Raw genomic sequence first — 72,089 nt, forward strand, 5'->3', positions numbered from 1 at the left:
AAGTGGACATGGAGGAGCCCTAATGGCGAAAATAAGAACAAATTAGACTTTATAATGAGTGCACACCCAGGCATCGTGCAGGAAGTGGAAGTCGTTGGCAAGGAACGATCTATGGATCATAGAATGGTACGGTCTCGAATTCGCCTAGACTTGAAGAAGGAACGACAGAAACTGATACACAAGAAGCCAATCGATGATCTAGCACTGAGAGGGAAAGTAGAGGAATTCAGAGTCTCGCTTCAGAACAGGTACTCGGCTCTTAGTGATGAAACCAACCTTAGCGTAGATACAATAAGTGATAATCAGACGAGCATCAATACGGAGTGGGCAGTGGAAGTTGGAGGCAGGATATTAAGACAGGACACTGGCAAGCATTCCCAGGAAACAAAGAATCTCATTAAGAAGCGTCAAATCATGAAATTCTCAAGTACAACCGACAAAATAAAACTGCCAGAGCTTTCAAAGTTGATTAATAAGCGTAAGGCATGCGATGTAAGAAAGTATAACATGGAGAGAATTGAACACGTTCTGAAAAACGGAGGAAGTGTCAAAGCAGTGAAGAGAAAACTTGGGATAGGCAAAAATCGTATGCATGCACTAAGGGACAAAGAAGGCAAAATACCTAGCAATATGTATAGGATAGTTAAAATAGCGGAGGAGTTTAACAAAGATCTGTACAGTAGCCGGGACAACCATGACTTTAATACTATGAGAACTAGCAGTAACCCAGATGACACCCCACCAGTAATGATAGAAGAAGTCAGAAAAGCTTTAAAGAGCATGCAAAGAGGCAAAGCTGCTGGTGAGAATCAGGTAACGTCATATCTGCTGAAAGATGGAGGGCAGATTGTGTTAGAAAAACTAGCCACCCTGTTTACGAGGTGTCTCCTGACGGGAAGAGTATTAGAGTCTTGGAACAACGCTAACATCATCATAATACATCAGCAAGGAGATGACGACTTGAAAAATTACAGGCCGATCAGCTTGCTTTGCGTAGTACACAAGTTATTTAAAAAGACAAGCTAACAGAGTTAAGGAAACATTAGAATTAAATCAAGCAAATGAACAAGCAGGATGTCGAACAGGTTACCAAACAATCGATCACATTCATACCATCAATCAGGTAAGAGAGAAGTGCTCAGAAGACAGCCAATCACTATACGTAGCCTTCAGATGGGTGAGTCCTAAAATAAATCTGCAGAAAACTAAGGTAATGTACAACAATCTTGAAAGTGAGCAGTGCTTCAAGATAGGCAATAGTGCACTTCAAGTTGGAAAAGACTATGTCTACTTAGGACAGCTAATCACCGCGGAGCCGAACCACGGGATTGATGTTACTAGACAAATAAGCATGGAGTAGAGCACATTTGGCAAGCACTGTCAAAATATGACAGGTAGATTTTCACTATCCCTCAAGAGGAAGGTATACAACAGCTGTATCTTGCTGGTACTTAGCTACAGAGCAGAAACCTGGAGACTTACAAAGAGGGTTCAGCTTAATTTTATGACGACGCCGCACGCAATGGAAAGAAAAATAGTAGGTGTAACCTTAAGAGACAAGAAGAGGGCAGAGTAGATTAGGGAACAAACGCGGGTTAAGGATATCAGAGTTGAAATCAAGAAGAGGAAATTGGCATGGGCCGGGCATGTAGCGCGTAGACAGGATAACCGCTCGTCATTAAGGGTAACTAACTGGATTCCCAGAGAAGGCAAGTGGGTTAGGGGGAGACAGAAGGTTAGGTGAGCAGATGAGATCAAGAAGTTTTTGCGGGTGTAAATTGGCAGCAGCAAGCACAGTACCGAGTTAACTGACGCAACATGGGAGAGGCCTTTGTCCTGGAGTGTACGTAGTCAGGCTGATAATGATGATGATGATGGTGCTGATGTTAATTAGGATGATGATGATGATGATGATGATGATAATAATGAAGTCCATGCAGTGGCTTACGATAATGAGGAATTATGCCTGAAGCGGGTATGCACCAAACATAATAGGGAAATAAGAACAAGCTTTTGTAATTGGTTGGAGCATTGGATGGCCTACTTGTTACGCTATTTGCACTGTGCAACGACTGGTTGTTTTTACGCTGTTGTAAAACACATTATAGGTCTTATTAACGCGATTGCTTTCCCGACATCAAGGCTGCCTAAGGCAAGTTTGACATGAAGTCCCAAGCACCGGAGTAGCTCAGTGGTAAAATGCTGGACCGGCACCCTGGGGACACGGGCTCGAGCTCCACTGTGCCATTTGTGCTAGTTCATGCCTGCCTAAGGCAAGTTTGACAACAAGTTACAAGCACCGGCGTAACTCAGTGGTAGAATAATGGGCTGGCACCCAGAAGATGCGGGTTCTAGCCCCACTGTGTCATTGGTGCAAGGTTTTTTTTCTAACATCTCGCGATGTGATTAAGGACACCAGCGGTGGCAGCGGACAACATGCAACTGCGTGTGACTCGAGTTGTGATCTCGTAATCGCTTTCAATGGAAAAGGGTCTGAATTATGATCAAGCCTTTCTTTCCTACCACCACATAGTTTCACTCAACCTTGATGGCCATTCACCCCGCGTATGTAACCGCATAGATAGAGAACCCAGGCTTTCGTTGCGCGAGAGAAACGCCGACACTAGCGTCTGTGAGAACCACGCTTAGAGCAGTAGGGACTTGGCGGCGCAAGGTGGCGCAATATAGGTGGTCATGTCAAGAGCCGGCAAAAAGTGGGGAGTGCTTGATCACACCCGGCTAGAATGACACGACATCGATGGCGGTTCCTTAACGATAGGTTAAGGGCACACTTACACAAGTGAATTTACGCACATAGTGACCACAATGGTAGCATAGTTCAATGATGTTCTATAGCTAGCCCCAGTTGTTGGTTCAGGGAAGCCTGTGACAGCGCGTAGCCTAGATGAGTTGGAACACACACCACCGTTATACACGACGCGCGTTAGAATTGAGTGCTTTAAGAAAGCGAGGCCGCCTTGCATGAGATTCATTTGAAGGTGACCGTTCTTCAGAAATGTTAGGACTTGTTTGAGGCATGCCAAAATTTGTTGCGATATCTCGTGAAATCCCCGCCGCGGTGGTCCAGTGGCTAAGGTACTCGACTACTTACTCGCAGGTCGCGGGATTGAATCCCGGCTGCGGCGGCTGCATTTTTGATGGAGGCAGAAATGCTGTAGGCCTGTGTGCTCAAATTTCGCCGCACGTTTAAGAACCCCAGGTGGTCGAAATTTCCGGAGTTGTCCACTACGGCGTCTCTCATAATCATATGGTAGTTTTCGGACGTTAAACCGCACATATAAATCAAATCATATTTCTTTAACTACAAAACAATAATAGAGTCAAGGCAGCGGATACCTACTTTCTGGTTCACACACCGCAGAACCAAACAAATCATGCGCTCAGAAGTGACGGGTGCTCTGCAGAGACTGAAAGGCATTACACTGAATTCATTCACAATGAAGTGTTGCCCCACCGCGGTGGTCTAGTGGCTAAGGTACTCGGCTGCTGACCCGCAGGTTGCGGGATCAAATCCCGGCTGCGGCGGCTGCTTTTCCGATGGAGGCGGAAACGTTGTAGGCCCGTGTGCTCAGATTTGGGCGCACGTTAAAGAACCCCAGGTGGTCGAAATTTCCGAAGCCCTCCACTACGGCGTATCTCATAATCATATGGTGGTTTTGGGACGTTAAACCCCACATATCAATCAATCAATTCCAATGAAGTGTTACGAGGCTGTCGTTTGACGTCCGTCATTTGTTCTGGTACTTGTCAGTACTCCGAATGCAAATCTAACACTGAAAAAATCTCGACATCTTTAAACGTTCAAGGGCATCCGAATTCCTGAAAAAATGTCGAGCTTACATGAGCGCTGGTAATACATCCAGAACACTCTCACTAACATTTTTTTAACAGGAACCGAACGCGATGCTCAAACACTTTGTGAAAGTCGATTAACGCCATTTTGTGTATATTGAACTGCATTGTAATAACCTTAGGTTGCACTGTGAAAACGTGATATGACCGTTATCAAACTGGTGAATTGGCGCCGTCGTCTACAGCTTCAGGACCGTCGCATGGTTTGATTGTCACGTGTGGTGCATGCCCTAAATCAAGACACATGATATGCGCGTACACACTACGGGTGATCAACGTCTGATAACCGATTCTGGAGAGAGAAAGTGCCTATTAAGAAGGAGGAGGAGGAAAGTTTCAGCGGAAGGACAGGGAGATTAGCCAGTTCTTAGACCAGCTGGCTACCCTGTGCTGTGGAAAAGGGTGAGGAGGATAAAAGTTGATAGTAAATAGGTTAGAGAGAAGGATAGAGAGAAAATACAAAAAATAGCGAAAGAGAAAAGCTAAAATGAAAAAGAATTATACTCTAAAGTCCGCCTCTAACGCTGCCAATTGAGAACATCATAAGCCACTTTGCAGCAGATTCAACGTGACAAAGTGTACGGTTCCGTAGTATTCATTTTTTAATGTAGCAGAAAATTCCAACTTATGCCATTCTGTTGCTCTACAGTTGGTACTCCAAAGTTGCTTTTCCACAAAGGACGCAGGAACACGCCAATATATTCTGCTTAAAATTAGTTTTCATAAAAAAAGCCTGTGGCACATAGGTGCACGTGGTACGTAGGACAGCACCTGTGGAGCTAGTGTTCCTCGTTCAAGACAATTGCGCAAATACTAAATAGTTGCAGATGCATCTCGTAATGCCAAACATTGTGACATAAATATTCGCTGACGAATTATATATATATAAATAAATATATGTATATATATATACATATATCCTGACGTAGGTCGTGCCATGGCTGAAACGAAGAGTAAAAAGTATCCAATTTCCGTAACTATGCTCCTTTATTTCTTGACAATATATATATATATATATAAATATATATATATATATATATATATATATATATATATATATATATATATATATATATATATATATATATATATATATATATATATATATATATTGGCCATTCGTTATGCGCGTCTTCTCATATATTCATTATAGATAAATATATAGGCCATTCGTTATGCGCTTCTTCTCATATATTCATTATAGTAATCATCCTCATCTTTATTAGGTGTCGCCACAATCAACATCGTGTGTGTGCGCGCTCTGTCCCAGACTGCCCGTTCGCTGCTGAGCCCAGGGGCTGAATACACGCTGTCTCAACCCAGACGTCATACATTGTGGAGGTGCTGGGTATCGATTCCAGTACCACCTCGCTCAGTACCACCTCAGTACCACCTGCCACCTCGCTCGACTCACTGGAGCTTCTTTCGGGCGGCCGCTTTCCCCTACTGTCTGGCAGTATCCCACAAGACAATTTGCCAGCGCTGCTGCCATCTCTCCCCCGCCGTCTTCAGCAGCGACTCCTGTTTACGTACACAGCCACCAGCGTGATCCCCCTCTCTTCGCCGGTTTTCGCGGGGACTGGATCAATGAGTACAGCCACGTGAGTGCTGCTAATCAATGGGACGATAGCACCAAGCTCTGTTACGTTTCTTTCTACTTGACCGGTGTGGTGAATACCTAGTATTTCAGACACGTCATTGTCTTACCCGACTGGGTGACTTTCCGGCATGAGCTGCGACATGTTTTTGGAACACCAGCCATTCGTTGCACCGTCGTGAAAAGAACCCTTGATACTCGCCGACGGCATCCTGGCGATTCTTACACTTCATACCTTGAGGATGTCCTTTCATTGTTCTGGCATGTCAATTCATCTACGCCGGAATCGGACAAAGTGCGCCACATATAAAAGGTATTGGACCTGTTGCTTTTAATGCCCTCGCTGCGCAAAATTCAGCTACCATTGCTGACGTCGTCGCGACATGCCAGCGCCTTGATTCGCTAGACTCCATTCGTCTCCAACCGGACATTGGCAACCACCACTCCACGTCTCACGGCCATCTGTGTGACCTCATCCGGGACATTATATACAAAGAATTGCGCTTTATGGTCTTCACATCTCCTTCACCGCGTTCCTTTGCTAACTTCATTAGGAATGAACTTACATCCCTGACCGGCCCTGGTCTTACAGCCACCTCTTTCTAGCCCTAAGTCAACCTACGCTCAAGTCGCTGCCGTGCCTCCGAGCAACGTACACGTGAAATCGCCGTAACCATCCCATGTGTCGGTTGCTGCCGCTCCCCCAGTCTACTACTGTTCAATGTCACCTGACCGCACTTTCTCCAGGAGCCCCTAACGCCGTCTACTCCTCACCCTGGCGCTTCTCCCACCCTGTCTGCTATTACAGTGGCTATCGCGGCCACATATCTCGTTTCTGCCAAAAGCACTAGCAAGATGAGCGCAGGGGTTAAGACATGCGGGAACGGGATTTGTCCACCGGGACCTCTTATTAGCGTCAGCGTTATTCGTCTCCATGGCACGAGTCTCCCTCTCCACCGGCATCGAATGCTCCGCGGAACAGCCGAAACACTAGACGCCGCTCGCCTTCGCCCTTCCGCCATTTCTCTTCTCCACTTCGGCCCGCCTCACTCTTCTCTAATTGTCATTCGGAAAACTAAATGATGCAGTTTGTGGAGGAGAAACTGCATTCTAAGTTGAAACTGAAATTCTACCATCAGGCCCGTGTACCATGGTTTCTGTTGAAATGAAAAGGGGTGCGTGTCGATGCTCCGGTAGACACGGGTGCAGCATTTTCCGCTATGCGCGTTGATTTTGGCCAACGTCTGAAAAAAGTGATGACCCTTTACAATGGGCCCACGATGGTTGCGGCACAGGGGTATACTATTTGCTCTTCCGCTTTCTGTACAGCCCATGTTTTTATTGATTGTATCCGCTATCACATTCATTTCGCCGTGATGACTGACTACTCGCATCAATTAATTTTGGGATGGGATTTCTTTCATCTGCCCCTGCGGCTATTTGCTGTGGCCAACACGTCATTCACCTCACTGACATGGCCTGCACGCTCAACGACGACAGCCGGAGACCACTTCGTTTGACAGCTGTGCAGGATACCGAATTACCCCCAGGTCGAGAGCTAATTGTAACTATTATCTTCAAAGCCATCTACCATGGCGAAGTCTTGGCCTCACCATCAGTTAGTTGCGCCGGTAAAGGCATCGTTTTCGCTTAAGGTGTAGTTCGTTTTCTCGACGGTTCCGCACTTGTCTCCGCCGTGAATACAACATCTGAAAGTATTCTACTTCCTAGAACATCGCGGTAACCTTCGTGACTGATCCTAAGCCGGTGCGTGTCGTTCCACTTGGCGCCGTCTCCTCCAACGACCACCCTAGTGGTGAGTCTGTATCTTCTTCCGCCTTTGCTGCAGCCACTAGTGACGACTTGACACCTTCACAAACGCAACAGCCGCTTGCTTTGTTAAAGAAACACGCAAGTTCTATGTTTACTCCTCGACGTTGGGCCGCACTATTATTACAACGCATTGAATCCACACAGTCATAACATCTGTTATACGCCACCGGCCCTATCGTGTGTCTCTTAGTGAGAGAAAAATTATCGGAGAAAACGTAGCTGACATGTTTATACGAGAGGCAGTTCACACCTGATTTAGCCCTTGGTTGTTGCCTGTGGTTCAGGTTCACAAGAAGGATGGCTCCGTGTGCTTTTCCGGCGATTATAGGACGCTCAACAAGGTCACTCGCAAGAATCTGTACCCAGTGCCACGCATTGACGACGCCCTTAATTCTCTACAAGGAGCGAAATACTTTTGCAGCCTCGACCTGCGTTCCGGACACTGTCAAGTTTTTATTCACGAAGAGGGTAAAGAGAAGATGGCGTTTGCGACCCCGACAGCCTATGCGAATTCCACGTTACGCCTCTTTCGGGCTCTGCCACGCGCCCGCTAGTTTTGAGCGCATAATTATTACCGTGCTGCACGGCCTCAAATTGCAGACCTTGCTCTGCTACTTGGACGACGTTGTTATTTTTTCGACGTTTTTTCAGCACGTGCAACGTTCGGATGATGTTCTGACAGGCCTTTTCGCTGCTGGTCTCCAACTTAACACCAAAAACGCCGTTTTGCCACAAAAGCTATCAAAGTTTAAGTTTTGGGCCACGTCGTGAGCAAAGACGAAATTTGCCCGGAGTCGGAAAAAGTTTCTGCGGTGCTTCGCTTTCCGCGGCCCGAAAGGCCGAAGGAGTTGCGGAGTTTTCTTGATCTCGCCTGCTATATTTGCCGTTTTATACGAAACTTCGCATCAATAGCGGCTCCACTGCACCAGCTTCTTGCTTCCAACGTGCCCTTTCTGTGGTTGGAAGAATGTTAAACGGCATTCGACTTGTTAAAATGTGCTCTCACGACCGAACCTGTACTCCGCCACTTTGATGAGGCCGCACCGACCATTCTACATGCGGACGCTAGTGACCGTGGTATAGGTACTGTTCTGCTCCAACGCGACACCTCTTCACAAGAGAGACTAGTTGCATATGTCAATAGAGCACTAACCACGACCGAGAAAAACTATACCACAACTGAGCAGGAGCGCTTGGCAGTGGTCTGGTCAGTGCAAAAGTCACGTCCCTATATCCATGGCCATTATGTCACGATCGTTACGGACCACCACGCCTTATGCTGGCTTTACACACTGAATATCTTCTCTGGACGCTTGAGTCGGTAGATTCAACATTTACAAAAGTATGACTTGGATATCATTTACAATTCTGGTAGAAAAAACCAAGACGCCGACGCCTTTTCGCGCTGCCCGCTACCACATACTTAGCTCAGCATTGGTCAAAATTCAGCTGTCAATTCAACCGCAGCACCCGCACTCGCCTCAATAGACCATCTATTCTCGGACGACAAGTGCACACTTGACTCCTGCCAGTTGTCTGATCCGTACTGTAGGCGTATTATGGACCAGCTCTCAGGAGCTTCCCATTCACCTAACGCGCGAGACTGTCGCCAACTGTTGCCATTTAAGCTGGAAAATGCAGTTCTTTACCGTCACAACCACCACCCTGGTGGTCAATGCTGGTATCCCGTACTGCCACACTTTCTGCGACTTGACGTGTTTAAAGCCTTCCACGACGACTCGATTGCTGGCCATCTTGGGTTTTGAAAAACTCATGATCACATCCGAACTCGCTTCTACTGACCTGGTATTTCTGCTAGCATCGCGCCCCAGATTGGTCTTCGTGTCTCATGCAGGCGTCGTAAAATGCAGACATCTGCTCCGGCCGGCCCTCTGCAGCCAATTCTGTCGCCCACAACGCTATTTGAGGTTGTAGGTATCAACCCTCTTCCTGTCTCATCTACTGGTGGCAAACGATGAATAGTGACCACCGTAGACCACCTGACACGCTACTCAGAGACAACATCTATGTCAAATGCCTTTGCTTCGGAAGTTGCCCACTTATTTTCGTTCTGCACGCCATCATTCTGCGCCGCGGCGCCCCTCGTATATTGCTGATTGACCATGGAAGGGCGTTCCTGTCAGAAGTGCTAAATGAAGTATTGCGTGCTTCTGGAAAAACGCAGAAAACAGCCTCAAGCTACCGCCCTCAGACTAACGCTCTCACCGAGAGATTTCGCCGTACTCTTGCTGATATGACAGCCATCTACATCAGTCAAGACCACAAAAATTGGGATACCCTTTTCCCTTTCCTCACCTTTGCCTACAACACGGCTGTTCAGCACACCACCGGATATTCACCGTTCTACCTCATTTAAGGACGTTTTTTTTTACTTTCTTTCTCAACCTTTTTCTATTTCAACACCGACGTCAACTCGTCTCTGTCTTCTAGCGAGGAATACGTTTCAAGACTAGCCCGGTGTCGCAATTATGCTCGCATCAACATGGAAGTGCAACAGCTAGATCGAAAAGTCCTTTATAACGCATCAAAGCACCTTCTATTTTTTCAACCTGGTAACGAGGTGCTCCTGTTCACACCTCTTTGTACACCTGGTCTGTGTGACAAGTTTCAGCCACGATGCGTTAGGCCCTACATAGCTATCGAGCAGACCTCGCCGGTTGATTATCGTGTGGCTCCACTTGTCCCAACAGACCACCGTCACCGCAATACAGAGATCGTGCACGCAACTCGCATGAGGCCTTTCAGGCGACGTTATCTGTCACACTGAGTTGCTACGGCCAGGTTGGCCACTTCAATGACGGGGCACCACAGTGGTGGTCTAGCGGCTAAAGTACCCGACTGCTGACCCGCAGGTCGCGGTATCGAATCCCGGCTGCGGCGGCTGCGTTTCTGATGGAGGCGGAAATGCTGTAGGCCCGTGTGCTCAGATTTGGGCGCACGTTAAAGAACCTCACGTGGTCGAAATTTCCAGAGCCCTCTACTATGGCGTCTCTCATAAACATATGGTGGTTTTCGGACGTTAAACCACACATATCCATCAATCACTTTCATGTGGGGGGAATCAGTGTGGGCATTCGTTGTGCGCTTCTTTTCATATATGCTTTATCATAATCATCACCATCCGTCTGGGTCTCTATCCTCCTCTTCATTGGGTGTCACCACTATCACCACTGCGTGTATGCGTGCTCTGTTATATATATATATATATATATATATATATATATATATATATATATATATATATAAATATGAAAGTAGATGCGCTTTCACATAACAACTGTTTGTTATGTGAAAAAAACAGTTGTTATGTGAAAGCGCATCTACTTTCATATTTATAACCTTGCGGCAACCGAAGTTATATATATATATATATATATATATATATATATATATATATATATATATATATATATATATATATATATATATATATATATATATATATATATATATATATCCGTCTGGGTCTCTATCCTCCTCTTCATTGGGTGTCACCACTATCACCACTGTGTGTATGCGTGCTCTGTTATATATATATATATATATATATATATATATATATAAATATGAAAGTAGATGCGCTTTCACATAACAACTGTTTGTTATGTGAAAAAAACAGTTGTTATGTGAAAGCGCATCTACTTTCATATTTATAACCTTGCGGCAACCGAAGTTATATATATATATATATATATATATATATATATATATATATATATATATATATATATATATATATATATATATATATATATATATATATATATATTGTTGGACCTCCGAGTCTTTCTGCTGCGCCGCGGCTCACATCAAGCAAAAAGAATATCTTACCAGATGAAAGGCTTTAATGGAACTAAAGAAGAAAGAAAAAGCCAAGGGTGAGCCGGCGCTGCCACGAGGCCATGCGTCAGCTCGTGAGGAGGCTCAATAATGATAATGACTGCTATTCTGCTGCGAGAGATGAATAAAGGAGTCACAATAGTCTCCCGCGCCGACAGATGACGCTAGTAGACTTCCATTGGGTACAGTAGCTGCACAGGAAGCTTCACAACAATGCCGTCAGGCAAGCGTAAAAAGCAAGTCTTCACGATGCCGTCACGTCCACCAATCAGTTTTTTTATGCGAACCAAGGTCCACAGTTGCCAGTGACAATGTTTTTCTCTGAGTACAACTACATTGCCTTCCTTCAATATGTGATTTCTTTTTTGCTTGGTTGAATGTGTAATTCTCGAGTTCATAGAGGTACTCATTTAACCAACGAGACAAAAAAGTTTGCAGATCCTCTTCCGAAAGTTTCTTCAGTTGGTTGTTGGTCGACTCGGTTTGGATTTTGAGGGTGTAAGGTGGTAGCGTTGTCAGTCTTCTTTCAACGAGAAAATCCGCTGAAGATAGGGGGCAGGGCTCATCCACGTCATTGTACACATATGTTAAAGGCCGAGAATTTATTACTGCTTCCACTTCCGTTAGTAAAGTGACCAACTCTGTCTGATTTACCAAATATCGACCAAGCATCTTCTTCAAGCAGGTGTTCACAGAATGTACGAGTCTCTCGTAAAATCCGATCCACCAAGGAGCACTCGGGCAAATGAATTTCCACTGAATCTTCGAGGAAAAGAAATGTGCAAGTACGTCGGGATGCCGAATGGTTCGCCAGAGCTTCTGTAGATATTTGAACGTTTTGACGAAGGTTCGGGCATTGTCGCTGTACATTGTATGACAGAGGCCTCGACGTGATACGAATCACCGAAGTGCACAAAAGGAAAGCCACTGTTGTCAAATCTTCAACAAGTTTCAAGTGAACAGCTCTTGTTACAGCACAAGTAAAAAGAGCGATGCAAGAGCGCTGGTGAAGATGCCCTTCGATGTAAAATGGACCCTCAAAATCTACTTCCTTTACAGGAAACGGAGGGGTTTGATTACCACTATCCTGGGACATACAATGTGAAACTTGTTCATCTGGTTTAGACTGTAGGCGTTGGCAGATGACACACTGTCGTATTATTTTTTTCACCAGCGGTCGTGATTGTGGAATTCAGTATTGTTCCATTATTTGAGTCAGTGTGTCTCGTACTCTTCCGTGGAAGACTTTTTCGTCAGCATGATTGATGATTAAAGTAGCGAGGTGACAGTCTTTCGGTAGGAGGATTCGATGGCGAGAACCATACGAGTCGTCCGTAATCTGAACTTTTCCTTGTATCCGAAGCAGCCCATTGTTGTCAAGGAACAATCTTAATTGTCCAATTGGATGCAGTTGCCTTCGTTACCAAAGTGAGCTATCTGTTCTACGCGAATTAAGTAGCACTCCGCCTGTTGAATTTCTTCAGAAGACAGCTTTTTGAACCTATCGCTTTCCTTCTTCAACTTTTTAACATAACGGAAAACCCATGCCATTACTCTTACAAGTTTTGTGAGGCTGCTAAATCGTTCGTTATCAATCAGCAATGGCATCGATGTTCTCGTGTTAACAGAGTGGATATTGACTTCTGGCCCTGTCTTAGCTGTTTGTAGTTTTCCGTTGTGGAGGTTTCCCCTGAATTCAGGTCAGAATGGATGAGACATGGCAAGCCATCCAGGTCCATACAACCAGAACTGTGATTTACTCAGTTTGTGTACAGTCAAGCCTCGTGTGAGAATATCTGCAGGATTTTCTTTTCCGGGAAAAAATCACCGTCGAGAATATTCTGTCAAATTTTTGATCTCCTTCGTCCTGTTCCATACAATTTCCTTCCAAGAAATGGGGTCCTTGTAAATTCAGCAAAGGGTAATCTGGGAATCTGACCAAAATGTTACTTCACCAATGCTCAGGTCACAGTTCTTGATGATGTATGCATATAAGCAGGGTGCAAGCAAAGCTGACATCAATTGCAGCCTCGCCAAGGTTACCGTCTTTAACGGCGCATATCTTGTCTTTGCAATTATTAGTATAGTGTGCACGGTACCCCTTGAGTCGACGGTACGAAGGTAGGCTACAGCATCGTATGCTGACTCACTAGCGTCGGAAAAGATGTGCAGTTCGGCCTTTTGATAAGCGCCTTTGCTGCCCACTGCGAGGAACCTGGGAATATTGATCTTATGTAGCATGGTTACCTTCTTGCTTCATTTTTTCCAGAGAGCTGACAGTTTCGTTGGCATGATGTCATCTCAGCCGAGGTTTCCCCTCCACAGATCTTCTAGGAAGATAATCGCCCTTACTGTAAAGGGTGACAGAAACCCCAAAGGATCGTAGATCCTTGCAACAGCTTGGAGCAAAAAGCGTTTGGTAATTCGATGCTCCTCCATAAACTGTAGAATATCCTGGGGCCTAAACGAAAAGGTATCCGTCTGTTTGTACCAATAAATTTTCAAGGCTCTCAGAGGTCCAGAAGGTGAGCAAAGTGATTTTTCGGAAGAAGTGATTTCTTGTACGATGACGGCAGATACAACTGGGTCCTTGCTGGCTCATTTACGAATGTTCATTGAAGCATCTTTGAAGATTTCAATTACCTCTTTATGCATTTGAATAGCTTGTTCAATGGTGTCAGCACCAATAAGAAGATCATCCATATATACGGAGTCTTGCAATAGCCGGGCTGTTGAAGGAAAGCGATTTTCTTCGGACCTGAAGTGGTGCTTTAAGGTAGCAGTCAATAGGAAAGAACTTGAAGTAGCTCCAGGGGGCACTCTCGTCATTTTCCAAACTTCTGTTTCCGCAGTGGACTGTCCACTTCAGGTGAAGTCTTGAACCACAAGAAGTGAAGCGCATCTCTGTCATGTTCTTGCAGACCAATTTGAAGGAACGCCTTTCAAACATCAGAATTCATTGCTATCTTGTAGCGTCGGAAACGAAGCAGTAGCGTTACTACGTCAGAATTCAGATTTGGGCCGGCTTCTAGATTGTCGTTTAAGGACTTCATCCCGGATTCGTGATACGAAGCGTCCAACACAATGCGTACCTTCGTACTAGATCGGTCCTCACGTATGACGGCTCGGTGTGGCATATAATACTGGGGTCCTATTGGTATAATACTGGGGTCCTATCCTTCTTTTGAAGGTACTTTTTCAGCATATCCCTCTTCGAGGTACATTCGAATGCTTGCTTCGTATTATTTTAAGAGCTCATTGTCTTTGTTAAGCTTCTTCGTTAAACTGTGCAGATGTTTGAGTGCAACTGCGTATTTTTCACCCAGAGCAACCCTTTCCTTCCATGGTAGTGCCACTTCATATCGATTGTTTTTTTTATTGATGTTGTTCTCAAATTTTGGCAGCACTGGTTCAGCGACTGTCGTTTCTTCATTTTTGGCCTCGATACCGGTGCTTTCTATATCACAGAAACAAGTCAAAAGTTTCGAGATAATTTGCTCGGTCACTGTGGATCGTAGGACTGCAATACTGGCACACTGTGTAACATCGGCTGCAGTAGACAATGTTCCTTGCATAGTTCATCTCAGCTTCGTCTTGACAGATTTTAACTTTTAGAACACAGGCTTCACGGTACCACGTTACTATATCCCAATAATAGTCTGCTCCATTCTGCAATCTTTTGTCATGTGATCCTGCTTTAGGCAACGAAAGCATCGTTCAGCTTTGATGAGCATCTCCCTTTTGTTTAAGAAGTCCATAACCTTCGTATAACAGACTTCAGCAGAATGCTTTTCAGACTGGCGGAACAGGCATTGTTGTGCAATTTTAGTTGAGCTCTGTAGAACAGGTGTCAGCTACTGTCGTTTCTTCATTTTTGGCCTCGATACCGCTGCTTTCTATATAACAGAAACGAGTCAAAAGTTTCGAGACAATTTGCTCGGTCACTGTGGATCGTAGGACTGCAATACTGGCACATTGTGTAACATCGGCTGCAGTAGACAATGTTCCTTGCATAGTCCATCTCAGCTTTGTCTTGACAGCTTTAGCTTTTCAAACACAGGCTTCACGGTACCACGTTACTATATCCCAATAATAGTCTGCTCAATTAAGGACCGCCATCTGTTTGTTTTCTACTCTTTGTAAAGAGAGAGCTCGCGTATCCAAGTGCATCTTGTTCATTTAACTTATAACGCTTTCTTCTGGTATCGGAATGCATTCAGTGCATATCGTGTCCACCACCAGCGCCTCTATTGAAATCGGAAGCTTCTGGTTCACAGGGAGAATCAATACACGTACCTTCTTTATGGTTTTTTGTATGTTATGCACCTCGAACACACCCATGGCTAACGTTTCCTCTTCTATTAGTTCGCATTCGAGTCTTGAATAGGTTTTGGTTGTAATGAAGCTTTGCTGACTTCCGCCATTAAAAAGGACTCGGTAGCGACCGGATGATTTGGTGCCCAATACGGTGGCTGTCAGGCGCTGCAGCATTACGACTGACCCTGCCTGCTTGGACACCAGATTTACCGATGCAGATATCATCTTTTTGTCCTTTTTGATGTCGTCGGATGCGCTAACAGATGTGGCGTGCCTTCTTGCGCACTAGCCGCATTTTAACCAGCTTCTGCAATCTTTTGTCATGTGATCCTGCTTTAGGCAACGAAAGCATCGTCCAGCTTTGATGAGCATCTCCCTTTTGTTTAAGAAGTCCATATCTTTCGTATAACAGACTTCAGCAGAATCCTTTTCAGACTGGCGGAACAGGCCCCGCCGCAGTAGTCTAGTGGCTAAGGTACTCGGCTGCTGACCCGCAGGTTGCAGGTTCGAATCCCGGCTGCGGCGGCTGCGTTTCCGATGGAGGCGGAAATGTTGTAGGCCCGTGTGCTCAGATTTGGGTGCACGTTAAAGAACCCCAGGTGGTCGAAATTTCCGGAGCCCTCCACTACGGCGTCTCTCATAATCATAAGGTGGTTTCGGGACGTTAAACCCCACATATCAATCAATCAAGACTGGCGGAACAGGCATTGTTGTGCAATTTTTGTTGAGCTTCGTAGAACAGTTGTCGTGGAAACGTCACGTGGATGACTGTGTTTTAGTCATTTCTTATCTGGGGCTCAACGAGTTTCTGTTACGTCTTGTTCAGCAACGGCTTCCCGACAAGTGAGTTGAAGCTCGAAGAACTCCAGAAGCATTCTAAGATCGTTATCTTCAGGAACCGTTACACGGTTTGAAATGCCTTGCGTATTCGAAGAGGATGCAGCCGACGAGGATGCCTCGTGCATCTCGTGAAAACGCCGCACCATGCCTGTCAGTAGAACTCTTAGCATGATTTCCCGAAGCATGGAGCAATAGGTTGTCGAGTTTGTGCCAAGTGCCTTGAGGCTTCGAATATGGACCTGTACCTTGTAGTGAAGTTGACAGAGCTTACGAACGTCTGCTGACAACGACACCGGCTTTAGATCCAGCAAACTTTGCAAATGGTCGTGCACTATGATCTGTTCATCTCCGAAACGCTTCTTTAAAATTTCAATAGCGTCCTTATAGCACTCTTCTGTAGCTTGTAATCCCGATATGGCTGATGCGGCCGCTCTGGTAACCAAACTGTTCAAGTAGTTGAACTTGTCTGCTGTGCTTAACTCGCTGTTGTTGTGGACTGCTGATATAAACTGCGTCCGAAATCTTGGCCATAGTCTGCGGTTACCATCAAATTTTACGAGTTTTAGTTAGGCAAGCTTGCTTTTGCTAGATGATAACGAGTGAACGTTTCTAAAAAGTGGGGCTGGAGAAGCCAAACTTTCATTCAGCTTGACTCGTAGATTCGCTGTGAGAGTAACAACCTTGTCGAGGTATTCTCCAGCATCTAACGTCTCGCTGTTCAAGAGGTCGTCTGGCATCTTCTCAGTAATTTCCTCATCCAGTTTCTTTATCTGACCATAAAATAAGCTTATTCGGTCGAGGAATACACTTACTGCTGCTGTCATGCGGCTTGATTTCCTCGCAAGTGGTCTTCCGCCTCGGACAACAGGACATCCAGTTGGGACCGCAGGCTGTGGCGTCGTCTGAGATATCGTTTCATTCTGCCGCCCGCAGTCGATCTATCTCGCCAAGATCGCAGGCGCCGTCTTCGGAGGTGTTGCGGCTCCTAATGTCGATGATGTTGGCGTCGTCGAAAGTACCGGGTTTTCGGCACAATATGATGGACTTCTCAGCGTTTCTGCTGCGGCGCGACTCACATCAAGCAAAAACATGCCTTGCCAGATAAAAGGCTCTAATGGAACTAAAGAAGAAAGAAAAAGCCAAGGGTGAGCCGGCGCTGCCACGAGGCCAAGCGTCAGCTCGTAAGGAGGTTCAATAATGATGATAACTGCTATTCTGCTGCGCAAAATAAAAGACGGAAGTCACCATATATATATATATATATATATATATATATATATTTATATATATAATGATTCAAAAAAGATATTGTGTCGGTCCGATGCAAATATAATTAGGAATAAAGGAGCACACCTACGAAAATTCGATAGTTGTTTACTCTACGTTTCGGCCGTGGCATGGCCTTCGTCAGGATTAACAGAAATACGAATATGTGGCCGCTTTTATGGGCAGGCATGAACACGTCAGTACAAAACACGTGCGATCAGCATGTGAGTGTCACAAAAATTTTTCGAAGCAGCCGTGACTACACTAAAAAACCATTAAAAATGTAATACAATAGACAAGATTGTGGGCATGTAAAAGGCATTTGTAACATTCACCAATGACGACGAGGCTCTCGCATGAAAAACTAAATTAAATAAATATGTGATAACCTTTAGGAAGTATAGAATACGTTAGGAATGCTTCTTTAAATATTTCTCAAAATTGTGGACGTCAGGGCATCGTGGAAAGGCATGACACTTTGCCTACGCATTCGTTAATGCTGGATGACAGACTGTTGAACTTGTGAATCAAGAACGATTTTCGAATTTCGTGATCATGGTGCGATTTAAAGCCCGATTCTAATAGTATCACCATAATCTTGTCAAACGAATGACCTGGTAGATGAAAATGCTTGGACAATGGAAGATGTGGCAAACAAACTGCTTACGTGCGATTTGTGGTTGTTGAAACAGATGCGAAAAGACGTCTTGGTTTGACTGATGTATTGCATGTGGCAGATTTAGCATTCAAGAAAGTAAATGATGTGGCTGCTATCGCAGTTTAAGTCCCCTTTAATCCTAATTGAAAAGTTAGATGGCGTGCTTTTAGCAACAGTAGCAGTGGTCATGTGCGCACAAACTTTACATCGCGTTTTTTTTACAGGGGTGACAACCAACTGGAGCAATGAATCTAGTCTTGGAAGAAGTTACCATGTCGCACAAGTTTCTTGATCTCCGATATACAACCCATTGTGATTCAAAGAAGATGTCCTTAAGCCGATCGCTCTGTCTCAGTAAGTTGTAATGTTTTCTGAGTAAATGCGACACGTCAGGAATAGATGCATAATGCGTTAAAATTAGGTTGGTTTGGAAGGTGGCGCTAATCGCTTGTCCTTACTGATGAGCTCTTCCCGATCGAGGCATTTGGCACGTTGGAGAGCGTCATCAATTATTTGTGAAGGATATTGTTGTTCGGTTAAAGCTTTACCGAGCTGGTCACAGTTGCGAGTGAAATCCCTGTTGTCCGAACAAATTCTTTTAAAACAGATAGCTTGGCTATAATGGATACTTGTTTTGCAGTGTTTGACATGGCTACTTTTGAAATGAAGATATTTTTGTCGGTCAGTGGGCTTCCTGTATAGGTTTGTCATTAGTTTACCATTGCTCAAAGCTACATTGCCGTCAAGAAAGTTTATGGTGATTGGTGAATAAGAGTGGAAAAAGGAAATGGATGGTTCTGTTTTGTTGCAGTCTGCAATGAAAGTCTACATTTTCTTAATTTGGCACCATGGTGAAGCGGCATTGCAATCTTTCATTGCAGACTTCAACAAAGTAGAACCATCCACCATCTCCTTTCCCACTCTTATTCATTCACCAGTCACCATAAACTTCCTTGACGTGTATATATATATATATATATATATATATATATATATATATATATATATATATATATATATATACAGAGAAAGAAGTATCTACTTAACGGATCAATTTTCCTGTGTTTCGACTGAATATTAATGACATCTAATAGACAATGATGTCATGGAAAGTCCCCGCCATGGTGGTCTAGTAGCTAAGGTACTCGGCTGCTGACCCGCAGGTCGCGGGATCGAATCCCGGCTGCGGCGGCTGCATTTCGGATGGAGGCGGAAAAGTTGCACGTTAAAGAACCCGAGGTGGTCGAAATTTCCGGAGCCCTCCACTATGGCATCTCTCATAATCATAGGGTAGTTTTGGAACGTTGGGGACGTTAAACCCTACATATCTATCAATCAATGTCAAGGAAAGTATAGGCAGAGCTATGAGACCGAATGATTATGTAAACGTGAACAAAGAAAAGCAGGTAAAAAGATAACTTGCCGTGGGCAGGAACCAAACCTGCAACCTTCAATAACGCAAGTTATATACATATATATATATATATATATATATATATATTTAACAATGTCATATATCAATATCAATATAATATCTATACTGCCAAGGAAACTATAGGGAAAGTTATTAGGCCAATTGTTGTGTAATTGAGAAGAAAGAAAAGTGGGTTACAAAATAACTTGCCGTGGGCAGGATCCGAACCTGCAACCTTCGAATAACGCGTTCGATGCTCCACCACTGAGCTACCTCGACAGCTATCTCCCCAGCAACTTTATTGGGTATCTATGTCAATTTAAACGTAGGAGTGTCAGTCAGCGCCACTAGTAGCCATGGTAGCGAGTGTGGCACACTTTTTATGAGCCTGTTAGGCGTCACGTAGCACGTGAACTTACTACTAAATGGCAGCTGACCAACAGTTCCTCATATACAACCTAAAGGCACCAAGTCTGCCAGTACCAGACCCTCGTTAATGAATAGGAAGAACAAGTGTATACTTAAGGGCTCGTTTTTCGTGTTTACACGTTATTAATGAGATCTAACAGACAATAATGCCAATTAAAGTATTGGGGATGTTCTTAGGCAAATTGTAATGTTAATGAGAAGAAAGAAACTGGGTGAAAAGATAACTTGCCGGGGGCAGAATCCGAATCTGCGACCTTCAAATGACGCGTTTGATGCTCTACCATTGAGCTACCCCGACAGCTATCCCCCCAGCCAATTTATTGGGTATCTATGCCAATTTAAACGTAGGAGTGTCAGTCAGTGCTACTAGTAGTCATGGCGGCGAGTGTGGCACACTCTTTATGAGCCTGTTAGGTGTCACGTAGCACGTGAACTTATTACTAACTAGCTGCTGACCAACAGTCTCTCGTATATAACCAAAAGGCACCAAGTCTGCCAGTACGAGACCCTCGGTAATGAATGGGAGAAACAAGTGTATACTTAAGGGCTCGTTTTTCGTCTTTCCATTAGATATGATGTTGTGAGAGAAATATGGAAAGGGGTCATGGTTCCTGGGCTGACGTTCGGCACTGCAGTCTTGTGCATGAGGTCAGAAGTTCAAGCAAGATTAGAAATAAAGCAACGTGGAATATGTACGCTTGCTTTAGGAGCTCACGGGAATACACCACATCAGGGAGTACAAGGTGATATAGGATGGACATAATTTTAGGGCAGGAAAGCTAGCATCAAGATAAAACTTAAGAAGTAATTGAGAGAAATGGGGGAGGAGTGTTGGGCTAGGAAGGTTTTTAGCTACTCTTACTTGAAGAATGTCGATACAAAATGGAGGAAGCGAACCTGGAAATTGACTGGTAAATACTTAGAAAACAGCAGGTGGCCAAACCAAAGAGAACTATCAGTTAAGATAAAGTGAATGAAACGGAGACTAACATGTGGAAAATGGGCATGATTAAGAAGTCCGCACTAGAGATCTATCGAACTTTTAAGCAGGAAATCGCCAAGGGAAGAATCCATGATAATACTCGGGGTAGTTCTCTACTGTTTGAGGCCAGGACGGGAGTACTGCGAACCAAGACATATCGGGCCGAATACGAAGAGGTAGACACAGTATGCAGTATGTGTGGAGGGGAAAAAGAAACTGCCGAACATTTGATAATGTTCTGTAAAGGGCTTCACCCTATTGTTCAGGATGATGGCGCAGAGTTTTTCAAAGCACAGGGGTTTAGGGACAGGGAGGGTAAATTCGACTTTAAGCGGGTAGACTTAACTAGAAGGAGGTTATCTGATTGGTGGCTTAAGTCAAGGCACGAGTGAAAATTAAACCCTTCACTGCAAAGCACGAATCCTCAAACTCACTTTTTAAAGAAAAAATAAATCTAGCTTTTGGTTCAATAAGTATTACGGCTTGGTGCCGCTAGCTACCACCCGATCTAAAGGGTACAGCTATATCAATCCATCCATCCATCCACCCAACGTTTAAATTGACGTAAATACCCAATAAAGTGGCTGGGGCGATAGCTGTCATGGTAGCTCAGTGGTAGAGCATCAAACACGATATTCGAAGGTCGCAGGTTCGGATCCTGCTCACGGAAATTTATATTTTCGCCCACTTTCCTTTCTTTTCATTTACATTACAATTGGCCTAATAACTTCCCCTATACTTTCCTTGGCATAATTGACTGTTAGATCTCAATAATAATGTCTAAACACAAAAAACGAGCCCTTAAGTATACACTTGTTTCTCCTGTTCACTAACGAGGGTCTCGTAATGGCAGACTTGGTGCCTTTAGGTTGTATACGAGGGACTATTGGTCAGCTGCCAGTTAGTATTAAGTTCACGTGCTACGTGACGCCTAACAGGCTCATGAAGAGCGTGCCACACTCGCTACCATGGCTACTAGTGGCGCTGACTGACACTCCTACGTTTAAATTGACATAGATACCCAATAAATTGGCTGGGGGATAGCTGTCGTGGTAGCTCAGTGGTGGAGCATCGAACGCGTCATTCGAAGGTCGCAGGTTCGGATCCTGCCCACGGCAAGTTATTTTTTCACCCACTTTTCTTTCTTCTCATTTGCTATACAATTGGCCTAATAACTTCCCCTACACTTTCCTTGGCATTATTGTCTGTCTGTTAGATCTCATCGATATTGTGTAAACACGAAAAACGAGCCCTTAAGTATACACTTGTTTCTCCTATTCATTGACGAGGGTCTCATACTGGGATACTGGGTGCCTTTAGGTTGTATATGAGGGACGATCGGTCAGCTGCCAGTTAGTAATTAGTTCACGTGCTACGTGACGCCTAACAGGCTCATAAAGAGTGTGTTACACTCGCCGCCATGGCTACTAGTGGCGCTGACACTCCTACGTTTATATATACATAGATACCCAATAAAGTGACTGGGGGGATGGCTGTCGTGGTAGCTCAGTTGTAGAGCATTGAACGCGTTCTTAAAAGGTCGCAGGTTCGGATCCTGTCCACGGCAAATTATATTTTCGCCCACTTTTCTTTCTTCTCATTTACATTACAATTGGCTTAATAGCTTCCCCTATACATTCCTTGGCATTATTGTCTGTTAAATCTCTATAATATTGTGTGAACACGAAAAAACGAGCCCTTAAGTATACACTTGTTTCTCCTATTCATTAACGAGAGTCTCATACTGGCAGACTTGGTGCCTTTAGGTTGTATACGAGGGACCATTGGTCAGCTGGCAGTTAGTAATAAGTTCAAGTGCTACATGACACCTAACAGGCTCATGAAGAGCGTGCCACACTCGCCAAATGGCTACTAATAGCGCTGATTGACAATCCTATGTTTAAATTGACAGAGATACCCAATAAATTGGCTGGGGGATAGCTGTCGTGGTAGCTCAGGGGTGGAGCATCGAACGCGTCATTCGAAGGTCGCAGGTTCGGATCCTGCCCACGGCAAGTTATTTTTTCACCCACTTTTTTTTCTTCTCATTTGCTATACAATTGGCCTAATAACTTCCCCGACACTTTCCTTGGCATTATCGTCTGTTAGATCTCATTAATATTGTGTAAACACAAAAAACTAGCCCCTAAGTATACACTTGTCTCTCCTATATATATATATATATATATATATATATATATATATATATATATATATATATATATATATATATATATATATATATATATATATATATATATATATATATATATATATATCAAGAAATCTAACAGAAAATAATGCCAAGGATTTTATAGGGAAAGCTATTAGAACCAATGTATTGTACATAGGAAGAAAGAAGGAAAAAAGTGTGTGAAAAATAATTTGCCGTGAGCAAGAATCGAACCTACAACTTTCGAATAACGTGTTCGATGCTATAACCACTGAGCTATCACTGCAGCTATCCCTCCAGCCACTTTATTGGTTTATATGTGAATTTAAACGTGGAAGTGTCAGTCAGCGCCTTCTGTAGCCTTATCGGCGACTGTGGAATACCCTCTTAAGAGCCTGTGTTGCGTCACGTAGCACGTGAACTTATTACGAGTGGGCAGCTGAGCAATAGTCTCTCGTATTCCCTAACGGCAATAGTCCCTAACGGCTCCAAGTCTGCCATTACGAGACCCTCGTTAAAGCCAGTTCAAGACTCTCGCCGTGATAGCTCAGTGGTTAGAGCATCGAACGCGTTATTGGAACGTCCTAGCTTCAATTCCTACTCACTTCAAGTTATTTTTGCACCCTCTTTTCTTCCTTCTTATTTACAATACCTTCGTTTCAATAAATTCTTCTATACATTCCTTGGCATTATTTTCTGTTAGATCTCATAATATTGTGTCTAAACACAGAAAAACAATCCCTTAAGGACACACCTCTTCCCCTTATATATATATATATATATATATATATATATATATATATATATATATATATATATATTTGACGCTATGATGCATAAGTGACGTGGCCTGGCTCATACAGGATGTTTATTCCATAAGCACTTGTTCCTTATCTTCTCCTAACCTTCCCTGCCTTCTTACGTCACAGGATTCCTCCTCCCCCCGAAAGAAGTAGCGTCAGACGAACAGAAATTATAAACTGAACATGCCGGACTTAAGGTGAACACAGTCAAAAAAGGGAAGATTGTTTCATGTCCCAGGAAGTTTCCGTAAACACACTTTAGCTTCACATGAGAGTGCAGCAGTCCGGCAAGTGCTTTAGTTCTGGTGGGCGAGGCTGACTGTTGCGTACTGAAAAACACAAGTACACCTTGAACGTTGAAACTGCAGATGATGAAACTGATTGTATACTTGCAAAGGATGAACGTGGTGCGAAGGCTGTGGAGAACCAGCAGCGTGATTTGTGTAGGCGTTGTGCTCTTTGCCTTCATTGGTGCACATGCAATGCCACCCGTCTGTGTGTTTTGGGCAAGACTGATGCAGTACTTTCTGCGTCCTTCCGTAATACAGGGTGTGGTTTTGTGCCTTCTTCGTCGCTTTGTGTCCTGCTGTCTGAACAGCTTTGTTTGTAGAGTGAATCTTGATCTCTTCTGGAGGAAACTTGTGCGATGTTCCTTTTTGCGAAAATGTCTTGAAATAGAAGACTTGTTTGCCTTAAGCACGATATTATTAATTTGTCTGCGCTTCACATGACCCGCTTGTAGACGCCTTGGTTTATTCCTCGAATGTTCTTCCAAAGATTTTCCATTTCGTAGTTGTCCTTGCTGGTGTAGCCCATGGAGACTCTGTTGTTCTTGGGCTTGTTTCTGCTCATGTCGTGTTATTTGTATCATGTCGCGTTAGTTATACTTTTTATTCGCTGCTGCCTGTACGGTCCCCCAGGTTCCTCCAAGCTGTTTTTCAACAGCTTTTTTGCCTGGTGAACACCTAACTTTTCGTGTTGGAAATAAACCCAAACCCACTTCTGACATTGATGGTGTTCATGTGGAACGAGCTGAGGTGGCAGCCGTTTTTGACCAGGGCACTGATTTTCTGGGCAACATGATGTGGTGTCCAGCAGGCAGATGGTAGTCAGTGGACTGTTATGCTGCATTTCGGGTAATGAAGGTTGTGCGCTCGAATTTGCTGGAGACTCTTAGGAGGCTCTTGTGACGCTGTTCCTAATGGACGCTTCTGGCTCTCGGAAACGTGTGAGATTTGATGCTTCCGAGCCTCCTGTGTTGTTAAGACTCCCAAGTGTCCATGCACTGGATGGTGACACCGCAGCAGGCGTAGTTCGGTCCGATTTTAGTCGGAAATGTTTTTCTTTCTGTGTAACTAACGAGTAAAGCTGTTCTGATGCATGCATCTGCACAGAAGGGCCAGAGCCTGGCTGAGTATCTTCAGGGTTCCTCACCTCCATATCAACCGTAGTAAGCATGTGAGATGCGAGGTGAGCGCTGTGAGCAACTGAAGAGTTAAGCGACGGAAAAGTAGGAGGTGGTCGAAGTGCGCGAGACGGAAAGTACTGTGCACAAGGTGGCTCCGTAATGGGAGTGCTACGGTGCAGTGATGACGTAAAGGTTGGTTTTCGATCAGACAGTTGCAAAACGCGGTGCGTTGGAGGGTACACTCATCCTTCAAACAGACCTGGCTGCTTTTCATTGAGAGGGTGCTTCAATTGCTCTTGTTTCAAAGACCGATTCATTTGTGGTGTCCCAATGCGTGAGCTGTGCTTTTGGCTGTGGCGACCAAGCGCGGTTGTCTGTGGATGGTCGGTTATAAGCGAATCTTCGTCATAGTCATCATTATAATTTTTAAACCGAACGATCATTTTTTCTTTTATCTTTTACCATGACTCGTCGCTTTGAAATATGTGGGTGAGGTAGAATTTGAAAGCCTCAACGGAGACGTAGTCGGTAAAGTTGATGATCATCTCCCGTTCCGACCATGATGCAGCGGTTGCATGGAGCTCGAACAGGTCGAACCAGTTCTGTACAGGTCCATCATCCGCTGCTCCGGTGTCCTTGGGAATGGGAAGGGCAGTCGATGATTCTGGCATGGTGCTGATCGCTGTGTGCGGCCAGGAGATGATTTCGTAGTTGATGTATGGTCAGGGCGTCTTGTGGAGAACTGCGTGGATGATGTGACACTGATGAAGTGGTTGGGAGGTCTTCATCATGTTGACTCGCGTGACGCTGTGATGAATAGATGGCGTGGCCTGGCTCATACCCAACGTTTATTCCATAAGCACTACTTCCTCATCTTCTCCTAACTATCCCTGACTTCTTACGTCATATATATATATATATATATATATATATATATATATATATATATATATATATATATATATATATATATATATATGCCCTGTTATACCCTGACAAAGGCCGAACCCCGGCCGAAACTGTGTATATGCATTTCGCTGGCACGTGTCAGGAAGTCACGCTGCTGCAGTCCATCGCTGCTTCCTGTTCAATACGCGCTCTTCATGCAGGAGAATCAGCAACTGTGACGGAGCATAGACGAAAGTAAACATTGGGTATAAAAATGATCTCGTCCCTTCACAGGTGCCTTCACAGTTCAGGTCCGCAATGCGCGTGTCAAGCAGCTGCAGTCTTGCATCGAGTACCAGTGTGGCGTACTGAATATCAGTGGCTCATCACACCTAAATAAAAAAGACAGTAGACTTTGTCTTTGTGCTGCTTATGAATATTTTTATTGAACGCAGGAAGGAAGAAATCCTCGAAGGTGCAAGTGCAATGGCCCGCGACGTCTATTTGCCATGATTCTTGTATCTACGTATAACTATGGCATTTGCGCGTTGTCGGTATCCGCCGCCCGCTGCAAAAAAGCAGACCAATCTGTTTATCAAAAGCTGTAGCTGAGACGTTATAAATATATGTATATATATATATATATATATATATATATATATATATATATATATATATATATATATATATATATATATATATATTTATTTATTTATATATATATATGAGATTCGGAGCTTTTTTTCTGAATGGGTAAATTCGTAGTTTCATTTGGTAGCATGTTAGAATAAGAGCTGTGTAACGTAAGGTAGCGATGGTTAGGAGTTAGTAGTAGAGGCAGAGGAGGAAGAAGTGCGGAATAGAATAAACATGGAGTATGAGCCGGGCCACGTCTGCCATTCATCATAGCGTTACACAAGTCGACAGGATGAAGACCTCGCAACCACTTCATCGCCCGGCCATCATCATCGAAGACCTCAGCGAGACCCAGTGACCGATAGCGGACCACCAAGACCACCAAGCATCATGACAGCAGCATCAGACGACCTTCCTATCCCCAAGTACACCGGAGCAGCGGACGATGGACCTGTACAGGACTGGTTCGACCTGTTCGAGTTCCACGCTACCGCTGCATCTTGGCCGGAACGGGAGATGATTACGAACTTCAGTGACTACGTCACCGGTGAGGATTTAAATGATCTAGAGACAACCGCACACTATCGTCGATTTCCTAAGCAGTCCTCTACCATTCGAAAGCCCAGCGCGCATCGACAACTGCCTCAAGACGAAGGGGCACTTTAGTTTACTTGCAGAAGGCCATGCGTATATTGGGAAAAACCCAACCGCCAAGCGCGCCTCCCTTCTGCGTGAAACACGACATTTCCGAAGTCATCGCTTCAGCATATGACACGAGACGTTGCTCAACCACCTGATGTCCTTCACTGTTCGTCTCGCACACGTGGTCCACCATCTGGGTTTTCATCACGCGGTTCTTCAAGCACCCCTAATACTCACCACTTGCCTTATAAGGACTCCCTATTCATGGTAGAAGACCTGGCGCCTCGGGAAAACACCTTGTCAAGCCACTGCCATTCAGAAAGCCGTTGTACTTCAGGAACGCGTAGCTCAATTCTCCCGCAAAGAAACAAATATACGGAATCGGGACCACGTCAAGCCATGTTTGCGGCGATGTCATCCTCGGGAACTGGACCAACCCAAAGTCGAAAAAGTACAGAGTCACCATTGAATGCAAGTCTCGTTGATAAAAACGAAAATGTATCTACTGCTTCCCTTGACACGAATGATGCTTGCAATGCACTCGTAAATAACGCTAGGACTACCGACACCGTCTCCCCCTTCAACGGCGATGACTACCCGCAATTTTCTCAGTGCCATCACCACACCAAGAAAAAACGACGACGAACGAAAACTTCAAACCATCCAAAGACGACCGCACTCGGTCTTCACAGTCAAAAGCAGCCTTCACGCATTGACCAATCTCCTGTTTTTCCGTCGCGTGGATCTTCGGGCGCGCACAACGCCCACCTCGCGTCTCACGCGTTCACTATGGTCGGAATAGAGCGGAGAAGCCCCGAGGACACTCAGTCAAGCCCGTCACCTACAGTTCAGTTTCATGCGTCAGAAGAGCCCGCATCGTTCGTTCCACAGAAAGACAGTCATTCACAATTACAATATGACCAAACCGATCCTTTCGCAGTGTCGCCCTCGAATTCCCAGCCACCTGAGAGCCCAACCCACGCAGGAGGCTCGGAAGGATCAACTATCAAGAACTTCCCTATGCCAGAAACATCCATCAAGAATGGCGTTGCAAGAGCCTCAGCAGATTTGTGTCTGCCAATTCTGGCGCACTATCTTTATTGCCTGACACAAATCGCGACGCCCTAACAAGTATCAACTATTTACTGGTCACGTCAACCTACAAAGAAAAGCGGGCTCATGATTCCAAAGGAAGTCCACCTCGTCAGACAGTGCAACATCAGCAATGCCAACAAAAGCAACAAAAGGAACCACAACAGCTAAAACGCCCACACCAACATCGGCAACGAACAACTAAAACTACATCGCAAGGATACTTGCGGCCTGAAGAGTGTCATGATCAACATACACTAAAGAAAAGACTGATTCCCCGTCTGAGCTATCTTCGCAGAAAGAAAAGCCAAGGAACTCTTCCGCACCAGCGTTCAAGATTGCGCCTTCGGTCTGAACATCTGCGTCATCACCATAAAAAACTCCCCAAAAGCCACAAAGCAACCGCTTGTGATCAGCAGGAACACAAGCAGCACCCAATCAGCCACGATCAACGGGCATGCAAACTGCATGCACCGCATTTGTGTCACTCACGACGAAAAATGCGACGCCAACGAAACTGTCGATTTTGCAAGGCATTCCAGCCTCGTTCATTCCTCGAAAGAACACTGGCTGCGTTTCCGTCGGTTTCCATGCCCAAAGCATGCTTATGTTGTCCAGAGCGTAACAGCCAGCCTCGCCCACCAGAGCCGTACTTGATAACCCTGGATTGCTGCCCTCTCCTGTGAAGTCTGTGCGATCTTACTGAACTTCAATGTGATGTGGAACTACAGCCCAATTAGACATTTTTTGTGTTCCACGTTTGCTTGTTCATCATGTATTGTAATATGTAACGCGAGCATTCTTTCGGGGGGAGGGGGAATCCTGTAACGTAAGGTAGCGATGGTTAGGAGTTAGTAGTAGAGGCAGAGGAGGAAGAAGTGCAGAATAGAATTAACATGGAGTATGAGCCGGGCCACGTCTGCCATTCATCATAGCGTTACATATACATATAAATATATATATATATACATATATATATATATATATTTATATATATATATATATATATATATATATTAATATATGTATATATATATATGAGATTCGGAGCTTTTTTTCTGAACGGGTGTAAATTCGTAGTTTCATTTGATAGCACGTTAGAATAAGAGCTACGAGTAACCTAACACAGGGCATTAAATACACGCTGTGTCATCTTCCGACGCCAACATTTCTCTGAAAAGGGGCAGTAAGCAGTGGCTTATTGTATGATAGGAATATTGCAAGCTGAGGTATGCTGTGTAGTTATACACACAGTGTGCCTCATGAAGATTACTTAAACCTTAGTTTTATACAAAATAAGAGCAAATATATGATGAATATCTTCTATGAGTGTCGACAAGCATTTATTGCACGCATTGTAGCTTTAAAACTAGAATACATACGATGTATTGGTAAGTTGCATACGAGCACAATGTTCACTTTTTTTATGTCCAGGGTGTTCGTCATTCCGTACACGTATTCCTGGAAAGTTAGTGCAAAGGCATAGACAATCTCGAACGATTAAAACTCGTTTGTTCCTGCTCAGACAGGGGCGGCAGCCGAACTGGCATGGGTAAGCGAGCGGCGGGTCGTTGTGTTGAGCGGGGGACAGAGGAGGAGGAAGAGGAGTCCTAATTGACCGAAGTCGTTCGCAACCGGTCGTCAACCGCTTCATTGTGTACCGCATGGAGGCTCGCTCCGAACCCAGGGGTGGTTTTGAACACAACTCCTCCCTTCTTAAGATTGTCGCTTGGGAGTAATCTGGGGGCCATCTTTGTCACGTAGACGCTCTAGGCGGAAAAGGAGCCTCGGCTCACTATGTGTTATTTCCCTTGTATTCAGTGCGGGTCGGTGGCGGCACCGGTTCATCCGGTGCGAGATGCCACGCTGAGTGCAACGAAGCTGCTGTCGGGGTGCCTGCTTGAATGAAAAATTCTCATCCAAACTACCTGGATGACGTAGCTGATTAAGGTGGTGGCATATGGCCTTCCCGCCGATGTCCACGAGCCATGGCTGCAAACCTGTGCGTTTGAGCACCCTTGTATCAACACAGCCAGGCCCTCTGTTAAATTGGCGGGAATATATGCGGTGCCCACTTTCGATTCTCCTGCTATTCGGGAGCTTTTTTCCTTGAGCAATGTCTTCGCCGAAAGCTCCGGGACAGTTACTGTCAGCTGGGTTCACATTTCTCAGCCAAACATCAGTTTTTCTGGCGTTTTTTTGTGGAGTTTCGAATAGTGTTGTGCTGTTTTAAGGAAAGCGTGTGACGCGGCGTTGCATTGTCCCGGTCTGATCTTTAGCGAGGGCACGTTTGAGCTCTGCCCCGTAGAGCTCGGCTTGCCTGTTGGTCGCCGGGTGGTATGGAGCTGACGTAAAAGACGACGCAATTGTCTCATGAAACTTGAGAATCTTCGTGGACACAAACGAAGTGCCGTTGTCTGAGACAACCATGCGCGGTTGTCCGAACGTTGCAAGCAACGACCGCACAGTGTCGATAACTGCCGCCGATGTCTTTGTGGCCATTTGTTTTACCTCAAGCCATTTGGTGTGTGCGTCAACAACCACCAGGAATGAAGATCCTTCGATAGGTCTAGCAAAGTCAATGTTCAGGCTGTTCCAAGATGTTTATGGTCTTTCCCATTTTAATATAAAAGCTCTTGGTGAGGCTCTGTGGTTGCATTGGCAAGGCTGGCAATCATGAACTGTTGATTCAATGTCACAGTCGATACCCAGCCATCACAAATACCTTCTGGCGCACTTCTTTATGGCAACAATATCTCGATAGCTCCGTGGAGCAGCGGCATGGCCTGTTCACGAAGTGCTGCAGGAATCACCACCTTTGATTGCTAGGTGACGCAGCCACGATGAGTGCTCAACTACATAGCTCGCTTGCGGTAATCGTTGAAGTGTTTACCCTTGAGCTTGTACAGATTGCCTTCCTGTAGAGCTGTGTAGATTTCCTTCAAGACCATCCACTCCTGCGGTGATGCCGCTACCGTGTCAGCCATTAGCGGAGAGTTCGGCAGCGCTTCGAACTTGAGCGTATCACTTGGCGAAGGTGGTTTGTCTGTTGTGGTGTATTGCGGCAGGCAGCTTAGTGCATCGGCGTTCTGGTGTTTCTTGCCAGTACGATGTACGAGTTCATAATAGTACGCTGACATCTTGAAACACCATGGTATCAATCACGAGGGTGTCTGCGGCATTGTTTCTGGGAGCTATGATGACAAAATAAGGGCCGATGATTGGTTATGAAGGTCACTTTTCTGCCAGTAATACACTGTCGAAAGTAGTCGGCTACGTAGATGATGGCAATTAAGTCCCTCTTTTTATAGCTGGGAATAATTCTTCTCTGCCGGTGATAGGGTGCACGATGCGAAAGCTATCAGGGCTTCCCGTCACTGGTCGTCAGCTTTGGAGAGGACTGCTCCCACTCCGTATGGTGATGTGTCACAGGCTAGCAGTATAGGTGACATTTTGTCGTAATGTCGCAGAACAGTTGACTTCCGTAGCAGTTCCTTTAGGGCAACAAATGACTTCATGGTGTGGCGACGAAATTCATGGGACTTCTTTCTGCAGAAGCTAGATTGTTGGCCACTGTAGCTCGATGTTCTAAGTACCAGTCCTAGAACGTCAAAAGCGCTAAAAACTACTGTGATTCTTCTTTGTTAGTGCGCGATTGTGATTGCCCGCACTTTGTCCTCAGTGGGGTAAATACCCTCCGCGTCAATCTGATGTCCATGAAACTTCCCTTCAGGCACCACAAAAACACATTTTTCCTTGCTCATGCGCAAATTAGCATTTGATAGCCTTTGAAGAATAAGCTCCAAGCGTTCTGTGTTCGCTCCATTGGAGGCGCCCCCGATTATAACACCATCTAAAGAGACGCTAACTCCAGGGATCCTGCTAAGTGTAGACTCCATAAAATTCTGAAAGATTGCTCGTGATGCAGCTATGCCGAATGCTTGCCTTTTCACTAATGCTTATCGTGAGCCGTAAACATGTTAATTCGCTCACCTTAAGTTGCTTATAGACTTGTGTCAAATTTAAAGTGCTGAAAATTTTTTCGCCCTGAAGCGTGCTAAAATCCCGTTTTGGTGTCGGCAGGGGTAGGATGATGTCTGTAGTGAGGTTGATTGTGCTCTGGTAGTCTCCGCAGAGGCCTAGGGTACCGTCCTTGTTTCAGATGACATTGAGTGGTGTAGACCATTCTTAATGTTGCGTCATTACAATCATCCCTGGCTCCGGTAGTCTGTCAAGCTCATTCTCGACTGACGTTTGTAGACCAAAAGGTACCGACCTAGCTTTCAAAGTTTTTGGCGCTGCATCTTCTCGCAGCTCCAGTGTGACTGGAGTTCCGTTGTTTCCTGGTATTTTTTTCGGAAAAAACCGCTAGTACTTCTCTTGGAGCTCCTCAACTGACGGTTGGCTGGATGCATGGTTAACTTTGCCAACGACTACTCCAAGAGGGAAGAAGCAATTTCTTTCTAAAAGGCTTGATCCGGAGCCGTGGACGACATGCAATGGAAGATGGTGGGTCTGGCAATTGTAGTAGAACTCTACGTTGGGACAACCCACTAGTTGAAGGCAATGTCCTGACCGCGTTCTCAGCTGCGGGTCATCTTGCTGGAGAGCTAGTGGGCGTGTTCTCACTCCAAGTAGCTCGAAAAGTATCCTCACTGATTAACGTGCATGCTGCCCCAGAATCCACCTCGAACTTGATGGGGCGATGGTGTACTACAATTCCTGCAATTACCTTGGGCCTCACGCCGAGATTCACAACGGTGGTTAAGTCGTATAGAGCCGCTCACGTAAGAGATGTTCCGGCTCTACTAACTTCTGTCTGGCCCCCTTTAGCGTTAACGTTGTGATTACGTTGTGCTGAACCCTTCGGCCTGGGCTGTTTGCGCTTGGATATGCATGCCTTTTTGATGTGTCCCCGTGTTTAGCAAAAACTGCACGTAGTTGTCTTGAATCGACATACTTGGGGATCGTGCATGTCATCGCACCGCTAACATCACTGTGTTTTTTCTCTTGAGTTTGCCGTGGTAGCAGAATGCCCTCGCTGCTGACTGGTGTGGTGCACTAACTCAATGTTCCGTCGAATATCCCTGTGCTGGTGACCGGCGCTCTCCGCTCACAGCGCGATGCCTTACGCTTTGCAGAATGTGAAACCCGTCCCTGCGAACAGGCATTGTTGCAGTCCTACGTCATGCAGTGCGCACCCAAAACGATCCCTCAACATAACGTCCAAGGGGAGCATATATAGTGGTGTTAGCAGGCGTGGTAGTCGATCATCCCTCCTGCGCAGTACCTGAAGTTCCTCAGGTCGGCATCCCGAAATTGCAATCAACAGCGAGTTGTTTAAGAGCCGCCACGTAATCGCACACTTCTTCGTCTTCCACTTGGTCTCACCTTTGGAAGCGGGTTTGGCTGTAGACCTACGATGGCCTTGAATCATAGTGATTTTGTAGCGCTGCTACGATGTCGTGGTAGCACACAGTTGCTGGAGTGCGTGGCTGAATCAGGGCACAGACTGTGTCAAATGTTTGCTCCCCACACAGCGTTAGCAGGTTGGCTCTTTTCATTGCTGCATCAGTGATGTTGTTAGCCCCGAAGTAAAATTGCAGGCGTTCAAATCACGATGACCATAATGAGCTGATGAATTCGGGTAGTCGATTCTGAAGCCCTTGCGTAGCCATGATTCGCTTGCCAAAGCGTTGCGTATCAGGTCCAAATCCACTTCCTCGTCACCGCTGTTATGTCCGGAGTTGTCGTCGTCCCATACACGTACTCCTGGAACGGTAGTGAAAAGGCATAGGCAACCTCGACCGGTTAAAACTTATTCCTGCTTAGACGGGGGCGGCAGCCTAACTGCCCTGGAACGGAGGAGGAGGAAGATGAGGAGTCCTAATGACCAGAGTCGTTTGAAACCGGTCGTCCACCGCTTCTTTGTCTACCGCTCGGAGGCTCGCTCAGAACCCATGGGTAAATTGTGACGCAACACTTTCACTGAACATGGACTTAATATTGACGATAAGACGCGCCATCAAACAGGTTTGCAGTTGCGTGTCTACCTAACAATTAACGTTATCCCGCTAAACTAACACTGCTGTGACGTAGTCATAGCAGCCAACGACGTCACTCGATTGATGATTGATATGTGGGGTTTAACGTCCCAAAACCACCATGTGATTATGAGTGACGCCGTAGTGGAGGGCTCCGGAAATTTCAACCACCTGGGGCTTTTTAACGTGCACCCGAATCTGAGCACACGAGCCTGAAATGCAGCCGCCACAGCCGGGTTTCGAACCCGCGACCTGCGGGTCAGCAGCCGAGTACCTTAGCCACTAAACCACCATGGTGGGGCCGCCGTCACTCGAATTTCGCTTCAGATTGAAAATGGTGTTATTGCGTCGCTACGTTGAGGGACGCTTATTTTCATGACTATCTGTTTTCACCTCTTGTGCTCTAGGGCAGGCGCCTCAAAGACCGGGACTGTGAGCCTGTCACTCGCAGGCCGCATATAACTGTCTTCACCACGTAAATATATATATATATATACTGAATACGTACGTTCCTGAGCGTCACAAGCAAGATGGGTCTAAAGCATTGCTTTTGTGAGGTGTCTCCTGTGGTCGCAAATGGTCCATACACATTTGTGAAACATCAAGGCTTTATTTGAGAATAGATGTCAAGGTTTCAGTTATTTTAAACCTTGGTATGCACACGTTTGAATCCTGGCACCAAATCTCTTCATGAGTGACCCGTAAATGTATCAGATATGAGAGATCTTTTATTCTTTATTATGGCGTTGTTTGCTTACGCCTTGACTGTTCGTAAGAGAAAACCTAAACCACTCTTTACATTGCATGAATAGCTTTTATAATTTAATTTTAAAGTTCATTTGTGAAAGAGTAGGCATGTTTGTGACATTATTGAGACAAAAAAGCGCGAGCCGTGACGCCTGGGTCAAGTACTGGCCCTCGTATGGCTGAGTAGCCCTACATTGCCCGAGCTTTCCCTCTTGTCACGTAAATTGAGTGACATAAGGTGACGGAAGGAGTCGAATATGTCCTAAGGTGCATAACGTCTACGTTGCAGTCACTGACTAGTGGAAATGAATTGGGCTTGGAGGTGCTTCGTATTGTTCTGTCACAACTTGGATTGTTGTTTATTCATGGCAAATATTTTTATTCACATGCACATACATATGTTTCGGCTATAGCGACAATTTTTCATATACCTTGACAGTTGACAATCAGAGTTGGTGACAAAGGTATAGGCCTGATTATCTATATTATAAACACTGAAGTGACAGACTAGTATCAAAGAGGTTTTGCTTCTGGGTGTTATCTTGTTCTGTAACAAATATGATTGGATTCAGTCTGTTGAAGCTTCTTCGCGCCTCACATCCACGTACTCCCCCGCGCTGAGCACCGCGGTCATAGGCGCCCAAGATGAGGCCGGGCGCTATGATGCTTCCCCAAAAAACTTACCCCAAAAACCGCGCATTCAGTGGGTGATGGCGCACAAAAACAGGGGGGTTCTAAAACTCTTACGGACAAATTCACATCGTTCGTTCTTTATATGGCGAACAATCGATTCGCAACATCACACAGTGCTAAGTGAGTGCATAACTAGGTGAGCGATTGACAGAACACTATTAAAAATTAAACAAACCGCCCGGCATAGGCAGTGCTTCTTGCAGTGAGCTCTCGTGCGAAGTGATTTTCGGCCTTTTGTTATTCCTGGTCAATATACAGTAATTTGACTCGCCAGAATGATGTCCATTTTGGTGGGGCTGGCTTGCTTATGCTCGGCGAAGAACGTTTTGATATAAAAATATTAACAACATATCCGCGGAGTGAGTGAAGCTGAGAGGGGCGAAGATCCACGGGGTTTTATTTGTAAACCGTGAATTCATCCGTCCTTCTATCTGTCTGCCCCATAAGTCCATCCGTCTGTCTGTCTGCATGTTTGTCTGTTGCATGGATGGATGGATTGACTAATGTGGCTGTACCCTTCAGATCGGGCGGCGGCCAACGCCACCTAGCCGTAATACTTAGTGAACCACCAACTAGACTTATCATTTTTTTTCCTTTAGATAGTGAAATATAGGACACGTACTTTGCAATGAATGGTTTAATTTTCACTCGTGCCTTGACTTTAGCAACCAATAAGATAACCTCCTTCTAGTTCATTCTACCCGCTTAATGTCTATTTTGCCCTTCCTGTCTCTAAACCCCAGTGCTTTGAAAAACTCTGCGCCATCTTCCTGAACTATAGGCTGAAGCCCTTTACAGAACATTATCAAGTGTTCGGCAGTTTCCTGTTCCACACATGCACTGCATACCGTGTCTACCCCTTCGTGTTTGGCACGATAAGTCTCGGTTCGCAATATTCCCGTGCGGGTCTCAAATAGTAAAGAACTACCCCGACTATTATCATAAATCTTTTCCCTGGTAATTTCCTGCTTAAAAGTTCGATAGATCTCCAGTGCGAACTTTTTCATCATGCCAATTTTCTACATGCCGGTCTTCGTTTCCTTCGTCTTCTTCTCAACCGATAGTTCTTTTTGGTTGCCCCCTGCTGTTTTCCAAGTATTCACCCGCCAATTTTCTGGTTCTCTTCCTCCATTTTGTATCGACATTCTTCATGCACAAGTAGCTGAAAACCTTTCTAGCCCAACGCTCCTCCCTCATTTCTCTCAATCACTTCTCAAATTTTATCTTGCTGCTAACTTTCCTGCCCTCAAATGATGTCCATCCCATATTACTTTGCACTCCCTGATTTTGTGTATTCCCATGAGCTCCTCAAGCAAGCCTACATATTCCACGTTACCTAATTTCTAATCTTGCTCGAACTTCTGATCTCATGCACAAGACCGTATTGCCGAACGTCAGACCTGGTACCATGACCCCTTTTCATATTCCTCTCACATCATACCTATTGTATTCCACAGTGCCCTATTTTTCTTCACTGCTGCGTTCCTGTTACCTTTAGTCGTTACGTATATTTTGTGTTCCCTTAAATACTCGGTTCCATTGCGCCCAGATATTTCTATTTATCTGTTGTCTCTAGCGTGACCTTCTGTATCCTGAGCTCACTGCCTTCATTATCATTAAAAATCATGACTGCTGATTGTTCTCACTGAATCTAAAATCTAACCTATCTCTGTCATTACCGCAGATGTCCACCAATCTTTGCAAATCTTCCTTGTTGTCGGCCATTAGCACTATATCATTAGTGTTCATCAATGCTGGTAGTGCCTGATCAATGAGTTTTCCTTGTTTGACTAAAGAGAGGTTAAAGCCAAGTCCACTTCTTTCTAATTTGGCCTCTAATCCTTGTAGGTACATCATGAATAACAAAGGTGACAGAGGACACCCCTGCCTAAGCCCCCGTTTTACCTCTATGGGCTTGGATACCTGTTTTTCCCACTTTATAACTTACCTTGTTACTTTTATAGATATTCTTTAAAACATTAGTGACTCCGTCTTCCACCCCTAGTATGTCCAGTATTCCCCACAAGTCATCTTGAACCACGTTATCGTATGCTCCCTTGATATCCAAAAATGCTAGCCACAGGGGCCTGTGTTCCTTTTCTGCTATTTAGATGCACAGCTTCAGTGAGAACAGATTGTCTTCCAACCTCCTGTGTTTCCGTAACCCATTCTGCACTTCCCCTGCACCCCCTCATCCTCTATCTATGCCTGCAGTCTTTCCTTTATAATCTGCATTCCCACCCTGTAAACCACTGATGTCACTGTTATAGGACGTTAGTTGTTTATGTAAGTTTTGTCCCCCTTTCCTTTATAGATTATGCTCATCCTGCTAAGCTTCCATCTATCGGGGACTTCACCATCGATTATTGATTTGCTAACTGCCTCTCTCAAAGTCTGTTTAGACTTTGGACCCAATGTATTTATCAGCATAATTGAAATTCTATCTGGGCCTGTTGATTTACTACTAAGAACCCTCTTCTCAGCCCTTTCCCACTCTCGTTGTGTAAATGGGGCCATTGTGTTACTTGATGCATCTTTGTCTATTGTGGTGCATAAGGCACTTTTTGTTGAAGTTTTTTTGTCACCCTTGCTCTTATATATTCAATATCTTCGCCCCCTTCTAGCCTAGCACCTTGAGCTGTAGGTATAAACCTTTGTTCTAGGCTTGTCTCATTTCTTATGTAGTTTAGATGGTTTTGAAATTTCGCAGCTGCCTTTCTATCCTTTTTATGTACTTCTGCCAGCCACTGAGCCCCCTTTCTTCTAATCTTATCATTGATTGGAAGGAATGCTTCCTTTCTACAGCTTAGAAAGATGTCCCATTTTCTTTAATCATCATCTGTCAATTAACCCCGCTGCTTAACATGTCCGTGTTCCCCAGCGGCTTCCTGACGTTTTGCTATGGCTCTCTCAACTTCCTCATCCCACCAAATCTTTGGTTTGTGTCTTCTTTTCCGCGGTGACTTGTCACATGCCTTAGCGAGTTCTTGCTCAAACAGTTCAAATAAATTCTTGTATGTCCACACTGCGTTATTATTCTCAGTGATTGCTTTCTCAATTTGTTTAGTAGCTATTTCGATTCGCTTTTCTGAATAGAAACTTTTCCTGCAGTTGCTGATCTTGTCTCCTTTCCACTTTCACTTCTCTTCCAAAACTTAGCTTGATACGTTTGTGATCAGTACCCAGACTTCTGGAACCACATTCATCTATGTGCATTGCCCTGAGCCTATCATACATCCTATGTGACAACAGTGCATAGTCTAGCGTCGACTGCAGCCTTCCTACCTCTCATATTATTTGCCCTTCACACTTCTCAGTACTATTGCAAATGATCAAATCATGCCTTTCACACATAGCCATGATCAATTTGGCTGTTGGGTCAGTATACCCATCTACACCTTCTACGTGCGCATTCATGTCTCCTAGTTTATTGATCTCGCACTCTTCTCCTAATTCCTTGATGTTCTTTCACATACACTCCACCATTGCCTGGTTTTCCTCTCTGGCCTTTACTCCCGTCCACAAAGTACAGCAAACCAAGAAGTGTCATCTGCCCAGCTACTTTCCCTCTTAACTATAAATGCTCCATGCAGTCCTGCTTGACTCTTTGCCAACCCATACTTTTATGTATTATTGCACCAATTCCACCTCCCTTTTTTGCTGCCTTCTGTTCTATTGCAATATTCCCATACGTAGTCTGGATTGCAAGGTGGTTGCTTCATGTCCCGAAGATGTGTCTCCACAACCCCATATACCATCAGCTCTTCCTGCCTCAACTGCTCTTCTATCTCTCCCCACTTTAACCTATTCCTGCCACGCTGCATGTTAATATAGCCTACGTCTGACTTAGCTCGGCCCTTGTGCTTACGTCGATTTCTTCTCCCACGGACTCCGTGTGGCTTGAATATTTGTGCCCCTTTAGAACCGTCCTTGGCTACACTGTGAGCTTCAAAGCTTTGGGTCTCCCTAAAAAAGCTGTGGCTTGACGACCCATTCTATTACCGACCCTCCTGCCCGTCACACCACTGTAGTTAATGCCATCCTGTGCAAAGGAGCTAGCGCCGGGCTCGTACACGTCTTGGTTTACTTCCATTACGCTGTTTCCGAGCTGCCGGCTCATTCCCTAGATCACAGAGTTGGCCTCCGCGAGACTGCCCCCAGACCTCTGGGACTGTGCATATGGTCACATGCACGCTCTCAAAGGCTTCTCGGAGCTTACGCATCCCACCCTCTAACTGTCTTTTAAGGTTCTGATCCTTGCCCTTCAACACATCATTGAGCCCAGTATGAATAATGACGAAATTTTCGCCCTCCCTGCTGTCCTCTACAACCTCCTGAGCTTTGGCCAGTGCATGCACCATTCTCTTTCCTGACTGGGCCTCCACCCTCACTCTCCATCTTTCTTCACTGTCGTGAAGACGTCATCCCTAACCCTTGCCACGTTAGAGTCCCCCACCACTAGGACCCTTCTACGCTCCAATTGCTGGCTTCCTGCTTGTGATGGTGCCGCTGTTTGCTCCACCTGTTGCTCTCTCTGCTGTCAGTCCTGTGTTTCTGCCCTGCTCGAAAACTGCCGCGCCACCGATCTCTATCTTCTCGGAGTCTCCGTGCTGTGGTCAGACACTGCGGCCTCCTGACCTCCCTTCTCGCCTGTTCCTTCCCGCCTGTCGCCTTCTCCGCTACCCACGCCTTCCGTTTCACACCGCTCGGGGCCGGGGCAAAGCGCCATTAGCTCTTTTACCCGCTTCTCGAGCTCGGTCCACCCTTACCGTTCTTTTCGAAGGTCGCCTTTTATTTGCTCTAATAGATTGGTGGTAGCCTCCTCCCACTCACGCGAAGCTCCCAGCCGTCTGTGGAGTTCTATCCTCTGCTCCCGTGCCGCCCTAAGCTCCCCCTGAAGCCCCTCGATCATAGCCTCCATGCGCTGCACAGCCGCCTTCAGTGCCTCGCACAGCCTGCACACGATGCTCGCCTTCTGCGTGTCGGCCCAACTCGAGAATTCTGTCTCATCCAAGTAGCACCAGCGCTTGCATTCCTCGCACTGCACCAGCTCACTCTCGCCCGTAATTTCCTAGCCTCCTTAGCCATCGCCCGCCCGACCATCGGACCAAGTGCCCAAACGCCCTAAGCTCAACCCTGATTCCGCTATACAGCCGCCTCCGCTAACTCACCTACCTCAACAACTGTTAGAAGCTACCGCCTACACCGTAAACGCACGTGTTCACTTTCGCTAGTAGGCTCTCACTAGGTCCCCTTCGTGTTCGGCTCTAGCTATTTAACCACTTATCTGCCACCTCGAACGTTTTCAAAACAGCCGCCTACCCCGTTCCCGTGGTCAACGTCACTGCAACGTTGCCCGTGTCCCACATCTGCAGTACTCGAAACGCAAGTTATCGATTAAGAGAGAAAAAATACTAATGGTTTCGACAAACACAAAAAATAAAGGAAAACTTATCTTTTGTTGCATGCTGCTTCTGCACCAACCGACCTGCTCGACCTTGACCGCATTTTCGTGCCAAGCAATGTAAGCAGCACCACCATTTACAAATCACAGCCTCCACAAACCACAAAAACACTAGCGCCCCCTGCTGAGTTGTCCGTAAAATACGTGGTCACGAACAAATCACAGTATAACTGCTCCTTTAGGAGCTTCGCCACTAAACAAAGATATGTCATATGTGGTGGTTGACTCCAGTGTGCGGAGATGGTTGAAGTCGCACTATTCCAAGCATTTAATGACATGTGATTAGGAAGCCCCCTATATCATTTTTCTTTAACAGGCTAAGCTACGAGCGGAAAGGGTGGCCTTCGGCTTTATCTTCTCGTCATTTCGCCTAGGCACAGTGGCTGCTTGCCACTCTCTGCTTGGCGGGGTGCTTTATAAGCAGTCTGGTTTTGGAAACAAACATTTTCTCTCTAGTAGCGCTGCGCTCTATCACTTGCTTTCAAACATTAGAGTGTCATTCCGCTATTAATTAAAACTGTTCGTATGATATAAAGTTTTTCATGATTCGATGTGAAGATGTGTGCATTCATACGTGCGGGCATTTGAGGTGGACCAGGTAATGCTCCGTGGCCTCCGCCAGGTAAAACAAGGCCCCAGCGACGTAGTGGCATGCGCCAATCTAGACGGGCTGGTGGACCACCTCCTGCGGCCCCTGGAAGATCTTGGCGTGGTGGGGCAGTTGGGGCTGCAGTGGCGCACGACTTGCCGTCATTCAGCACCAATGACAGAAGAAAGATGAATGCGGCCAATATGGCCAGCGCACTCCAGCACGAAACTTTTGCCATGGTTTCTGCACCAGAAACGCTTAGTGATCAGCACAGCAGCGAAGACTTTATATACACATTCCAACAGAACCAACGCGCGGAAAAACATCAAAAAGTTTTTAGCATGTGCTTATATTCACCAATGCCGCTTGGGACTGCCAGCTCAACACCGAAACCAAAGCGCAGTAGGCGTTAGAATGATATTGCTTGATCTAGGTCATGTAAGTCACCCGGAATCATTATCGTTCCTTATAGAGTACTGTAGGCTCTAATGAGCGGTAAGGGAAAACAGGTAAATAAATCAAGCAAAAAAAAGCTGTGAAGCCGAAGACATCGTATTGTTGTTAACAGGCAAATGTTAGAGCGTGATTTATGTTTCTTTACTGTCATTCACATGCAGAGAAGAAATAAAAATGTGGTCTGTTGAAGACAGGCAAGTAATCTTTACTTCACTTTAAAACCGCTGCACGGCGGCCCTAACGATAGTCACACACAACATAAGAAGTCTACGGCATCTTTACTTTTTTGGTGGACTCAGTCAAGTTTTAAACAAATGGGCTCGGGTAGGCGAACAGCGCGAAAAATGGAGCCAAAAAAGGTGAACAGAAACAACATTGCTGACTTATAAGAAAATAGTTTTATTACCACTACGCTAAAGCATATATTTACGCAGTTCCAAACAATTTTAAAAGTTTTATTTATAAAAAATTGATGGAACAATAGCAGGCAACGATAAAAAACTCGGCAGGTCCCACGTACCTGGAAATCGACGTTATGCGAAGCATGCGGAGGGAAGGTGACCTTGTTACAATTTTGAAATAAGCGACCCGCCACGAAATGAGACTAAATATATGTACAAATGTTGCGCGCACAAACATATGTTGAAGAATTGCAGATGTTTATATGAGCAGTTGTTTGCTCTTGCGCCACGATGCCAACTCGTACATGCGTAATAGAAACACCAGAAGCTGATATGAAGCGCTGATGCTCGTGAGCATGCTGGCCCTGGACACTGCTGCATAAATCAACTTCAGCGCATGAAAACTTACCACATTTTACGTTAACCCGACGTGACGGCTATATCAAAGGAGTGCATATGTAATGTTTATAACATTCGGTAGGGAGCACTGCAACCACTATTGACCTTTCACGAAGTTCAGCGTCTGTTCGAAAAGTAATTACGAGGCCTGGCGTAGCTTTGTGGTAAAATATCTCATAGCCACGCAAAATACCTGGGTTTGATTCCAGCTGGGACCTTGAAATTTATTCTTTGCATTCGTCCCGTAGACATTACCGAGGTCGGCTATTTCTTGACGCTCGCTCGCTGTATTTGCCCATATGTGTTCTCGTCGTTCTTGGGTAGATACTAAGTGTCAATCACCTGTACACATACCCGCAGACCAGTGGCACATAGCCCCCCCCCCCGCCCCCCGAGGATATGTGCCATTGTTTGACGGGAAGTGTTTCACGATGTACGTGACAATATGCGGACATTATTCGTGTCTTGATTAGCGCGTCATATTCATCAAACCATCTTACCCTCCCACGCTAATTTCAGTTCATGCCAAGTTAGAGGGGCGACCAAGAGAACACCGAAACGTAAGCGGATAGATATATAGATAGATAGATAGATAGATAGATAGATAGATAAATAGATAGATAGATAGAAAGATAGTTAGATAGATAGATAGATAGATAGATAGATAGATAGATAGATAGATAGATAGATAGATAGATAGATAGATAGATAAATAGATAGATAGATAGAAAGATAGTTAGATAGATAGATAGATAGATAGATAGATAGATAGATAGATAGATAGATAGATAGATAGATAGATAGATAGATAGATAGATAGATAGATAGATAGATAGATAGATAGATAGATAGATAGATAGATAGATAGATAGATAGAAGTGCTTTCAGTACGCTAAAAAATGTTTCACCTTTACTATCAGAAATAGTGGCCGCAGAGTGTATCTGGAATTTATTTCCGTTGGTACAATAGTGTAGGGTACAGTAGGTCGTAAAAGTACTACCTGCTGAGACTTCACTTTTTACGGTATATTGCCAGGTCGAGCATAAATTTCACTTTCGCGCAAGAATTTTGCCTGCAAGTTTTGTTGTGTCTACGTTAAGTTACTAAAATAGAGCTGTTGACATCCTTCTAAGACACTGATTGTGGGGCGTTCCGTTTATCGCTGTTACAGTAAATGTCATTTAAAGCCACATCATTGGCTAACATTCACGATGAACCACAGTGGGATAGCCGTTCCTTTCGCATGCATTTGTGCAGGCTTCATTGTACACATGCTTACTAAACATAATTTAGCATTCACAAAGCCCCCTGCCCCGCCGTGGTGGTCTAGTGGCTAAGGTACTCGGCTGCTGACCCGCAGGTCGCGGGTTCGAATCCCGGCTGCGGCGGCTGCATTTCCGATGGAGGCAGAAATGTTGTAGGCCCGTGTGCTCAGATTTGGGCGCACGTTAAAGAACCCCAGGTGGTCGAAATTTCCGGAGCCCTCCACTACGGCGTCTCTCATAATCAAATGGTGGTTTTGGGACGTTAAACCCCACATATCAATCAATCACAAAGCCCATACACCTGAAACCAGTGGTGTTGTTCGTGATGTCATCTATACAGAGCTTACACCAGCGTCTTTCAAGCAGCCGTAATTCAATTCGAAAACTTCGCAAAGATAGGACCTTGACGTTACGACAGGGCTATGACTACATTCTACCCAGGTCCTAACATTGTTCAGGATCAGTCATCCGTAATGCTTCGGCCATGTCTTTCTTACGACGACGAGGTCAAGTGCTTCAGTTTAGATACGGCACTGACGTCAATGTAGTCATGATTTCACAGGCACTGATGCGCCAGAAAGCTGCGTCCACAACGCCTTTCGCCAGCTCTATTAATTCTCTGCTTTATACAAGCCGGGTGCGTATAATTGATTGAATAATTGATTGATTTGTGGAGTTTAAGTTCCCAAAAGCGTGCCCCCGCTATAATTAGCTGAACCAAACACACCACATTTTGCTAGCTCCACATAAACCAAATTTGGTGTTACGTGACGTCAGTGAATGACGAAATATATGACTGGTGCAAACATCATAATCCTGACACGCGTTTTATGTAAGAACATGGCAACATACCACGCTCATGGCGTGCTCGCAGCTGTTTCGCTGGCTCCCCATATACTAAATTTGGTGTCATGTGACTTGAATACATGAAGAATGTAAGCGACATATCTATACACAATAATCATGACATGAAAGTCAAGTGCGGCATCATTTACCTCCACCTCGTAACGTTGTGCTGATTTTAAAGTGACATATTCATATTGAAAAAAACGTCCACCAAAGAAATAGTGGATTCCATTATCCACCATTTTTGTGGATTATGGCGGTAAAAATGTTGGTGGCACATGGTGTATGGTGGCGTATGGTGGAGTGGATGGTCGACGGTGTGCTCCATTCGGCAGTGCTGGAGCGTGAAGCAGCGTCAAAACCACCGTGACGAGCTGCCACTAAAGAAATAATAAAAATAATTTAATAAAAACGATGTAGAAAGCACCCGCAAAAGTTAGAATGACAGCGCGGAATCGAACCAGCGACCTATGGATTTGTAATTGAGCACACTAACCACTGCACCACACCGACAGATGGCAGTCATGGTGTTAAAGAAGTAGTCAACACACCAACTCACTGTTCAACTTCAGTTTTGTTTCTTGCTTATTCGAGATGGATGGGAACTGCACCTGCTACTAACATTTGCACATTTGATAAACACAAACAAGTTTTGCCTGTAACGATTGTCACTGCGATAATGGCAACAGCGCTATGCTTTTGTTACCATTTACAACCGCAAGGAAAAAAAAACAACTCAGGTGACTGAGGAGCAGGTAGAGTTTATCGGCGGTTACTGCCAAGTATAATAACCATTTCTCGCTCCTCCCAAAGGGTGATATCCGTTCAGTCCTTATGACGCTTCTACGCTCATTCGATAGATACGTCCCCACAATTTCTTCTCATGTTTTTCGCGCAACGCACAGCACAGTCGTGCCAGCGCACCGTTTTGGCTCTGTCGTTTGGAACAACTATACATAAAGGTTTGGCCAAAACAAATGCAGTGCACCAGAAACATTATGCTATCCTATGGGCTCAGTAAGCATACGAATTGACGGGTCTGTGTTCTCGCATAAGAGCCAGTGAAGTGTCAGCTAGTGCGACCGTTGGCTGTCGGTGAGAGGAGGCGTACATTCGGTGGAAGTGCTGCAGGCTGGTCGCATTGACATTTGTATCTTCTTGCGCAGTCAACGTACACAATAAAAGGCTTCATTTAAATTAAATGATGCCACATATGTGCTGTATTGTCAATTTTACTCGTCAAAATTGTGCATTCTGAAACTTCGAAGCACCGGTAACACTTGTACGGGCTCGGTCGGTAAGATTAACCTTTGGTGAAAATCACGGTGGTAGAACAGAAGGGTGAAAGTCAAATTCGCGGGGGCTCGTCTCGACGCATGTCGAAAGTGGAAGTTTATGTATATTCGCACGCACTTGTTAACATAAAAGTACGGCTCAAGCAGTAGAGAGTGCAAGAATTGGCAGGGTTGCTTTTCTAGCATGCTGACGTCAAGTGACCGCGGTGTTCTGCTCGAACATTCAAAGTGCAAGTGCGAAATGGATCTCACCTATTTCTTGTAGCTGCGCGCCGACGTAAAACATTTATTGTCACTGTTCACTGTGCTCCTCTAGTTTTCTAAACATCACAACAAAGAAACACATCGCACATGTCAAACTTATGTAATAACGTGATTGATATGTAAACATATTCACGACCGCATATTATATGCTGCACAAAAAGTGAAGCGTTCTTGACACCACTGGAATAAAAAAATAAATGTGCTAGAAAGCGTAATAAGCAGCGTTGGTTTCGTTTGACTATAAACATATATCTCTGCACACACAAGAATTAAACAGTAGAAATAAGTGATTTCACTTACTGTCATGTGCTTTTTCATCATGCCACTATCATCCACCAAGCTTCCATTACGCCACCGTCATCCACCTTGCTCACCAAGCCTTCCACCAAACACGTTTTGCCTCGCCATCATCAGCTGGCATTTTCCACTATCACCACCATTGGTTCACTACCACAACCACCATCTGCCACCATTTTTTCTCTCTAGCCTTCATCAGCCGGCGTTTTACACCGTGACCACCATTGGCTTGCTACCACCACCACCATCTGTCATCACTTTCTTCCACTCTCGCCGTCATCAGCCATTATGCCCATTACAGTTTCCACCTTATCTACTAATATTTTCACCATATCCACCAATGAGTCCAACTTCCACCAAACCAGAATTTTCAATAGGGGTATCAACCTTTCTCATTCGTGCGTTGCATATCATCGGTTCCCACTGTACGTCAGATGTGCCAACTTTTTTTTATTTCTATAATGCCAAGCCCCGAAAATATGAACAAAACAGTTCGCCTGATTCATCGTCTGTTTTGCTACTGCTGCAATAAAGTGCGCACACTGTACTCTCCAAGCTACACCATGCAGAAACACAGCAAAGATGACTAAATTAATTTCCTTGCCACACAAGCGATGAAATTGTGTGATGGCTATATGAGAAATATCGATGTATCTAATCAAAGGCTGAAGCGTTTAAATTTAGCTTAAACATTCCGGCGTGGTGTAAGGAAAGCTTTTCAGTGACTCATATTCTTCAAAAGTAATGGCGGGTCCTAACCGAAAAATTTAAATAAGTGAAAGACGTCGACGACATCATACGGCTTCCTAAATTACTCTTGCATTCCAGGTTATGTATCGCCTGGCTGCTGTATCGCTGACTAACTTGAGTCATCCGAGAATTTGCACTCATCTTAAACTCTCCAATAACACAATTCTAAGAACTGCCGCGCTTTGTTCCACTTTATGATGTATTTTAATTTCCTAAAAATAATGGCGTGTAATGCTATCTGACACATGAGACAAAGATAGACATTCTTTTTGCTATTTTATTGTCACTAACAAAAATGCAGTTGTTGCCGCTTTTACGGGGCACTTTGTTTACCTTTTTCAATATTGAAAATCAACGTTTCATTTTTATACCTAAAATCTGCTCTATGTGCAGGGCTCAATCAGCTGTCACGACCCCGTCGTTGTAGCCAGTTAACGTTATTCGAAGCTGTGAATAGCACTAAAACAATTAGGAACTCTCATCAATTTTGTCCATCATTACGAAGCAGACATGTGGCTCATCACTTTCCAAAACGAAGCTCATTTGCATTGGTCCTAAGTTATATACTATATTTTTAATTTATCACTGATTTAATTCTGAATAATAATTAGTGCTACAGAGATTACTTTGATGAGTCGACTGGCTTGTCAGTGGTTGCAGAACAGTGACCGCTAGACCACGGGGACAGCGGTAACACTAAAATAAAACAACTAAGTTATGTTGCCTATACTTATGCGAAATATTACAAATGTAGCTTGTACGGCACACTGAATCGACCGAACAGAAGACCGATACACACGAAACAAGCTCTAAATTTCAACGATGAGTTATATTTCCTTTCATGATGGAAGAATTGAAGAAACATGAGCCAGCGAACACCGAGCCAGTAGAGATAGCTGAGAAAAAAACAACTATGGTTGCGCAAGATGGACTTCTACGAACGTGGTACCCCCTAGCTACAAATATGTTCTTGCGGTGAAAGGAAAGAACCAAGATTGATGCACACTTTCTTTTGTTACGATTAGCATGATTAAATACAACACACGAGAAAAACATTCAAAGTGGTGACTCACCGAATATAATTGGGGGCTGAATGTACAATAAAAAACACAAGAGAATTCACATAGTAAGGTTCAGTTACGAGAGAAAGGCATCTCAAAATGTGAAAACGAAGCAGGAGAACAGAAAACGCAGATATATTACAATAGGGAATACAAAAAATATGAATTAGGTTTCATCCATATAATCTGTTCATTTAGCAACAAATCGAAAATGGGGACTAAAATTGATCTCGAACAGGGAAGCCATCATCATCGCAAGTGAAAACAGTATGGAATTCCTGAAAATAAATAATAATTCATGGTTTATCATTGAAGTAAATACAATAATACCGAAAGACATTTTGTTGGCACTGTTGTGTTTACTTTCTTTCAATTGGATGTATTGCGCTCACATCGGCACGGACTCTTATTTCGTATCTGCAAAATCAGGTAGACTAATGAGGCCTTGCTCCTGCAAGACTATCTAGTGTGGCCAAAAGACTGTATAGAAATTTTCACCCACGCGCAATATTAAACCATGGTGTTAGCGTCCATTGTCACCGCACCAAGTGCTGCGCTGAAACACCCCAATACCGAGATTTATTACTCGGCTGCTCGTGCCGTCTGAAGCAACGAGTTTTCTTTCGTTGCGTTCGGGCCGGCGCAAAGCAGGTAACTATTTGTCGAAAAACCCTGAAGAAAGTCACCAGCAGGGCCCGAAATTTCTGATCGTCGAGCATGCCCCAAGCAAGGCGGAAGGTTTTTTTAGTGCTCACAACTGCTGCAAGCATCATGTGCAGAGAAGTTTGAGATTCTTATTGATATCCTTCTGTTATCAAGTACAATCAAATAACACATTTTACTAGCAATTCCATCCAACACATGCAAGTTGATAACTTCCGAACCGGAATCTGGACTAGACATGCTGACAGCGTCAAACAGCCGCCAAGTCCAGTGCTAAAATACTGCGAGCCCACCCGGCCTAGGCCACCATGCGGAAACATAAACCTGCAGGCGCCGTCTGGCTCCATTTTGGATTTATGACCCTTTGCTGTGCAGAAAAGATATGGTTTTACAATATTGTGACATTTTATTCAGAATATCATACTTAATTATAAACAAACGGCTCGAGAGATAGTAAATAGACAGATAACCAAATGTTGTGTAGAAATCTTAAGCTAACCGATAATTCGGGATCCAATGAAGGGCGGAGTTCCTACATGACACATCCCACTGAAATTAAGTACTCTTCCCTGCTTTCCCTGGCAGCCACACTCGCCAACATAATTCTGCAAGAATGGAAAGCTTGGAGTATTCAGACTGCTTGTTCTTTCAGAAATTTTAGATCCTGAGTTGATAAAGAAGGGGGTGGTTCTATGGGCCGCCGATCACAAAATTGATTCAGAGTGACAGGTACATTCTTAGCACTGTAGGTCAGCTAAGTATTTTAAGGATTGCTTTGTTTTCTGTCGCAGTATCTTTCTCAGCATTTTGAACACGCGCGAATACAAGTAATTGACCTGTCTTTCTCACACATGCACTTGTTGGTGTTCTTCTGTAGCCAGCTTTCTCAAGTGCCCAAATGGACGGCAGTAAAATGTTGCCGCACTGGGTTACACACTGCGAGGCACCATTTGCTTTCAGAAAATGATGTGCGTGTTCCCGCACTTTTAGGCTTTTTCTCCAGCTATCGACGGAGAACACAGCTGTGTGTTTATATCTAAAAGGAGCCACAAAGAAATCTAGGTATTGTCTATCCGTTTTGGGGGTCGTTGCATGAGGTTGGTTTTAGGGGTGGGGCTTCTCTCCCAAAACCACCCAATTTCGCTTGTTGGAGTGGTGGACGTTTGTCTCTTTTGTTTTTAATCAAATTAGACTGGCAGAAGATATTGTTAACACGATACCACCGTCCGATGAAAGCCGCTCTTTTCTTCGGTATTCCATAGTGCACCCAGAATAGTACCACGTAAGTCGTAAAGCCAGAATGGTATGGCACAATCTTACGCTCTGCCAGGGCTACGTGCTCAAAAACAATGCCAGCCCAACGTCAACATACCTTCTTTGCTTTGATTCAGGGCCGTACTTTGCCCAGCCTATCGAATCAAACGAAAACCATGCCGAAAAAATGTGAGCCGAAAAAAAAGCCTGATATGAAAAGACAGTGGCCTACTCAAGCCCTGTGCAAGGACAGAGCCGGGCTGGAGTTTCATTTCACCCTGAGCCCATTAACACCTCTACCTGGTATCATATTGTTACGTCTACGAGGGGTTTATTCGAAGCAGACGTAACGGTCGACTCGGCGGTATACCGCAGTGAACGCGAAGCAGCGAGCTCTTGCCACCAACCGAACGTCCTCTTCCTCTGCCACCACCATGTTCCCCGCTACACAGGTGCACATACCTAAACTACACATGTGGTAACACTTCCCTCCGCGCAGACGAAGCCCGCTGAGCGAGTCAAACAGTCTCTGGAGGAATAAAGCGCTTCAAACGTGCTACATGGACAAGTTCAGTTTTTGCAGACCGTCGGCCGTTTGAATGGAGACGCGCTATGCGGTAAACTAAATCACTAATACGGTCTACAACAAGAAAGGTCTTGCATAGTGCGCTAGCAGTTTCTCGCTCAAACCACGTTTTCTAGTTGGTGTCCACAGCAACACTAGGTCGCCGCAATTGTACGTCACGTGTCGGCGTCGGCGGTCAAAATGTGCCTTCGAGCGATCTTGCGAAGCAAGAGTGCGCAAATAAGCAAGGCGTCTAGCTTCTTCTGCCCGACAGATGATCTCGGATATGCAGGAATCATGGTGGTCCAAACACGGGAAGATGGTATTCAGGGTATGACGAGGTGGTCGAGCATATAGAAGAACGAAAGGACTGTAGCCGGTAGTTTCATGCTGAGCGGTGTTGAATGCATATGTGATAAAGGGTAGATTACTATCCCAGTCCTTGTGATCGGATGCACCATACATAGAGAGCATGTTCGAGAGAGTTCTGTTCGTTTGTTCAGTTAGACCGTTCGTTTGGGGATGGTGTGGCGTAGAGTGCCGAAACCTTGAAGCACAGACACGAAGCATCTCTTCCATCACGTCTGCTGTGAATTGTCGGCCACGGTCACTGATTACGATTTTGGGAGGTCCATGTCGAATTACAAAACGTAGCATGAAGGAAGACACATTGGCTGCTGTTGCCGATGGTATGGCAGCTGTCTCGCAGTACCGTGTTAAATGGTCGGTGCAAACGACTATCCAGCGATTTCCATCAGAAGAGCGGAGAAAGGGTCCAAGGAGGTCAATCCCGACTTGCTCGAATAGAGTTCTAGGGGGTGGCACCGGATGTAATCGCCCTAAAGGATTACTTGTTGGGCGCTTATGACGTTGGCACTCGTTACAGCTAGACACGTACTGTTCCGTCGTCTGGCGCATTTTGGGCCAGTAGAATCTTTCTTGAAGACGGCACAGAGTTTTCGCTGTGCATAGATGACCGGATATTGGGTCATCATGCATAGCCTGCAAAACATAAACGCTAAGACTCTTCGGAACAACCAGAAGATATCGTGAGCCGGTGTTGGTGTAGTTCTTTTTGTAAACTAGCCCGTCTCGGATGCAGAAGTGCGTAGGCGATGATTTTGGTTTGGTAGCAAGAAGCTGTTGTGTGGTGCTGTCCCTTTGTTGCTCATTCTTAAAGGTCTTGTTATTGGGAAAAGGTTGTTCGACTGATGAAATGTAGGTATCGAAGGTGTCCGCGTCACATTCCATCGTTAGAAGCGGTAGTCGCGAAAGACAATCTGCGTCAGCGTGACGTCGGCAGTTTTTTAGGAAACCGTGAAGTCATATTCTTGTAGACGAAGTGCCCAGCGCACCAGCTGACCAGATGGGTCACGCAGGTTCACCAACCAGCAGAGAGAATGATGGTCTGTCACGACGGTAAAGGGGCGTCCGTACAGGTAGGACCGGAAGCGCTGCACTGCGAAGACTACTGCTAGCATTCTTGCTCTGTGACAGTGTAGTTACGCTCGGACTTGCTGAGTGAGCGACTTGCATACGCTACGACGTGTTCTTGATTATCCAAGCGTTGAACCAGGACAGCACCTACGCCAATACCGCTGGCGTCTGTGTGAATCTCAGTGGGAGCGAGAGGATTGAAGTGTCGAAGAATCAGATGGGACGTCAAAAGAAACTTCAACTCCGAAAAAGCAGACTCGCATTCCGGGGTCCAGTCAAACTTTGCCCCTTTCTGAAGCAGACACGTGAGCGGGTATGCGATATTGGCAAAGCCAGGAATGAATCGGCGAAAGTATGAACAAAGCCCCAAAAAGCTGCGCAGTTCTTTCACCGAGCTTGGCTGCTTAAATGCCTCCACTGCGGCCGTCTTGGCGGGATCAGGTCGTATGCCTTCTTTGTTTACTAAGTGTCCAAGGACAAGTGTTTGGCGCTCTGCAAAACGGCATTTCTTTTAGTTGAGCACCAAGCGTGCTTTGCTTAGGCAGTCCAGTACGAGGTCAAGGCGTGTGTTGTGCACCCAAAAAATGCGCCCAAAAATTACAACGTCGTCCAAGTAACACATACACACTTCCCACTTCAATCCACGCAGAATGTTGTTGATAAATCGCTCAAAAGTTGCGGGCGCGTTGCAGAGTCCGAACGGCATCACATTGAATTCAAATAGTGCATCTGTTGTAACAAATGCCGTTTTCTCCTTGTCTTCCTCGTGCATTGGAATCTGCCAGTAGCCTGATCTCAGATCCACAGACGAAAAGTAAGATGCCGATGATAGACAGTCGATAGCATCATCAATCCGCGGGAGTGGGTATACGTCTTTTTTAGTGATGGCGTTGAGACGGCGGTAGTCCACACAAAATCGCCATATCCCATCCTTCTTCTTCACTAGAATTTCTGGAGCGGCCCACGGACTACATGATTCTTGAATTACATTTGGCTTGAGCATCTCGCAAACCTGTTCGTTGATCACTGCGCGTTCCGAAGGCAATACACGATATGGTTTCTGTTGGAGAGGTCTGTGAGATGTCGTGTCGATTTGGTGCTTTATACGAGAAGCAGGGAATGACGGTGAATCATGCTGAGCGAAATGAAAAATACCGGCATGTTTGCGCAGAATACTCGCCAGTTCATTACGTTCCTTGGTGCTGAGTGACTTATCAATCATAGCCATAATGGTGGTGTCCCTGGCGTGCACATTATCGCAACGGTTCTTATCCGGGGAATCCTTGCTTTCTGCGAGAATGGCAAGCGAGAAGACTTGGTGTTCACGAATCTCTGCAAGTTTCAGACCCTTCGGCAGCACTGTAGGTTCATTAGAGCAGTTAATCGCCCATAAACCAGTACGCCCTTGCACACCCGATAATGTACAGTAGGGTATTAAAACTGTCTTCTTTATGCAACTGAGATGCACGGGCTCCACAGTTGCGTCAAATGTTTTCTCGCTTGCAGGTGAACAGGCAACAGGGACACATTTTGCAGACAACGGCGGCACAGTTGTGTCCACAGACACGTAAAGAGCACTTTCTTGAGAGGGCGAGTTTTCCATAAACGAAACTGGGAAGTCAGAATCTACTGTAATTTGTCCTGTGCGGCAATCAACAGTAGCACCACATAGCTTCAAGAAATCGAGTCCCAGAATGACGTCATGCGTAGTATGAGGGAGAACAGCAAACTCTGCGACAAAGTTTTGCCATGCCAAACTAACAGTCACAGTGCAGACACCAACAGGTTGTAACACCTCTCCGCTCACTCCACGAAACGTATCAGGACGGTCCCAACGAAACATAACCTTTCGTCCAAGAAGGCGGGTGAAAACTGAACTCATCACTGACACGCTTGCACCTGTGTCCACCAACGCCATCGTCGGTACACCATCGATAATCACTCGAACCTTATTTCTAAACATGGAAGCTAACGGAGGTATATCTGTTGAAATCGAAGACTGTCCGGCGACCTCACCTCCAACGGTCGCGCCGGCTAGTTTTCCGTAGGAGGCGAGAAGGGGCGGCGCCGAGGAGACGGTGATCGGATGGCGCGAGGGGCAGGTGGTGGTGTCAGACTGCGGTCAGAGGCCGGAGATTGGTTTCGTAGCGGTCCTGGGATCTCGTAAGACGCGCTTCCCGGGAATGTCGGTGCTCGGGTAACGCTAGAACGGTTAAATCTCGGTGATCGGTCGTACCTTGGTGGTTGCCGGTAGTCGCAATACCTGGCAATGTGTCCTTCGAAGCCACAGTTGTAGCAGACTGGTAGAAGACGCTCGCTGAGCCAATGCTGAGACCGCTCAGCTGTGAAGGGTTGGTGACGAGCTTGGTGAGCAGGGCTGTCCACCGCTGTGTGGCGGGGCCGTGCCGAAGGCGTTGGCCATATCGCTGGTCGGCCGCGAATGAGTCACGACGTGGCCTCGGATTTCCAGTTTCGCTGATGTCTGCCACACATACCGATGGTGGCAAAGGAGCTGATGGTGCCGCCGTGTAGTAGAATGGATAGGTAGGTGGATGAGGAATGGTTTCGTCAACCCTACCACCTTGTAGCTGCAGCTCTTCACGCACAATTGTCCGAATAGTAGCCGCAAGGTCGGTGGGCGGGCTCACGTCGACACTGGCAACCGTTGTCACATTTGCCAGCCTACGAAATTTTGGGGCGATGCGACGAGTCTTCAATTTTTAAAACGTGCGGCAGTGATGTTGGACGTCGGCGGCAGAGGTGAGGTCATCTCTGCCTATCAGAAAATTGTAAACGTCTTCCGCTATGCCTTTCAATAGGTGTCCAACCCTGTCTTCTTCAGACATCTGCGGGTTTATAATCTTGCAAAGCTTAAGGACGTCCTCTATATAAGCAGTGCAGGTTTCTCCAGGAGTCTGGGCTCTTCCAGCAAGAGTCCGCTCCGCGCTTTTCGTTTTTGAGTCGGAGTCACCAAAACACTTCTTGAGTTTTTGAGCAAAAAGTGCCCATGCTGTCAAGGACTCTTCGTGGTTTTCATACCACATGAGTGCAGTGTCCGTGAGAAACAGCGCGACGTTTTCTAGCTGATCGATAGAGTTCCAATGGTTGTACCGGCTCACCCTTTTGTAGTGCGTTAGCCACGCGTCCACATCTTCTCCTGCCATTCCCGCGAACGAGCGGGGTTCCATGTAGTGATGCCTAGGTGTAGCCAGTGTGGATTGGTGCGAAGTCGAGGCGGTTGATTCCTGACCTGCGCTCTGGGCCATGACGACTGTTGTCGGCGGCAGACCGGCAAGACGACGGCTCCGGCGAACTCCGAACAGCTGTGGCTCCGTGGTACGTCGACGTGTCGTACCCCGCACCTCCACCTCTCTGTTACGTCTACGAGGGGTTTATTCGAAGCAGACGTAACGGTCGACTCGGCGGTATACCGCAGTGAACGCGAAGCAGCGAGCTCTTGCCACCAACCGAACGTCCTCTTCCTGTGCTACCACCATGTTCCCCGCTACACAGGTGCACATACCTAAATTACACATGTGGTAACAATATGTTTCATTTTATTTCATTTCATTTCATTTCATTTGTTTGCTACTTCACAGAGCAGAGGGCATGCGAAGAAAAAGCTCGACAGAGCTTAACTAGACTTCCCAGCCGGTCACAGTCCAGCGTCCCGCAGTCGCAGTACACACATTTTGCAGAATAAAAAGAAATGAAACACATTCATTACACGCAGAGAGTAACCAGCATTTGAAACAAACGAAATACTCGGAATACTTCATGAAATGCCACATCACATTTGAAAGGACATATACAGAATTCATTAGAAAAATGCTAGAAGCTGAGACTTACAACATACATCAATATCAACATCACTTCGTGCTAAACTAGTTAAAATAGAGGGTAGAGTAATTATTAACATTTCAGCACCATACGTTGTACGAGAGGACTTCACCTTAAGTTTTTCCATAAGCCTTAAAGCGTATATAAGAACGTATTCGATTAGTTCTGCCATTTCGTTAAGCATCAATATTTTTCATTTTAGTTCATGTTTATGTCGGAGAGCTAGGCATAATTTATAAAGAATAAATACTTTTGGAATGGCAGTGGTCTGGAAGAGCTGCGCAGAAGGGTAATCTCTGAATAAAGCATAAATGAGGTGTAAAGGTTTCTGAGAGTCTTCAACACAAACATATCTTGAGAGCCCTAAACACGAGACTGTTTTATTTCTTGGCTAGGCCACTATTAACTCTGACTAAACGCTCAAGATCAATTGTGCAGCCAGTGATAACTTTATCTGTATTGTTTAGTTGTTTGTTAACCGGCACTGAGCGACTACATGTAATGGTGACGTTCACGGCTAGGCACGGACTCTCAGAGCCAGTGATGTCCTTTTTAGAGATGAACTGCTAGAACACCTCTAAAATTGAGTCATCAATGCACGGCTGTGGAAAACAACCTTGCGAGTTACCTTGCTGAGCCGTGGGTAGTACACACAGAACAGTCGTTCTTCGCAACGAGAACAGGGGCTGCTCGAGGGGCGAATTATGTCACGTCGGACCACATTATCTACTTGCTCATTTGTTACCCGACGTTTGGCAGGTGATACGCAATTTGGGCATTGCCGTAATGGTGGCAGGGCGCCAGTGTTGATGCGATGCGTAAAAGTGGACGTGTGACCGAGAGGAGGTAGTGCGACATTAAAAAAAGAACAAAATTTCTGAAACAGGCCCAGAATCTGGGATTGCAGTACCGACGTATAAGGTCGTATACATCAATAAGGGACCAAATGCTTCAGCCGATGGAGGATTACTCGTGGGCACAGCACTGATGGTATGGTAACTGGGACAGTGCGACCCATCGGGTACGTCCAGGACTTGCACGTCATTCATGGGTTCCGCTCTGTCGAGACATTCTCCTCGAACCAACATAAAAATTTACAGGAATGGGTTGGTTACAAAAATAGTGGTACGCCCTGCGCCACTTGCACGGTCAGGAAAGGTACGAGTATACGCTTGGAGGCGCTTTCGTATCCTCTTTGACTAAGACCTTGCTCAATTTCGGGGAATTGTCGACTGGCGTCAAATGTGAGCACAGTGAGAGTTCAATTTCGGCAGATGCACTATCAATGCCGGGGTCGTGTTTGGAAAGAAAATCCTATCCGAAAATGACGTTGTGAGAGCATCATCATGAATTCTTCGGCGACAGACAGAACGTCCTGAAAGGTGAAGCGAGTAGTGGCCATTGGTTTCGGATGAATACTTTTCGAGCTAGCGGTGCGGAGAGACATCCTATAATGTGGCGGCGTCACCATGTGACGTAAGCGGCAAAGTTTTGCATCCATAACCGAAGCGGAAGCATCAGTGTCGATAAGGGCAGATATGCGAACACCATCCACAAAATGGTCAAAGGCATTCTATGGACTTCTCCGAGGGCTTTCACAGTTCGATAGCGTCGCATCTATGTGCCTCATGCACTGCGGTGACTAGTTTTCCTGATGAAGTGCGCTTAACAGCGCAAATGACAGGAGCGGATAGAAGAGACGAGACAGAGCACTGAACTACAACATAAGGCTGAAGCGAAAAAGTCAGGAAAGAGCCTGTTGTATTAGAAATGAAACAGGTGGCGTTGGCAGCAGAACTCGAGGCAGAACTTCGCTTCAGCGTTATGTTGTCGTTCGGTGTAATAGAAATAAAACTTAAAAGACAGTAGGCTGAATGGCCATATGTGGCCGCAAGACTGGCAGGCATCGATGTTGTGGAGACGGGACATACGAAGAGATGACGAAGGGGGAAACGTCAGTGACATATACGCTGTGAAACAGAAAAGGGACGGTTCGATTGGCCATCGGCAGGTGGCGGCCCAAGAGGTGGCTGCACGTGGTGGCAATAAGGTGCTATGTGACCAGCGTAACCGGATGCAAAGCAGATCGGCCGGTTGTCGGTGGTGTCTCATCGGTTCGCCACAGTTGGTCCCACTGTGTCGCAAGACCCAACGGATGAAACGGTGGCTGGAATGGCTGCATGATGGGCTGTAGTCGACGCCTAGGGAAGACGTTCACATACGTAGCCGGCACATCCATCTCAGTGGACAGAGTGTGGGCGTGGTGGCGGCTTCTGCGTAACCGGCCACCGGAAGAACTTTAGGCAGCCCTGCGACCACTAAAGCGTAACCCCGGGGGGTGCAGGAGCCCGAGGTTGTTGTTGGTGCGCAGGCATGGCCTCCGCAGTTTCTTGCTGTGTCACCCCGTGGAGGGGAGGAATAAGGGTGTTGACCGATTGTTGAATGGCTGGTGGGTCAGCAGAAAACAGGAGAGAAAACTGACGTACGATTTCTTCAAGGACGAATGCCTCGAGTTCTGCCGGCCACGCCACTTGGTCACCAAGCCAGCCAGCTCTGCATCGCGTGAAAAAGATTGATGGGTCACCGAACGCTGTTGGCGGATTTCCGCGTAGCTTTGGCACAACGTTGACCTCGGCCACTGAGCCAGGGTTTTAAATGTGAAGTCCTTCATAGTCGCACGATGTAATGCTTAGGCGTCGGCGTCAGTGCCTTCCACACGCTTACTTTGCATGATAGCGGCTCGCTTCGCGTGCAGAATCTCGTACCAGCGCAGGAAAACACCGCAATACTGTCGCTCCCCACCCCTCTTTCGCCTCGTAAGGCTGACGCAGGCAACGTCTGAAAGTAAGAAAAAAGGACTGCTCGCGCTGCACAACCGTTCACTGGCTACATATACTAATTGGCGCATTCGGAATTCAGTAAAGGGCGTCTACATTGCACTTTCACTTGATATTGAACACGATGCTTCACCTTCATTCAATAAATAGGATCCTTAAAGACGAAATAAAAATTGAGCATTCCCAAATCACACCAAATTACCCAACATTTTTGCGATACTCTCCTACCTCTGCGACGCAGTTATTTGCCAGTTTTCCAAACGGGAAATTGCGGGCCGCTATATTTTTTTGCGGGGGGGGGGGGGGGGCGAGCAGCATAAGGAAGGCATTGTCGTCAATTTCTTTTATGACGCGCCGGCTCTTGATACACTTGAACATGGTTCCGTTAGCTTTCATACACATGCAGAGGGCATTTTCGATATAACTGCTGAATGACTCACCAGCAGGGTGCTGAAAAACGTTGATGACGGCGGTCTCGAAATCGAGCCAAGTCGCAAAGCCGGACGCGTCCTTGTTGAACAACAAACTCGCTTTCCCACAAAATAGAATACCAAGCCAGCCAACTTGCAGTCATCGTCCAATTTGCCGGGTACATTCACGCACTCGTATATTGAGAGCAATAGTCCTTCAAGTCGGTGCCATCGGCGCGAGTGAATATGGGTGGATCACGGATGCGTGGAACACCACAGAAAGTAAGCTGCATGGGGGGAGCCGTTTGGTGCGCAGCGTCTTGGGGCATGGTATATGACAGGGTACAAGATTTAGGCTCCAAGGGCATCAAATGGGACCACAGCGCCTCGACCAACTAGTTAGGATGTTTATTAGGCGGCACTCAGTGATCCACGTAATAGCGATAGTCACGGCCAGGCATGAATTCTCAGTGCAAGTGGCGTTTTTTTGAGGGATGAACACCAGAAGGCCTCCACAATGTGACCAACACACACACACACACACACACACATATATATACATACATATATATATATATATATATATATATATATATATATATATATATATATATATATATATTTATATTTATATATATATATGGATGTATATATATATATACAGATATATATATATATATATATATATATATATATATATATATATATATATATATATTCATACAAATATATATATATTTATCTGTGTGTGTGTGTAAAGGGTGTCCCAAATAACTTGTTGAGCCAAGAATTTTAAAATGAAAGACAAATCAGTGGCGAATCGAACCAAACTCGTACTACTCGCACTAGCTGCAGGTACTCAGGTTGTTTTTTATTTCTCCCCATACTAAATAATTAATCATTTATAAATAATTCTTTTTAAATATGGCCTGGAAACCCAAAATCTGAACACTGAGATGTAGAACACTTCCAGAAACCACCCAGAAAATTGTTTTTTGTACGACACGTCTAGCGCTGTTTTTTTTTCTGCGTTGTAAAGAAAGCTTATAGCAGTGGGCTCGCGGTATATCACACGGCTTTTTTCCACATGTCTGAAGAATTTGAACGGTGCAGAGAACAGAAAACGAACTCCCCCACCTTTTGCCATTTTCTTTAGTCTATGTGATATCTGGTGTTTGTATGGAAATAATCAGCCTCACCAAATCTACAAACCCCCTGGAAACGCCCTCATCAACTGAATGTGGAGTTCAGCGTAGAAACAGGTATGTGGCATGCTCCCGGAAAGATGTCTATAGGACCCCCTTTCATGCGGTGCTTCATATGTTGGAACAACCGGAAGGTGTCTGAATGATCGACTTTTCTTGCTCAGCACTGCACTGTGGGCTACTGTGTGTCCCTTTTCAAGGACACAGTGGCGCTTTTCAAGCACAGGGATGAGCGCACCTGAGTCATCGTCGAGGCCACGCAGATTGCACGTGAACAGATGTGATGCCTCCGTGTCTCTGTCCCAGAAGGAACTTAGGTTCCTCGAAGGTTTCGGTGCGCGCAAGTAGTTATATTACTTTTACTTCTCTGTTTCGCTTTTTTAATAGACTTTTATTTGCCTTTTTCTGTGCTTTTGTTTTTTTTCCTTACTCATGTATTGCTCTTTGTGCCTCATGGTTTTTGCCACATGGTTAACTGTCTCCTGTATGTGCTTTCGCGCTTTCCGCAATAAACTCAGTTGGAAGTTAACGTTCCCGTCCTTCATGTCCTTCTTGTCTCTTTGTCGTCGTTCTGTTCTTGCGCTATAACTATAGTCATGTCATACCAACTAGCCCAAGCTTCCACACCTCTAAGTAAGCAGTGTATTCCTGAGAAAACATTTAATTGAAATAAACATCACAAAACGCACAAAGCAGAACTCGGGATTCTTTCTCTGAGATTACCACATTCCCGAGGTGTAACTAAAAGTCGATTCACCATCGAGTATATGCTAATGTTGCTTCGTTCAGATGTAATGGAATTACATGCGTACAAGAATGCTATACTTCAGGACTCCATTTTCGGGGCCATTAGTTACATTAGAAATTATTTCTCGGCTACTTCAATCCCACTTCCACGCCGTGGTGGTGTAGTGAATAAGCTACCCGCTTGCTGACTCACACTTCATGGGATCGAATCCCAGCTGCAGTGGCTGCAATTCCGACGGAGGCGGAATTGTTTTAGGCCCGTGGGCTCAGATTTGTGTGCACGTTTAAGAACCCTAAGTAGTCGAAATTTCCGAAGTCCTCCACTACGGCATCTCTCATATTCATATGGTGATTTTAGAACGTTAAACCCCACATATCAATAAACAATGACGCCAACCACACTGCAAAATTCGCGTTTGCAGCCGCATTGAGCATAGATTTGGAAGCAAAAGTATGCCATAAAGAAAAAAAAACTTTCACACGACGTAGCCTACATTTGGAGAGTAGTTCGGACTATCGGAAGTTCAGCGATGACCTAGTGGTTAGAACATCCGTCTCGCATGCAAAAGGTCCGTGGCTCAAATCCCATTGCCAGGCAGTTCGCAATCGGATAAAAAAAATCCGCTTGGGGATGGAACTGCATTAAGAGGCCTGGGGTGCGGCCTCACCGGCAACCACCGCCGGGAACGCACTCCCTCGCCATAGAAGGATTGGCCGCCCTGGTGCAGTATCTGGCCACTAGCTCCCACATGCATTCGTCAAATAACTCATGGCCCTCAGTCCCCAGCAGCTGCGAAGCAACTGAGCACGGCGGCGGTCAGTTCTGCAACGCAGCAGAGGGTGCTAAGAATCTCTGGATCCGGACAGGCGGCCATTGGAACCTGAACTTGGCAACGTTTAACGCTAGAACCTTATCTAGTGAGGGAAGTCTAGCTGTACTATTCGAGGAGCTAGAGTGTGGTAAATGTGATATAATAGGGCTCACTGACGTTAGGAGGACACATGAGGCCTATACGGTGCTACAGAATTGACACGTCCTTTGCTGTCGGGGCATGGCTTAAAGACGAGAACTGGGAGGGGGGTTCTTAATTCACAGAAACATAGCTGGCAACATAGAGTAATGCTATAACAATAATAAAAGGGTGGTAGTTACCGTAATTAGACTGAATAAAAGATACAAGATGAAGGTGGTACAGGCTTACGTGCCTGCATCCAGCCATGATGACGCTCCAGTTGAAAGCTTCTATGAAAACGTGGAATCGGCAAAGAGTAAGGTAAAAACTCAGTATACTATACTGATGGGAGACCTTATTGCAAAAGTAGGGAAGAAGCAGGCTGGAGACCAAGCAGTAGGAGATTATGGCATCGGTACTGTAAACGCCAGAGGAGGGCTACTAGTAGAATTCGCAAAACGCAATAATTTACGGATTTTTAATACCTTCTACCAAAAACAAGGAAACCGCAAGTGGGCATGTAGGAGCTCTAATGGCGAAATGACAAACGAATTAGACTTTATAATGAGTGCACACCCAGGCATCGTGCAGGATGTGGAAGTCGTTGGCAAGGTACGATGCAGGGACCATAGAATGGTACGGTCTCGAATTCGCTGAGACTTGTAGAAGTAACGACAGAAACTGATACGCAAGAAGCCAATCGATAAGCTAGCACTGAGAGGGAAAGTAGAAGTATTCAGAGTCTCGCTTCAGAACAGGTATTCGGCTCGTAGTGAGGAAACCAACCTTAGCGTAGATACAATGAATGATAATCTGACGAGTATTATTACGGAGCGGGCCGTGGAAGTTGGAGGCAGGGTAGTAAGACAGGACACTGGCAAGCTTTTCAAGGAAACAAAGAATCTTATTAGGAAGCGTCAAATCATGAAAGTGTCAAGTACAACAGAAAATAGAACTGGCAGAGCTTTCAAAGTTGATTATTAGGCGTAAGGTATGCGATGTAAGAAAGTATAACATGAAGACAATTGAACACGTTCTGAAAAACGAAGGAAGCGTTAAAGCAGTGAAGAGAAAACTTGGGATAGGCAAACATCGTATGCATGCACCAAGGGACAAAGAAGGCAAAATAACTACCAATCTGTATAGGATAGTTGAAATAGCGGAGGAGTTTTGCAGAGATCTGTACAGTAGCCGGGACAACCACGACTTTAATACTATGAGAACTAGCAGTAACCCAGATGACACCCCACCAGTATTGATAGAAGAAGTCAGAAAAGCTCTGGAGAACATGCGAAGAGGCAAAGCTGCTGGTGAGGATCAGGTAACGTCAGATCTGCTGAAAGATGGAAGGCAGATTGTGCTAGAAAAAGTAGCCACCCTAATTACGAGGAGTCTCCTGACGGGAAGAGTACCAGAGTCTTGGAAGAACGCTAACGTCATCTTAATACGTAAGAAAAGATATGACTAGGACTTGAATAATTACAGGCCGAATAGCTTGCTCTCTGTATTATACAAGCTATTTACAAAGGTAATTGCTCGCAGACTAAAGAAAACATTAGATTTCAATCAACCAAAGGAACAGGTAGCATTCCGAACAGGCTACTTTACCATCGACCACATTCATACAATCAAGCGGGTAATATAGAAATGCTCAGAATATAACCAACCACTATACATAGCCTTTATAGATTACGAGAAAGCGTTTGATAAAGTAGAAATATCAGCCGTCATGCAGACACTGCGGAATCAGGGTGTTTGTGAAGTATATATGAACATCCTGGAAGAAATCTACAAGGAATCGACTGCTACCATAGTGCTTCACAAAGAAAGCAACAGAATACCAATCACGAACGGTGTGAGGCAGGGGGACACAATCTCCCCAATGCTATTTACCGCGTGCTTACAGGATGTTTTCAGAAGCCTAGTATGGGAACAGTTAAGGATAATAGTTAATGGAGAGTACCTTAGTAACCTGCGCTTCGCCGATGACATTTGCATTGCTGAGTAACTCAGGGGACGAATGGCAACTGATGATGACGGAGTTAGACAAGGAGAGCAGAAAGGTGGGTCATAAAATTAATCTGCAGAAAACGAAAGTAATGTACAACAACCTCGGAAAAGAGCAGCTCTTCGAGATAGGTAATAGTGCACTTCAAGTTGTAAAAGACTATGTCTATTTAGGGCAGGTAATAACCGCGGAGCCAAACCACGAGATTGAAGTAACTAGAAGAATAAGAATAGTGTGGAGCACATTTGGCAAGCACTCTCAAATTATGACAGGTAGATTGCCACTATCTCTCAAGAGGAAGGTATACAACAGCTCTGTATCTTGCCGGTACTTAGCTACGGAGCAGAAACCTGGAGACTTACTAAGAAGGTTCAGCTTAAATCGAGGACGACGCAGCGATCAATGGAAAGAAAAATGGTAGGTGTAACCTTAAGAGACCAGAAGAGAGCAGAGTGGATTAGGGAACAATCGGGGGTTAAGGATATCATAGTTGAAATCAAGAAGAGGAAATGGACATGGACCGGGCATGTAGCGTTTAGACAGGATAACCGCTGGTCATTAGGGTTAACTAGCTGGATTTTCAGAGAAAGCAAGCAGGTTAGGGGGAGACAGAAGGTTAGGTGGGCAGATGAGATTAAGAAGTTTGTGGGTATAAATTGGCAGCAGCACGCACAGGACCGGGTTAACTGGCGGAACATGGGAGAGGCCTTTATCCTGCAGTGGACGTAGTCAGGCTGATGAAGGTTATGATGATGATTATGATGATGACGATGATGATGATGGGACTATCACTTTGGAGTGGTCACTTCGAAGAGTAGGGTGTGCTCATATTATCGCAAAATATGTAAAACAGAACTGGTCTTTGCTGGAACTGGGACATATGAAAAGATTGCCACTCTTCAGAGAAGCAATGATATTTAGGTTATTAATGATAAAAAAACACAAAGGTGACACACTGATAGCTCATTTCACGTAAACGTGCAGGGGTTTACCTCGCTTGCCTAGGGAGTGATTATGATTTAATTTTTATAATATTTTACACATTGCCGCTCTCTAGAGAAGAAGCAATGGTATTTTGGTTTGTTCAATGATGAAACAAAAACACAAAAGTGACACACATAGTTCATTCAAGGTAAACGTACAGGTGTTTCGCTCGCTTCCCATAGGAGCAATTACGGTTTTATTTTTTATATTTCACCGAGTTTAGTTCCACTTTGATTAAAAAATAACATGGAAAACACCTTTTTTTCCTAAAGAATATATCTTAGTCGGGTAAATTTTGCTGGTTGCGAGCGTGTGTTTTAACATTGCTTACAAGCCTCATAGCACATTATTTATGCCCACATGCCTTAGGTTGCAGAAATATTGGTCCACAGCATCATTCCAATTCTGTCAGTCATACACTGTAAATGTTTGGTAAATTTACTGCGTATTCTACTATAATCAAGATTCAATTGATTAACTGAAGTGATTTGCGAAGGTAAACCCATAACCACTAAACATTGCAAATAAAAAAACAACATCAATAATATTATGCAGACAATCACAGATGTTACATTGCCTTATTATCTGCATTGCAACTTCTCGAAGAGAATATCTACTTGCTATATTGCTAGGGAGGCGCAGTGGGAGACACAATATTGCCTTCATTGCTCAAAAAGAGACCAAAATATGTGACACAGGCATACGTGACTGTGCTATCTAGACATAAAACTGGAACAATTCATAACTTAGTTCTATCATTGGAAATTCTCTGCGCCGCTTAACAAAATTACCTAAATAAATATGAGTAGTTGATGATGCCATGTGGCTTCCTATGTTTGCTGTTGAACACCATGTGGGGGTGTGATAATTTCTCAGCATCGCTGAAAAGTATGAGTCAGTCAGGAATGGGAACCGTTACACTATTGTTTAACATTGCAGATTTAAGTGCTATCACTGTTCATACCACTGTAAAATATGCACCATATTTACTAGAAAAAAATAGCTCGCCTGCGCGTCATAAGAAGACATAAATCTTTTGTCGACATTTGGGTGAGTAATGAAGAGGCAGCCTTTATTTTTTGTCACGCATATTTGTTTTACTTGTTTAATAGCGACATTCGATTTCTCATTGTCTTCTGAGCCCGCCCTAACAACTTGCACATTGCTGAGCAGAAGAGGCAACGTAGTTTTTGATATAATCTCTAAATATTGCATATAGAAGAGAACACCACAAGTCACTTCTCTTGTTCTACAAACTAACAAGCACATCTAGCTTGCTGCAAGAGAATTTAGTCATGATATGCAAAAAGAAAAATTTATTAACTGATTAGGTGAAATACGACTAATGCCGTCGGTCATTTCATTCAAAGTACTGAATTGTGTCTGGGAATTGTATGCCGTGAGTGTCCTTCCCGACAGCTGGTGGAACAAAAGATTTCAACAATCATGCAATAAATGAACTTTCTCGTAAATAAGCGATACCTTTCGGTGAAATGAGCAATAACAACATTCCAGCATTTTCGCAAAGCATTATGGAGTACCATTTATTATATATAGGATGTTAGAAAAGCTCAAGTTGTTTCTGCGCACTTATTCTGAGAAATAAAACTGAAGCAAGCACTTTATGCTTTTTGGACACTTGACCGCTAATGGACCTCATTTTTTGATTGTTTAGGGCAAACAAGCACGTGACGGCTTGTTTTTAAGGCAAGTTCAACACAAACTCGCGTTGGGAACACAAAAGGTACAGAGAGCCTGAATCGCGAGTTAAGCGCGCGCGCGCGAGTGAGCGACTAAACTTTAGAGAACCGAGAATTCCCCTCCTCGTTGAAGAATCCCCATGCTGCATGTTTAACGCATAGCTGGAGTTGCACTGCGTGCAATACCTATAGCGTAGCGAAGATTTCTCTCCTCTATAGACCTCTCTTTCAGTGCTGTACTTTGTTTCTTAGAAATCCTACATAAAAAAATTGGCCCCGTATCTGCATGTTTCGCTGCAAATGTCGACGAAAGACGATAGTCTTGCGTGTGGAGAGAGGGAACAAAACGTTTATTTGATGTTCTGCGCGAGAACATCTGTGAATCGTATTCTGGAAGCGCTTCGTTAGAGAGTCTCGATCCGCGCAGCGAAGGCGAACAAGTGCACCGAGGCGCGTTAGACACGAGCGCTATCTGGCAGTTATCTTTGAAAACGATGGATGGCATGCGCGCGCGCGGAGAAACATGCGCGCCTCGCCTGTCTCGGAGGCGATAAGGCGTAGAACGCAAAGCGACGGGCAGGGGCCACCACCGTGTCATCTTAGCAAAGCATTGGAAACACTTGTCTTTTGGAGTATAGCGTCGCATCGTCAGCGCAGCCTGATAAACGCTACGGTCCTTAGAATTACTTGTTTGCTCCTTCTCTGGTATAAAGGCATGCGTACAAAGCATCGACGTGTTGTTAGGGCGCCTCAAACATGCACAATTGTTGCTTTTTAATTCACAATCTCACAAGTATGAACACTGCAGCTCGAGCAGTATTGGTGAGCGCTGCAGGGGGGGGGTTGGCCGTTTGAGGTATCGCTTGAGGCTGTTTGGGGTATGTTATCGCGGACAAACAGATAATTGTACAAACAGACCAAAATTTTGGCGTTGAAAGTCCGCAAAAAAGACTATCATCTTTAGTAGTGTCGAGGGCCATGGAAACCAAAGCAGCTTCCCATTTATGGTACTGCACTCTAGCTGATAAGTCACAGTCGAAGCTTTGGTCGGCGATGGCATGTCGCTACAAGCTTAGCTAAAATTCCTTAGTAACTCTAAGGAATGTAGCGTTTAATCGCACTGTGCTGACAGTGCAACATGATGCCCAAAAGGGTGATTTCAATGCTTTGCTACGACGTCATGGTGGTGGCACCTGCCCGTCGATTTGCATTCTACATCATATGACCTTCGAGACTGGAACGCATCCTTCTCCGTGGGCTGCATGCCTTTGTTTTCGAAGACAACTGCCAGATGGCACTTGTGTCTAACGTGTCTAGATGCGGTAGTTCGCCTCCGCCACACGCTCGAGGCACTAACGCCGCGCCTCCAGAATACCATTCGTAAACGTTTTGTTCACTCTCTCCATCGTCTTTCGACGACATTTACAGTGTAACATGTTAATTCGGGCCACTTTTTCTTTTGCTTTTGACTAGCGTTGTTTTGAGATTTACTGCCTGTTTCTATGGGATGGTTTGGAAGCGCTGGCTTAGACATGGCAGAATAAATGAGCGGAATGAGTGTGCCAACGCGTAGGAGTATTCCACAGCTGTCGTCTGCTCGATACGCTGACCGCGGCCGCGGGGGCACGAACGCATGCGAAACACCGGCCTATTAGCCCCTTATCTCCTTGCAATTCACGGTAAAAAATTAAGAAAAAAGAACGCTCACATTCCTTTAATGCGTCTCATAACTTATTTACAGATTTATCAAGCTCTTCAAGCAGCGAGTACATAAACTACGTGTATTGTGTTAAATCATTTTCGCCCTGTCACGTACCACTTTCGGCAACGTCAGAGCATAGTCGTCTGCGTTGACGGCCAACGCCATCGCATTGCCGTGTACGTAGGGCCATTCATACGCAAACGTCGCGCCCACATTCTCTGGGCACGCGCCCGGAAAAGGAAGATGGAGCAGCATACATCTTGAAATTTGACCCGCTTCCGCGGCGTGTAGCGTTGCAAATTCTGGCAGAAGTGATCATGAACGCCTCATCGACGTGTTGAGCTTGTCAGCTATAAATTGTCAAACCTGGTGAGTGGCCCTTTAAAGAATGACAACAGTTTACTGCATTGTGGCTGTGGGTGAGTGTTCATATCTATAACTGTAGTATTGCCTCATGGCTCCTTCTAGTATGGTAATGAGGTTTTTTTAGTAGAACAAAACAAAAGAACGCTAGTGTCAATCACTGTAAATGTTACGAAACATTGATACGCTCGTAATATTGCGCTAAATAGACGTTATCGTGAAATGTTTATTGAAAAGTAGAGTACTTTAAACTTTACCCTTCAGAGGCGAGCGCGGTACCGAAATACCTTTCTCTATTGCGCACTTCCACCACTCAATGCACGCTGTTTACTACATGTTCTTAAGCGAGAAGTTTAAACTGTCGATTTCCACAACGTAATAGATAAATTTGAAACCAGCTCGTGTTACTGACGCTTTTCCGTATTGCTGCGTCTGTGTAATGGGCAGATTGCTTTAAGCAACAAGCAATTATGCGTGTGAAGTCTGTTCGAACTTGGTATGCGCCAACTACGTGGTCCTAAGGTAATAGGTGCAGTGATGTGTGTGCCTTTTGTAATGGCTGGCCTGCTTCGAATCACGATGTCCCTGTGATAACAACATACTCGAATGCGATATGGCAACGTACACTTGTACCACCTTGTACCACGCCATACTACGGTGAATATACGTCACTATTGACAAGCCTGCATACAGGAAAATGGGGGTTTGTAAAACGTGCACGCTGTTGTCGTTGCCCTTCTCAGTAAAAATTAAAGTTATCTTCATTGTATTTTCAAGCAGACACCTGGAAGTGTGGTAGAGCGTTGCTTTCTACGTAAATGGCTTGGTTTCGTTTTTATTCTTCACTCCGACGAGGAAGTATTTATTACTTTATTATTTGCATCTCTCCCAATTCTTTCCTCATACCCAACATCATAATCATTCGCTCCCAACCAACGACGCCCCCACTGATGCCAACGTCGACACCCACACCGACGCCAAAGCTTCTGCAAAACGAGCTATTTGACGCTGTAGCGTTGAAAGAACAACTTTTTTTGTGTGTGGTCGAAGTTAGATACTTTGCGTTGTGCTCACATCTGACGTCGTAGGTTGGAGCTAACACAACATTTCTTTATATTTACTACTATATACTCTTCATATAGTGTGGCAAAAATCAGGGGTGTTTTTCTCTTGTCTAAAAGAACAACCTATTTTAATGCAAGAAGTCTTCTGTCGATGTTTATGCAATTTCAATTCTAAAAAGAAAAATTCGTGAAATGCAACCAAACTATTACGAAGACCGATTACGTGTAAAAAAGCACTGTCACAAAAAAAGTTAAACATTGATGGGCATGCCAAAACTAGATATATTGATGTACATTAGACATAAACCTAAACCAAAAATGCTGCTTCTGGTGGAACTTTGCATCGGCACTAGACGCGTGAAAACATTGCTGGTTCACGTCTAAAAAAGAGAGCGCTTAGAAATGCTTGGGTTACATGTGCTGAACAATCATATTGGTGACAGAACAGCTGCTTTGTTGCTACCGTTAATTCCTCCGGCCTGTAGCACTCACTCCAATCGTGTCTTTTTGAACGTGCTGAAGACATCTTTTCTGCCTGACCACCTCCGAAACTTCATGTCGTGGCTGGAGTGCGATGTGATTCTTACCCATGACCGCCTCGAAAGGGGGAGAATGGTCCAGTCAGCAACATGCCCGTAATGGTTCCTAGGGGAAACAAATCAAGATGTTCTGAGGCAATGCGTTACGCTCGTGTTTTCTGGAAAGCCCGTACATGCTGAATTTTGAGGTCTTGGAGTAAACCACTTCGTTTCATCTAGGCGTTGTTCTCGAGGCCAATTTGCCTGCTTTCTCATTGTAGCTGGTGCTTACTTTTTGGTGCAATCGCTGAGAGGCGGTTGCAGCAGGCCGTTGCCATCGCACTCTCTTCCCGATCTTGAAGCAACTGTATCTATAGCTCTGATCTGTTTCGTTGGAAGAACTTTCTCTCTCGGTGAAAAAGACTTCCTTGTTACAAATAAAGGTGGAAGAAGGGGCGGAGGGAACGAGCATGAGCCGCGGGCGCTGGCTTGTCCAGTTGTTTCGTTCACCTTGGATGTAGCCAAACGTCCGAATCCAGGTCTCTTTCTTTTTCA

At 45.2% G+C, this 72,089-nt stretch overlaps 1 pseudogene; it reads right to left on the reverse strand.

Moving 5' to 3' along the window:
* Positions 1–33,840: 33,840 nt before the first annotated feature.
* LOC142767718 (uncharacterized) lies at positions 33,841–34,390 on the reverse strand (annotated as a pseudogene).
* Positions 34,391–72,089: the final 37,699 nt, after the last annotated feature.

Source organism: Rhipicephalus microplus, chromosome 7 (assembly GCF_043290135.1).
Source record: "Rhipicephalus microplus isolate Deutch F79 chromosome 7, USDA_Rmic, whole genome shotgun sequence".
NCBI classification, from domain to species: Eukaryota; Metazoa; Arthropoda; class Arachnida; order Ixodida; family Ixodidae; genus Rhipicephalus; species Rhipicephalus microplus.